Below are 72,089 nucleotides of genomic sequence, written 5' to 3' on the forward strand. Positions count from 1 at the left end.
ATGCCATCTTTGGTCTCTGCCACCTATAAATACCTCATTTTTCCACTATCATTTCTGACCTACATACAATAGCATCACAGGGGCACCTGGGTGGCTCAGTGGGTTGAGCCTCTGCCTTCAGCTCAGGTCATGATCTCAGGGTCCTGGGATCAAGCCCTGCATTGGGCTTTCTACTTGGTGGGGAGCCTACCCTCTCCCTCTGCTTGCCTTTCTGCCTACTTGTGATCTCTATCTCTCTTTAAAATAAATAAATAAAATCTTAAAAAAAAAAAAAGAACAGCACCACAGAGCTCTTCAGAAGTGATGAGGCACCTTTCATAAATGTAGTTCTCACAGCTTTGATAGAGGAAGTATATTCTAGAACTTCTCAGAAGACATAGTGAGAGGATGAATGGAGTTTTTACATTAGCATTCTAATCTTCCTAAAGCTTCACATATCTTTTAAAAGCCAGTGTCCTGGGGTGTCTGGCTGGCTCAGTGGGTTAAAGCCTCTGCCTTTGACTCAGGTCATGATCCCAGGGTCCTGGGATTGAGCCCCATATCAGGTTCTCTGCTCAGCAGGGAGTCTGCTTCCCCCTCTCTCTCTGCCTGTCTCTCTGCCTACTTGTGATCTCTGTCAAATAAATAAATAAATAAATAAATAAATAAATAAATAAATAGAAATTAAAAAAAAAAAAACAAACCTCAATGTCCCAAAGCTACACCGTAAGAAACTAAAGGGCAAAGTAGATCAAGTTAAGTCAAAGGGAGGCTATAAGAACAAATATTTAAATTAAACAATATTAATAAACAAAATAATAAACATTTAAATAAATAATGAATGATGCTGGGAAGACAGCCAGTTGAAAAAATTAACAAGTGAGTACTGCGCAGCTGTTAAAATGAATGCTATCACTATATACTACAGTGAAATAATCTTTACAACATATTGGTAGTTCAAATAAATCAAGGTGAAAAAATGTGTGTATATTATGCTTTTATTTATTGAAGAAAGAGGGGTTTATAAATATATACATATGTTCTATTATATTTTATAAAACAGTGGAAGAAAAAAAAAACATTAAAATTGGGAAAGGACAGGGACGCCTGAGTGGCTCAATCCTTAAGCATCTGCCTCTGGCTCAGGTCATGATCTTAGAGTCCTGGGATCGAGGCCCACACTGGGCTCTGCTTGACAGGAAGCCTGCTTCTTCTTCTCCCCCTGCTTGTGTTCCTTCTCTCACTGTGTCTCTCTCTGCCAAATAAATAAATAAAATCTTTTTTAAAAAATTAAAAATTAAAAAATTAAAAAATTTTTTAAAAATTAAATTAAAATTGGAAAGGAATAGAAAGAAGAGTTTTTGAAATATACTTTGCTTTAGGAATTTGACTTTGGAATCTTAAAAAGAGTTTACATAATTATAAAATACAGTTGAGCTAAAATCGTTTTTCAAGTCTTAAACTATTTTGAGTAATCATATTTTTATTAATAGTGTTAGTGCTTTTATTATCTTACTATTATATATGATACATGTATTGTGGGATAAATACAATGAGTAATTATCTTAGTGTCATTAAGAACTATGATTTTTGTTATGGGAAAAGGATATAGAGATGTAAGATCAATAAAGCTAAGTAAAAATATATTCCTGAATTTCAATTGGAAGTATCAGTATGAATTTATCATGTATTTTGGTTTTACTAAAAAAATACAGAGGTTTTTTTTTTAAAGATTTTTATTTATTTATTTGACAGACAGAGATCACAAGTAGGCAGAGAGGGAGGCAGAGAGAGTGGAAGGGAAGCAGGCTCCTTGCTGAGCAGAGAGCCTGATGTGGGGCTCGATCCTAGGACCCTGGGATCATGACCTGAGCCAGAGGGAGAGGCTTTAATTCACTGAGCCAGCCAGGCACCCAAAAATACAGAGTTTTTAAAGACTTCCTGTAATTATGGGATCACTTTTCATGGGCCAACCTTCTTATTAATAACAGCTTGGAAATTTGGACAAAATACCAAAAGCATCAATTTGAAGACATTAGAGAGCTTTCAAGGCTTCCAGGATTTAAGGAGAGAAAAAATTCCAGAGATCAGAAAAGCCCATGAAGTGAGATATTGCACAATATTTTTCCCTCTGAGGAACGTAATGGCTTATAAGGAGTTTGGATTGAGAAAAGCAGAACAAAAAGTGGTAGCTCTAGCTCAGTCGCTGGGAAGCTGAGATACAGTTTCATCAGCATTGTGATCCTGAGGAAATCTGGAGTTCAGGGTGGGCAAAGGGGGAAGGAGTACTGTTAATTTCAGACTTCTATTTAGGTATCTGTAGTGAGCTACCCCCAGGGGTAAGGGTAAGCCAGAAATAGGCTAACACAGAGAAAAGAGTACAAATTTTGAAGAAGCTCATTCCCAGTCAAGGACTAAAGTGATTTGCTCTTTTTCTAAAGATTCTATTTATTTATTCATTTATTTACTTACTTACTTATTGGGCACAAGCCAGAGGAGGGAGGCAGAGAGGAGAGAGAATCTCAAGCAGACTCCACACAGAGCACAAAGCCCCATGTGAGGCTTGATCTCACAACTCTGAGATCATGACCTGAACTGAGATCAAGAGTGGGGACACCAAACCATCTGAGACATCCTGGAACCCCTAAAGTAATTTGCTCTCATTTTACCATCTGAACAAAAGTAAAAATTGTCCCTGGGAAAAGACAGCATCAACCAGAACCTCTAATTATCTCCTATTTTTAAAAAATAAGCAATGTGTGTTATTCAATGAAAAACTGAGACATAGCACAATACAGGATAAAATGTGATACTCAATGAAAAATTGAGACATAGCACAGTACAGGATAAAATAAAATACTAGATAACAGAATTAGACCTACAGGTGATAAAGATAGAGAAATCAGACATGTCTGTAAACTAGCTGTAATTAATAAGAAAAAAATAATAAAAAAGAGAAAATCCACAGAGAACTTGAAAAATAATATATATATATATATATATATATATATATATATATATTTATTTATATTTATATATATTCCTCAAACAGGGGCACCTGGCTGGCTCAGTCAGAAGACCATGGGACGCTTGATCTGAGGGTCATGAGCTTGAGCCTCAGGCTCTATGTAGAGATTATATAAATAAATAAGTAAACTTGAAAAAAAAGAAAGAAAACTGGCTAGTTATGTTACACTTTAAAAAAAGTACAGTAGGGGCACCTGGGTGGCTCAGTGGGTTAAGCCTCTGTCTTTGGCTCAGGTCATGGTCTCGGGGTCCTGGGATTGAGCCCCACATTGACTCTCTGCTCAGCAGGGAGCCTGCTTCCCCCTCTTGCTCTGCCTGCCTCTCTGCCTACTTGTGGTCTCTCTCTCTGTGTCAAATAAATAAATAAAATCTTTAAAAAATAAAAAAATTAAAAAGTACAATAAAATCCCAGTACTACACATATATAATAAATGAAATTAAGGACCCAGTAGACTGGCTTAAAGAAAATTAGATACAAAAAAAGGCAGATTAGTGAAATTAGAAAGTAGATCAATAGAAAACATGCAAACTGAAGCACAGAGAGAAAAAATGAATAGAGAAACAGAAAAAGTATGAGACATATGAGACATATGTCTAACCAATGTCTAACCAATTGGTGTCTCAGAATAAATAATAAAAGAAAGAAACAATATTGGTAAGGATACTAGCCATAAATTTCCCCAAACCCAAAAGACATCAAATCTCAGATTCAAGAAACTTTATAAACTCCAAGCAATATAAATACAAGAAAAGTATACCAAGGCACATGTTAGTTAAACAGCAGTTGGAGGCCACGGTATGGTTGGAGTTGTGGATCAAACCAGGCCCTGACTTGTGTCTCCTTTAAAGTCCGGACGCCTTGATAAGGGGTTAAGGACAGGAAAGTTGAGTAACACTGAGGAAGGGTCTGTGCTACGTGTTGTGCGCTCGCCTACGTGACTTCCCACTTGCTTTCCCCAAATAGAAGGGAACAATGTGGTCAGGGTCATGAATTCTTAGTTGGTCCTTGTTGTTCCTGTACTTCCCATAACCCACTCCCTGGTTGATTGTAACTTCTTGTATCAATAGTAGCTAATGGCATTAGCCGTGACTACCTGGCATCACTAGATTTGTTTGTAGTTAATGTAAACTTGTTATAGGAACTTGTGGTTATCTGACTAGATACTGATGTATTACTCCTTCTATTGTGGTCTGCCTTATAAATGCTTGTAAGATGTGGAATAAAATCGGCACTGTTGGACATCCTCCTCAGTGCTCCTCCTGCCCCCATCTCTTTGTCTCTTAATTTCCTTTCACCATTCTCTTACCCTCACATTCCTGGTCGATTTGTCGCACCGGCCACGACAAACTGCTGAAAATCAATGCGAAGAAAAAAAATTTTAAGCGATCAGAAAAAGAAAAAAAGCATTCCTTTCAAAGGGGGAGCAATAAAATTTATAGATTACATCTCAAAAGAAATCATGGAAAAAATAAAAAGACTTCATAGTTCTGAAAGAAACTACAAACCTAAAATTCTATATCCAGTGAAAATATTCTTCAAACATAAATGTGAAATAGACATTTTTAGCAAAACAAAAGTTTGACAGCATTCCTCATTTTGAAAAAAAAAAGAAACTTAAAATTGCCAAAACTTGTAGTATGTAAATTACACATCAGTAAAGCTAATTTAAAAAGAAAAAGAAATAATAAAAGGAATTCTTTAGGCAGAAATAAAATGATCCCAGAGGAAAACACGGAAGTATGGGAAGAAATGAATACTAGAAAGGACAAATCTGTTTGTAAATCTAAATGGATATTGGTTGTACAAAATGGTAATTTTAATGTCTTCCAGAATCTAAAATTTAAAGAGAATTAAAATACATGTCAAATATAGAACAGAAATTTCAGGAATTAATATGTCCAAGGTCCTTATATTTTCATGGAAATGGTGAAAGTAGTAATTTATATTTAATATTACAGCATTATTACAGTATTAATGACTGTATTTCCCTATGCTGTACTTTTCATCTCCATGACTTATTTATTTTATAACTGGAATTTTTTACCTCTTAATCCCCTTTACCTATTCTGGTTTTTCTTGTTAAAAGATGATTTGGTTTATTTATAAGTCACTTGATTATTTTTATAATATTTTTTCACCTTGTTTATGCCAACTTAAATAATTTTATGCACAGTCATCTTAAGTCTGGGTCTGATCATTCCAGTATCTGATATTTATTAATTTAATTTTTGTGGCTGGCTGGTTCTGTTCTTAGTCATGGTGGCTTACCTCCTTATATTTATGTTATTTTTTATTGTGAGCTTATGTTTTGTCCCACTTAGTTGATATTTCAAGGAACTTGGGCTGATAATGTACTTCTCAAAGAAAAATTAGTGTTTACTTTTGTCAGGTGTCAGGGGCATTATTAAACTGGGACCACTTATTAAATTCCTTGGTATGAGGTTCCCATAACTAAATGCGTAGTAGAAATTTGAGCCTCAAGCCCATCTGTGAGCTGGTTTTTGGTTAAAAATTGTCAGAAGATACTATTATTATTGTTGTTGTCACAACTTTTACTTTCTATGTGGAAATGTGGTGAAAGCAAGTTTTCATATTGTCTCACTTTGTTCCAAGTACATTTTATCTAGCTGTTATTATGAGTCCGTAACACTTTCAAGTATACTGACTTTAGGTGGAGTTTTCAGCTCCAACTTTGCAGGGGTAGAAGTAGAGTCTTCCATTCCACGTAGTCCTGCCAACCTCCAGATTCTATGTTCTAGCTAACTGCATTTGCCATCAGGATAACATCTAGTCCCTTAACATCCTGGTTTCTGGATCTATTCACTTAACATATTGGTTTCAACTCTCTTTTAAGTATTCCCCTCACTTTTTAATGAGCTCAGCAATGCATAAGCATATGTGTTAAAGTTTATACATCATCTAGGGGTTTTACAGAGAGAAGACTTTTCAAAATATTCAGTCTAACATACTTTCAGAAACTGAAGTCTGCTTGTTTTTTTATGTATCAATTTACAGATTCATTGTCTCTTCAAATATGAGGGTATTGATTAGATTTTTTAAGGTTTTCTCTGTCCTCTAAGTTATTTTTTTCCCAAGGGCTATGTGTCTTGTGTTTATTTTTGTATCTTTCTAACATTCTAGGGGAGTTCCTCAAATGTCTGGTGACCTTAGCTTGTTTACTTATATTTAAATTGAGATAACAAAAAGTCTGATTGAGGCTTTGCGTTATATACCAACAGAACTATTTAACTGTTGTATAATAAGATGCAGAACAGTAGCAGGGGGAGCCCTAAAAAAACAAAAAACAAACAAACAAACAAAAACCCACTAAGAAACTCCTGAAGATCTTCTCTTGAAACCTTCTTAAGAATTTCTTAAGAGAGGGAGCTTGTGACATCCATGTCTATGGGGTAGATGCCTGACTGTCTTGAAGGTGCTCCATAAAAGTGCAAAGGAGGAATTGGAGGCAGTGAGTCATCATTTCTGTGACCAAATTTCAATTAATTATCTTTTTTTTTTCATTCCACATCTTACTCTGGCTCTTAGCTTCGTTATTTTTGGTGTTTCTGAGACTCAGCCTTTCTGTGGTTTTGTCAGACTGTTGGTATCTTTCTTAGCTGTAAAACTCTGTGCTTATTCTGGGCTATGACTTTCTTCTCCTGTGCCAACAGATACCACTTCACCATCTGCTTAGCTTGTGAAAACTTTTTTCTCCAGTGACAAACTCTTCCATTTTCTTAGTTGTTAAGATTTTATTTTTCCCCTTTATTATTTTATAGTGAGATTTCTGAAGGAAGAGGCTATAAGTTCACAGGATCAATCCAGTTTTTTTTAAAACTAGAATTTTAATGTAACTGAATTCTGATTATAATAGTTGGATGGAGCATCTTATTCTATTCAGGTATTCGGGTGCTGTAACAAAACACCATAGACTGGGTATGAAAAACAGAAATTTGTTGCTCACAGTTCTAGAGGCTTAAGTCCAAGATCAAGGTACTGGCAGATTCAGTGACTAGTAGGGGCTTGCTTCCTAGTTCGTAGATGTTGGTCTTCTTACTATATCTTCATTTGGAAAAAGGGGCAAGGGAGCTCTCTTGGGCCTCCTTTATAAGGGTAATCCGTTCCATAAGGACTCCATCCTCATGAACTAACCACTTTCCAAAGACCTCATCCCTGAATACCATCACTTCAGGGATTAGATCTTAAAATGTGAATTTTGGAGGGACACGATATTCAGTTCATTGCATAGTCTTCCCAGTTCAGGTAGCTATATATCTGGGAATATGTGAAAGGGTTCCACAGCTGAGGTACACTGAAGTTGAGAAGAAAACATGTTGGAAATAGGTGACTTCATGCTTTCAAGATAGATTCTGTAACAATTAAGAACATTGGCTCTGAAGTCAGGAAGATCCAGGGTCAAACCCTAGCACTGTCACTTAATAGTTTGTTCTGCATGACCTTAGGTAAGTCACTTCACCTCTCTGAGCCTTAATTTCTTCATCTTTAAAAAGGATACACTCATAGTTACCTTCTAGACTAGAGGGAAGAATTAAACATCACATAGTGAACATAGAGCAAGGGCTACTCCTATAATTACTATAACCTGTAATAAGAGCTATATATGGTTTGTGCCACATGGTCATATACAATCTTATCTATGAAGCCTTATCCCTTAGATGTCACTTTTGCATGTGCTCAGACTTTAGCTGAGAAATTCATATTAATTTCCATAGGAGGTCATTTTCCTTTCAGTACATTCTGAAAGATGTAAGGCTGTCTGCCTCTTGAATCTTAAAGTCTCTGTCCATGTGTATTGGTCACCAGGTCCTCTGAAATATAGTCAGCATTCTTTCATACATTGTGATGGAAAAGAGCTAAAAGACTTCCGGGAGTTCAAGTAAAGATGTTTATCCACCATTGTACAGGACCATGATAATCCTTACTTAACAAGCCTGTGAGGTCCCGGTAGAGACTTATGAAATGAAAAAGTTGAGATGCAGAGAATTTAAGTTGTGTACCTTGTGCCTTTAGATTAGAAATTTCACCTTATTCTGGCCCTCCCATGGTGGTTGCGGGAAGGAATGTCTCCAGTTTAAGTCAGACTCTCCTTTTCCCCCTGCAGTTTCCAGCCATATTTCCTACACTTTGGCTTTGTGACTGTGATGGATTTGCTGAAAACTGGGTGGCTGGAAAGGAGAGGAATACAAGATGTATGCAAATCTCTAAGAGCACAAACAATGATTGATAGAAGTTGTTCTAATACGTGAATTAGCTGTAAATATATTTTTGTGATTCGATTTAGGTTGGAGGATTTAATCTTAGAGGTTCCAAGTAATGAGGCATTAACTTCACTGCTGTTTTTTTCAAACTACCGCAAAATATAAGCACATGTCAAAAAATGAATCAGAGGATGATAGTTGTTTTATGGGTGGTATTTTAAATGTCATTATTGCCATTGCAAACCCAAGCAAAATGAATCGGGCCATTTTAGCAAAATCCCCAGTGAGCAATAGAGTCCATTCAGAGGTAAGGCTCACATCTAGGTAGGTTTGTCCACAGCTGCTTGAATGGGGCCTAAGGCTCTGTGGGTCTTCTTTCCCAGATTGAGGAGGGCTCTTCTGGGTTAAGATTTATGATTTAGCCATTCACAGTGTTAGCTCATAAAAGAAACTGGAAAATTTATCTTTAGGATCTAGAGTATTCTTACACCTTTTTCTTTAAGGGAGTTATCAGCTCTGCTCTTCCAAGAGTCAACTTAAACTTCTTTTATTACCATCCCTCCTTGACTTCATTTCTGGGTTTTCTCTCTTTTTCTTTGACCAGTTCTATGCAAATTTGTGACCTGGTCTTACGCTCTTTCTCTGGTTCTGACCTTGCACTCCCACAGGCTCCTGCTCCTACTAAGTACCTTGAACCTTCCACTAAAACCTCAGACAACAGATTTCCCCAACGCAGCCCGGCTCAGCAATCCTGCCACAAACTCCATCCTCCATCTGTTCGAGTAAGGAGAACAGCATAGAAGAGCCCTCTTCTTCTCTGTGGCTCAGTATTCAGCCAGTCCCTTCTTCCTTCTCCATACATATGTTGTCCTCAGAACTGCCATTTTTTTTTTCAGTTTCACATGAAAAGTTTTAAAAACTTTTTAGCCACCAAGAACACTACTTACTACACCCCCTTCCACAGATGCCATGTTTTGAAAGATTTTTTAATCTACCAAGTTCTATTAATTCATTTTCAGATTTATTAATCAGATACCCAAATGCAAATCAGATTTTTGTTGCAATTGTTGTGATAAGAACACTTAGCATGACATCTACCCACTTAATTTAAAAATTTTCAAGTGTACAGGATAGTTATTAACTATAGATACAAGATGGTACAACAGAGCTCTAGAGCTTATTTATCTTACTTGACTGAAATTTAATGTCTATTAGACTCCCTATTTCCCCCTCTTCCCAGCTGCCAGAAACCACCATTCCACTTCTCGAGTCTATGAATTTGAGTATTTGGATACCTCCTAAATGGAATCATGTAGTATTTGTCTTTCTGTGATGGGCTTATTTCACTTAGTATAATGTCTTTAAGGCCCATCCATGCTGTTGCATATTGCAGAATTCCTTTCTTCTTAGAGGTTGAAGAGAATGACATTGGGCCTTTGTACCACATTTTATTTATCTATTCATCTGCCAAGGGACATTTAGGTTGTTTCTACATCTTGGTTATTGCGAACTGTCCTACGATGAGTGTAGGAGTGCTATATCTCTTCAAGATCCTGCTCCCAGTTCTTTTGAATAAATACCCAGAAGTGGGATTGCAGGATCATATGGTATATCTATTTTTAGTTTTTAGTTTTTTGAGGAACCTCCACACCATTTTCCATAGCGGCTTCACCATTTTGCATTCCCATCAGTAGTATGCTATTGTTTTGATTTCCCCACAGCCTCTCAACAGTTGTTCCCTTTTTTTGATATGAGCCCTCCTGACAGGTGTCAGGCAATATCTCACTGTGGTTTTGATTTGCATTTCCCCCATGATTAGTTGCACTGGTGGCATTGTGGTGAGCAGAGTTGCTTTCCATTCAGATTTTATCAGTACAAGATAAGCAGGTTTACCACACAGACTTGATATCCTCATGCCAGCCAAAAACAAAGAAACTTAAATTGTAGTTAGCCTTTGTAGCCTTACTAATATTTTCTGTTCAACACTTCTGTATTAGAATCTTTACTCATAAATTGCAACTACTGATTATTGCTTTTCATCAGCGGGAGTTAATCTGAACAGGGAAAAAAGTTTCAAGCTCAAGAAATAAAACTCAAAAGGGAAAATCGTGCAGTTGCTAATGAAAGGTATCTAAGGACATTTGGAACTTCTTGGACATCTGAAATAATTCTTATGAAGTTAGACCTTTATGAGCTAAAAATAGAAAGTACATCTAAGAGAAATCTAATAGAGGAAATTTCAGGGAGAGCATTGGACATTGTAAAATGTCAGTGACATCCCTGGCGTGGTCATATTTCCAACAGTATGACTAAAGCCAGGTAAATGGAATAAGTGATTAAAGAAGAGGGTGATAATGAATAGAGATTCTGTTTAATTGGTGTGCGAAGGTATGCATCATCTGATTCTAATATGAAGCCAGGGTTGAAAACCCCTGCCTGTAATTAGTCTTTGTGCCATTGGTTCTCAAACTTTAAGGTACATCAGAATCACTTGGAGGGTTTGTTAGGCTACAAATTACCCCACCCCAGAGTTTCTGACTCAGCAGGACTGGGGTAGGAACTAACCATGCATTTCCAGCAGGCTCCCAGGCAATGTTAATGCTACTTGTCTGGGAGCTACACCTTGGAAATCTAAGGTAGTTATTTTCGTACTGTCCCCCAGTAGACTGCAAGCCCTGTGAAAGATATGACCCTTGTCTTGGCCAGTTGGTAATATCGTGTCTGGCACATACTGAACATTTAAGAGATATTGTCTAATAGATCAGTACATTACATTTCTGACGCAAATCAGAAATGATTTTAGTTTGAGGATGGCAAACCACAAGTTCCAAAGCTCAGTTATTCCCATGATGGTCTCAACCCAGATTTTCTAGTCCTGGAAGGCTAGTCACTGTGCTGGCATCACTCCCACCAAGGTTTTCAGGTTGAATCTCCTTACCTAGGGACTTAGCCTAAAAGCCTATAAGCTCATCTGTTTTCATCAAGTACACTGTACTTTCCAATCTTGAGGCATCAAAGATAGTTCTCTCTGCATTAGTTTGTTGTTTTTTTCCTGAATACTCATTTTGGGCAAATTATTCATATCTTAGATTTTTATTAATTAATTAGAAAATGAAATTTTGCAACATACTAACAATGGGAAAAAATATCCTGATTTTAAATAATGAAGTTTTGCAGATTAAGGATATCATAAACATTTCTGCTTTCCTCTTTACCAGGGTCAATAAACACATTTTTAGTAGTTAACTGAAATCTTTATTTAGGAAAGCATTACTAACCATGCAGCATCTGTGTCCTATATTCAGGGAACACATGGATGAACAAAATACAGCCCTGGCCCTCCAGAGGCCCACAGGCCACTGAGCCCAAGGCAGCTTGGTGATGGCCAGAGGTAGTTATCAGTCCCCTATGTGGTCCAGAGTGGCATGAAGGAGAGGCCGTGGTCCAGTTTGGGACAGAGGTGGAGCCGGACCTGGGGTAGTGGTGTCAACCCTTAGAAAGGAGACGTTCACTTGGTGAATCCTTCTGAGGTTGCTTTTAATAAAGAAAAAAGAAAAAAGGTGCCTCTTAGGACCCAAATACTGAGTAAATTCAATTTCATAATACAGGGAACAAATAGGCTTCCTTGATAAGGTTAACTATTGTTTATAAGAGGGAAAAGTGAGATTCTGGGATTCACGGGAATTTTGTTGGTTAGTTGGTGCCTGTATCCCATTCCCCCAACTACCACACAAACCTGTGCCCCCTATACCTATATGCAAACATGCACCCATCAAATATTTTATCATTTTATAAGTGAATCCTTTGTTGGCTCTGCTGTATGTCTCGGTGTCTGCCACTCTGATTCCCCAGCAGACATTAAGGATAAGGAAGCAATTACACTCTTGAAAAAGCACATTCATGAACATTTTGCATGTCCATTTGAACCCTTTCCCATAGCAAGTATTGCCTGTGGCTGCCTCTAGATAGGGAGGCCATTTAAAAGCCATTTGTGTGTGTGTGTGTGTGTGTGTGTGTGTGTGTGTGTGTGTGTGTACAGTTGCAGGTTCAGAGAGCATTTATACATTTAGAATCCTTTCTTACTTTGCCTTCTGTTAAAACAAAAATTATAATACTTAATCTTTAAGTGTGGAGCCTTACTTTTGAAAAAAGATTTATTGACCCACAAATATAACTCCTTGGGTTTTCATGGCTTGCAGAGAATACATTCTCTTATAAAACAAGTTCTTTTGAAAAAAAAAAAAACAAAACAAACCTCATTGATTTTTAGATGGGCTTTGTGGTGAGGGTGTGCACATTGATTTCTATTCAGGAATACTTCTGGAGTTCTTTTTTGTTGGGACAGTGTGCTTGTCTTACTACAGAGCTATGGTGAGATAATTTTAATCTAAACAGGATATTTTTTCTTAACTATTGAGCATGTTTTAGATTTTGTCTTTCTGAATCATTTTTAGTCTTAAATGAAAAGAAGATGTGCATTTCTACTCTACTTGATTTTCAGGCCAAGTACTTTACTTTGCACATCTTTTTCTCATCAGGAACTATACTTGAAAAGAAGCACCTTTTTTTTCTTGTTTCTCTGTGTCTGTGGAACTTCTGTATTATGCTATACATCTGTAATATCTTTGTAGAGGCCCTATTTGGGCTTGGCTTTCATTCCCCAAAGCACTCCACTTTAAAATAATTGTCCACTTAACCCTCTGGACAAAATCATGAGCTACAATATTCATAGCTTAAAATGTTAATTTAACTCAAGAACAAGATATGAGAAGGGATAAAAATGCAGGATGAGCAGAGACAACATCTTACACATTTTATCTGGAGTAGTACAATGGAGGAGAATAATTTTATCTCTGCCCAAGAGTTGTTTTGAGGATTAAATTAATTAATACACATAAAGCAATTATAAGAGTACCCAACTCTATATGTGTTCAATAAATGTTAGCTAGTATTATTATTATCCGAAAAAATAAAACATGAAACTTAAAATAGCATTGACACCCAGTATTTTGTGGTGGAGGAATCTGGTCGAATATTATAAATATCTAATTCTACGTTTACTTCAAGTTCCCTACTCCTTTACCTTTTAATCGTTCATCATTCCAGATGATGTCTTTCTACATGGAAGTCGATGTATTTCCACATGGGAGAAAAAAAAACAAAACAAAAAACCAGCCTCTCCCTCTCCTAATCGCCTACTTCATGAAGGAGATGGTGACCTGAAAGGCACTCACAGAACAGGTAATAATAATAGTAACAACCACAACAGCATCAAAACCCGTTCCTCAGGCCATCATTTTCTAAGTCTGGGTTTGTTGTTGAGTGGCCACTGGTTCATCAGTCAGAGGGCTCGAGGTGTGGGGCTCCATAAGCAGCTCTCCCTCCAACAGTATGACTCTCTGCTAATTGGAATGAGAAGTTAATCTCTCTCCAACTGAACCCAGCTGAGTCTCTGAGAGCCGTGATGTATTTAAAAGATCTCTGGCCGTCCGGGGCATGTGGCACTAACCGGATTTAGCTCATTAGCAAATCCGCAAGGCCCTGCTGACACTGCACGTGGAATAAAATACATGAGGCCAGCCCGTGCCCTGTGGGCACCTACAGCATGACTACATAATAAAAAGGCATTTATTAATAATCTCATTGGTCACACAATACAAAGGAAGGCAACAAGAAGTCAAATGCTGTCATTTGTCGTGACTAGAAAAGCATAATTAAAATAAGTGTCATGTGATTAACCTTTGAAAAATTAATCTGGTATGAAAAGGCACAAAAACAAGGAAGTTAGACTCTTAAAATTAATTTAATACAATGGGCAGCTGTTGTATACACTTGGTTCAAATTCCATGTGCTTGTGAAAGGTTAGAGCCATTTATAGCAAAGAGCAATTAATGAATTTAGCCATAGAATATCTATTACTAAGGACAATAGCGAGCCGATTAGTGTGTCTAGTGGTAAACAGGGTAGAATCTTGGTGTCCTTCATCTGGGTTTGAATGCGAATTCTTCCATTGACCAGCTATGTATCCTGGGGCAACGTTCTCAACTTTTTAGGAACTCAGTTTCCACGTCTCTAAAATGGGGATATAGATATATCTTATGTGATTTTTGTGATGATTAAAGAAAATCACATATATAAAGCTCTCAGCATAGAGTTGGGCACATTGTTAAGTGCTCAAAAAATATTAGTGATGATAAAAAGCACTTCAGTCCTTGATAGGCAAAAAGAAGTTTGCTCTGCACAGAAAACATGAAATGCATACTCAGCACTGTGATCTATGATGTGTCAGTGCTGGTCAATGGAGTTTTTTTCAGGGTTTTGCTGGCAGTGATCTTATCTTGTGATTTAATGTCAAGACTGGCACATCGGTAATCCTAAGGGATGTTACAGGCTGCGGCAGGACATGTTTCCTGAATGTTAGAGAATAACATTTATACACTTGGTCTAGGCCCCAGAACACTCAACTCAAATCCTACAGGGGTCAGGCAGGACCTGCTTTGGTCAGGAAGTTTGGGGAGGGGAGTTTGGGGGTGGGAAGTATGCAGAGAAGAGGCCAACATTTACTCCTGAGTAGAGGCAACCTCAACTCAGATAAGGGCACTTTTTGCCATATGAAAAAGTAAGTCCAATGTTGCCAGATTTTCCAGTTTTTACAAGGGATGGTAGAAATACTGATTTTTATGGGAAATGTTCTATTTTCAAAAACACTGTTCGTCACGTGCAGACCTTCATCTGGGGCTGGGACTAAGTAAGACAAATGAGGCACTGGTTTCAGGTGCAACATGTAAGGGAGTGATCAAAAGTCAAAAGTGATCAAGAGTCATAATAGCTTTTTTTTAAAAAAAAGATGAATAATATCTTAATGTAATATTTAAAAAATAAAAATTAAAGCAAAAAATTCATAGTGAAGAAAATATCAAAATCTTGAAGACAGGCTTAGTATTACTTATGTTCCTTACTTTTCCTTCTGCCTCAGGCTCTGACTTAGCTCTGAGCAGCATTGCCTTCAACCTCTGTCTTGACTCTAACACATTGTTGGCACCCTAATGCCAGGGTGAGTGCCGGCTTTGTACTAGACCGATTCGTTGAACAACCCGGCTACTGTTATCAATTAGTGTTATGGATATACTCAACTCAACACTTTATTTAATAATAAAAAAAAATAAACTCTTTATTTAATAATAAAATCTCACTAAAATCACCTCAGGAGGAACTAATGAAAAGTCAGAATTAATCTATGTGCAAACCAGAAGATTCTCATGCTTTCTAATATAGTTATCCAAAACATATTCTGCTAGCAAATGGTTTCAAATAGATGCCCCACTTTTATGAACAAAAGAGAAGAAATTTAAAAATAGGCAGTAATGGGACTCCTGGGTGGCTCAGTATATTAAGCATTTGCCTTCAATTCAGGTCATGATCCCAGGATTCTGGGGTCAAGACCCATGTCGGGCTCCCTGCTTAGTAAGGAGCCTGCTTCTCTCTCTCCCTTTGTGGTTCCTCCTGCTTGTGCTCTCTGTGTGTCAAATAAATAGGTAAAATCTTTTTTAAAATAAGCAGTAAGACAGGCATTCCTGAGTCAAAACCTCTTTGAGAACATAGGCAACATTTTCACTTCTCACCTTTCATCCTATTCTTACAAGGCCTGGAACTCCCAGAAGACTAGGAATTATTATAATACAGCATGACGGTGAGAATGCAGGCTTTGAAGCCAGCCAGACCTGCGTTGAAATGCTGATTCTCCCCTACTGTGATACCTTGGACAAAGGTATTATCAATTTTCTTATCTGTAAAATAGGACCATCTCATAAGTTTGTCATATAGACGGAAGCCAATAACATGTCACGTTATCTATTTTTTTCCAATTTTTATTTAAATTCTAGTTAACATATAGTATAATATTTGTTTCAGAAGTAGAATTTAGGGGCTCCTGAGTGGCTCAGCAGGTTAGGTCTCTGCCTTCAGCTCAGGTCATGATCTCAGGGTCCTGGGATCAAGCCCCGAGTCAAGCTCTCTGCTTAGCAGGGAGCCTGCCTCACCCCTCTCTCTGTCTGCCTCTCTGCCTACTTGTGATCTCTATCTGTCAAATAAATAAATAAAATTAAAAAAAAAAAAAGAGAGTAGAATTTAGTGGTTCATCACTTACATACAACACCCTGAGGGTGCCCGTCGTAGCAAGTGCCCTCCTTGTCACCTTTGTCACTCTTGGCCTGGCCACATAGGCACTTGGCGTTTGGCAGTTGTTACTGTCATTTTGTATATTCTTTCTAAACCATGCCCTGCCAACAACCTTAAAAACACATACTTAACTTAAGTTAAATATGTTCTTTATTATGATATTAATTTGCTTATTCATCTTTTCTTCAAAAATAGCACAAATTTCAGCTTCAATTTGGGTGGAATTACCACAAATCCTAAATTCAATAAAGCCTAAATTAGAAAAATTTAACTGTCCTTGATTTAGCAAGTTTCTTTCCCATAAATTACAATGGAAAAAAGTAGTATTAAAACATTAAACTGTAAAAATAGCTAACTACAGCCTTTTGCACATTCTGGGGTGAAGAATGACCACTGACTATTCAGAGGTACAACCTACCAGACTAGTAGGGTGCTGTGCTATATAGCCCGGTAGAATTAGCAATAGAATTCAACTTTGGCGGGGCAGGGTTTTTGTTGTTGTTGTTGTTTTGGTTTTTTTGTTTGTTTGTTTGTTCTGGTGTTAAGATTTGCAATAATGGGCCCATTGTCTCTGTATAAACGAGAATGCTCCTGGGGTTAGTCACTGAGTTAGAAACTCAGTGACTCTGGTTTCAAATCCCATTCTTGCCACAGATGTGCTGAGTGACTCAGGGCAAGTTCAATTAACTTAGTCGAGCCTAAGTTTCACCTCTTGTAAATCATTTCCCACTGGGCTTTCCACTGGTGCCCTGTCATGTGCATTCAAGAAAAATGTGAAAACTTGCATTGCTTTGCTGTCTTCTGTAATACATCTTTGTTTTATATTCCTTTTCCGCCCAACTGTTCTTCTCAGAAGCTGCTAGAATTTCTCATTTAATCAGGAAAACAATTTTTTATCATCAAGGAAAATGTAAAAACTCTATGAGTTAGAACTGAATATTTATATCAGTTTCATCTGGTTAGAACTTAACTATTTCATTAATACAGAGAAATGTCACTCTTTGAACTAATGAAATGCATCCATAATAGAGCTATATTTTTAAAGGCACGCATCACAAATAGCCATATGCAGAATGCCCTTTGGAGTACATGCAAATTGCTCAGCCGCAGTCTCTCTTCCCTCTTCTATGCATCCCTCACCCAAATGAAAATTCCTATTTACCTTAAAAAGCAGGATTTAATTAGGGTGGAAAATAATTTTGATTGCTTCCCCATCCGAGGCAAATATTCCTCTATTGTCCTCTCACCTAGGTATACTTTAAGGAGGTCATAAAACCTTCAATTTAAAATGTTCGGTGCATCAGGTGGTCTTGAATACACCTTGGAGAAGAGCAGAGGATGCCTTAAAAACATTAGAAGCCAGGCAATTTTGAGGCTGTTCAGTCCCCACTGACTGTTCTCCCTGCTGCTTTTTTCCACCATGCTACCAAGTCTGGGATTCAGAGGAGCCCAAGAAAAGGGCCTTTGAAACATCCCCCCAAGTCTGGTTGTGAAAGCCCATCCCTTCTTCCCTGTGGCAGCGTTTCAAGAAGAGTTGGCAATAGCAAACAGTAGTCTTTAAAAGAAATCACTGAGCAGATCATGTCTCTGGGGCCGCCCTTTTAACTTTCCAATACAGCACCAGCAGGTTTAGCAATAAATGCTGAACCGCGAAAACAAGGCCATAGACTCTGTGAAGAGGTTGGTATTTCATCTTCTCTTCTCTCTCTTTCTCTCCCTCCTTCTTTTTCCCTCTTCCTCTTTCATTTCTCCTTCTCCCCTTCCTCCCTTGCTTCCTTTCCTACTTTTTTCAACCATCTATTAATTTATTAAAAAACTTAAGGTTAGTATTGCCAAGTAACGTATTAAGCTCTGGGAATAAAGATGAATACCTTGAGGGAACCTCTAGTTCAGGGACAGGAGGTCTTTGTGTATTAAAGAACCCTGAGAATGGAATGTTCTCTGTGACCCAGCTGAAAGGTGAAGATGATCACCTCTGCTTACCTGAGGCAGGGAACAGAAAGCAACTTCGAAGTGGCTTGTGTAAGAGTCATGAGCTCACTAGGCAAATGTAGAGGGAAAAGGACATTCCAGGCAGAGGAGGGAAGAAGTAGAAGGATGCATTGCAAGGCAGCATTGGGCACTTGGACCAATCTAAGTGGGTGGATTGTGGTTTTGGGGACAGGAGGAGTTAAAGGTGGACAGGTAAGCCAGGGACAGATGAAGGAAGACCACCCAAAAAGATTTCACAGATCTCTTTGGACCTTTATTATGGGTCAGACACAGTTCTTGGTATTTGGAACACAATCACCACTTTCAGGAAGCTCATATTATTTGATGAAAAGACAGAGAATAAAGAAATAAGCAGACTCTAATCTCTTAGACACTGATAAATGCTATTTAAAAAATAAAAGAATCATCTCTGTGCTGGATGTGGAGTCTGCTTAAGATTCTCTCTCCCTCTCCCTCTGCCCATCTTCCTCACCCAATGCCTCTCAAAGGAAAAAAAAAATATATATATATATATAATATTTCTATTTTTATATATTTTAAGTATAAATATATTTTATATATATTATATATATATATATATATATATATAAACACACACACACATTATATATATATATATATAAACAGGAACAGGCAGCAGGCTGGTTTGGACCATGGACGGTAGTTTTCCACACCCTGGTTTATTCAGGGGATTCTTTAGACTGTGGCCTTAGGCTCAAACAGAAGGAACTTGATGAGTATTTTACTTTCTTGTAAATATAAATAAGGATTTACTTTCTTATTTTTATTAAGTAGACTCTACTTCTAGCTCTGTAGTTCCTGGGTTTGTGCTTTATCAGGCAAACAGAATTGTCACACCCTATAATCACACAGGCAACATTATAGCACAGTGTCAAGAGCAGCCACAGAGATCCACACACCTGGGTTTAAATTCCTCTGCCATCCAGTGTCACTCGTCTCACAGAGCCTCAGTTTCCTCTTTGTAAGGGTTGGACGAGGCGACTTTTAAGGCTCTGTCTGGTACTAGTCTCTGTGTTCTTTCTTCATTAGCTGGAATGCTAGTGAGATTTGATCAATAGAGGCCTGAATAAAAGAGGCAGGAGTCAATGAGACGAGAAATGACACAGGTCTAACAGAGGGGACTGGCGGTGTGGACAGAGACAACAGATACATGGAGACAGTGTATGACACCAAGCACACTAATAAATGAATGAGTGAGGTTGTCAGTGTGAATGTGATTAGATGGATATGAGTACCATAGGATAGGAGAGTAGAAGATGATCACGAAACTATTGAGTCTGAATGACAAAGGCCTTGGCCATACTCAGATTTGATGAAGGACAGGGAATAGAAGGATGTGGACCCCAACATGGTGACTTAAAGGAAATCCTAAAGTTGGGCTAAAGGAGTCTGGTTGAGGATATTCAGATAGGGCCACATCCACTACCTACAGTTGGCCTCTACTTTGCCCCACCTGATTCCATCTGGTATATAACTTCCAGATAAATATTCCCCAGCATGTAGCTTTTACCCTGTTATTTGACTGCTCAGGAAACTGTGACTCCTTATCACCTATCTCCTTGTACCAGCATTCTAGATCACTGATAACCTAACCCACTTGAACTTTTAGGTCTCATGCTTGTCTTAAATCTCTGTACAAATCCTGCATCCCTGGCATCTCATTGACCCCTGAGCACACCTGGGCTTTTTTACCTTCATGTCTACCTTAAATGACATGTTTTCCTTACCTGCAGTATACTTTTGCTCTTTTTATTATCTATCTGTCTGTCTAGTTCCCCCTCCAAAACTGTAGAAAACCAAGAAGCCCTGAAGAACTGTGCCCTCGTCAACCAGTTTGCGAGTATGGTCCAAAACAGGGTCAGTGATCTCCTTGCCAATGCTGTAGTGCCCGCAGGCATAGTTACTGGCAGCATCTTCCTTGCCTCTGATGAGCTGCTCAGGGTGGAAGAACTGGCAGTGGGTGCCAGTGTGGACTTCATCAATGACTGTGGGTTCCAGGTCTACGAACACTACCCTGGGCCTGTGTCTGCCAACACCTCTCTCCACTGAAGAAGGTGTTGAAGGGATCATCTCCTCCACTAGTGGTTTTGTCACTTGGCAGCTGACCATCAGGCTGGATGCCATGTTCCAGGCAGGAGAGCTCCCAGCAGGCATTGCCCATTTGGACACCAGCCTGACCAATGTGGATGGAGATGTGCATGGTTGCTAGCTTGCAGCTGCCAAGCAGATGGTGGAAAGGAAATGGAGAGTTTGTTGCTTCTTAATTGAGACTCTAAGGTGGTTGTTGTAAGAGAACCTGCCTTCATTTTAAAATGTGTCTGAAACCCCTGAATAGAAGAGGCCTCACTATTATTCTGAACTTTTCATGCTGCCAAGTCCATACTGTCTTTGTTCTGCTCCAAATTCCCCAACACCTAATGCTGTGGTCATTTATTTGGTATTTTTCACATGCTGCCTGATGCAGGAACCACACATGTGTAGCGTGTCTCCTTTACGTAAATGTGTAGCCCATGTGGATTTATATAACCTTTGGGGAACTCTGAGAATTTCGGTTCTGATTCCTACTTGGGATGACTGAATCTCCTAGGGAGGGTACCAGCTAACCAGAGGGAATAGTTAGGGAAAGGAAAGAATTAGCACTGCCTGAACACCAGCTATGCATCAAGCATGAGTTTGATACCTTGGAAACAGCATATCACTTTGCTTTGCAACAGCTCTGCCAAGTAAGTTATATATATCCTATTTTCCTAGGTGAGAAAATTCACTGAGCAAAGTTAGGTAAAAGGGCTAGCATTGCAAGGCCACTAGCTGGTAGGTCTGGAGTTAGGCTCAGAAGGCTGTGGGTGGAGGAAAGGCAGCGCTGCATACAAATTTGGAGGCAGGCCAGCCCTGCCCTGTTATTTTGGAGATTAAATGTGAAGATGTTTAATCATGCCTGGCACAGAGTAGGTGTTTAACAAATTGTGGCTTTTATTATTGAATCACATTTAGAAGATAAAGTATTTTAATTTCCTCTTTGAATGTCCCATATTACTTAGCAAATATATGACTTAATATTTGTAATATAATTGATATAAGAGCCATTTGATCTACATTTTGCCAAGCAATTGGTTTGCCTTAAAAAAAAAAAAAAAAAAAGGATAGATATGCTATGCTGTCTCCATGTCCTCACACAGAAGACCAAATTCAAGTCCTAGAATATGTGGTGTCTCATGTAGTCTATGATAAGCACTCTAAGGGCTGTGTTTATCTTCATTACTGCCACACTGGCGCATAGGTGCTTAATAAAAACATGTTCCCTAATTCTGGTGAATAAATGGCTGTGTTTAGGTAGTACCATTAGGAATCCTGTCATTCCTTTGAGCACATTTACTCTTATTCTGATGATTTTACTGAATTGGATCTAGATTCATCATCAGGACTTTTTTGTTGTTGTTGTTGATTTTTTTTTTTTTTGACTCCTGGGTTTTTGGGCTGTGTTCCTGGAGAATATGATATCAGTGAAGGCTGGAGATAGCACATATCTAGATGGTGATTACCAACCTTTACCCCAACACCTGGCCATAGGGACTCCCTTTCCTTTAACAGGCACTCAAAATGGACTTGAGGGAAATTTCCTTGAGGCTGACTAACCGTGGGTGGCAATGTCACTCTTTCACTCAATGCTAATCACAAATCTCCTGAAGACAATGTTCATTGGAAGGGGGGCAACCACTATTACTCATGTCTGCACGGTGTTTGAAAAGCAAAGGAAAGAGAAGGTAGAGGGTAAGTTGAGGGACCATAGGTCCCACAGGCCACTCTGCCAAAGAAGGCCTCGGACATTGCTAAGTGCTTGTCATGAAGAGACTCTGAGTCTACATTTTCTGTTTTAAGGCTGGAAGTACTCTTCATGAATGAGGTACCTCGAGGATACCCTCACCCCTTCTTACTATAACTATCCAAACTCCACCCCTTGTCTTAACCTCTGAGGAATTTAAAGTTCTTTTGGACTTTCTAACATTCCATACAGGGCCTGATATCAGACTTAATAAAAGACAGGTCTCAGAGATACCAGGATGGCAAATGCTACTCTTTGTCAGACAACTCACCGTGTTAGAGGGAAAGCAGGCAGGGCCCATGAAATGGACCTTCTGTAGCTATAGGCTGGGACCAGCCAGTTCCTTGCTTATGTCTGGCTCTAACTCTCTAGCACTACTCTTGTTTTTCTGAGCCAAGAAGGCCGCCTTTCCTAGCCTAGCTTTCCTAACCAACAAGCCCTCAGCAAGGCACCACCTCAGATTCGGATTAATGTTTTGTTACAGACTGTGGGAAATACTAACCTAGAAGGGTTGCAAACAAAATGTGATTTTTTAAAAAATTGCTTTGAAAAAATTAACCTGGTAAAAATAATATTTAAAAATTTAGGGGGGAACCTACTTAATTCTTGGGATTATAAAGAAGATATGAAAAAGTCCTAGAAACATCAATAAAAATTTGGTTAGATATTATCATTATTTGACACACAAAAATATTCTAATTAAAAATTTTCATGTATTAAATTTAACATTAATAAAAATAATATATTGTTCTCAATAGTTTAGATATTTCTACAGTGATAGAAGTTTTATTTATGTTTCTTATTTGTTTTATTTTTTGTTTTCTCATTATGACATACACTGAGGATAATGGGCAGATTTTTTTTTGTGACACAATATACATAACATAGAAGTTACCATTTTAGTTATTTTCAAATATACAGTTTAGCAGTATTGAACGGAGCTTTTCTTTCTTTCTTTTTTTTTTCAAAGATCTTATTTATTTATTAAAGAGATAGAGAGAGAGCACAAGTAGGCAGAGAGGTGGGCAGAGAGAGAGGGAGAAGCAGGCTCTCCTCTGAGCAGGGAGCCTGATGCGGGGCTCGATCCCAGGACACCGGGATCATGACCTGGGCTGAAGGCAGCCGCTTAACCGACTGAGCCACCCAGGCGCCCTGATTTTTTTCTCTTTTATTTTTTGTGTGCCCTCTGCCTATATTCCCCTTGCTAATTTATATTTACTTTGAATAGGTGTTCAAAGATATTTAGATGTTTTGATGTCATGCAGATACCCACCTTTGAGTAAGCTCCTAAACGTAAACCAGCTGATGTGCTAAGTTTTTCCTAAGTGTTGTCTCACTTAATCCTTGCTGCTAGCAACCCTCTGAGGAAGGCATTATTAATATTCCCACTTTACAGAGGGGGAAAGTGAGGGTCAGAGAGGTTGTATTGCTTGTTTAGAGTCACAGGGCTAGTAAGAGAAGCCACAGGGAAGAGTTTTATCTGTTGCAGAGGCTGGATGGTAAAACAACAGTATTACTGTCTCTGTGGGTTTGATTGATCCACTTTGCTGAAGACAAAATTAATGCGCATCCTAAATCTGTGCTTATACATTTTGAAGTTTGCCATTGCAAAAGAAGTCTGAACAAATATAACAAACAGAGCCTCAATGCCTCTCACAATTTGTGTTGGGTCTCCCCAGAGACTATGAGTAACTGTCACAATCGAATATACCCAGTGATCACGTAGAACTGTTTTTATTTAGCTCCATAGATTTCTCATTTGCATACAATGGAGGGGATGAGCATTCATCTACTATCCTGTGAATGTTATAGCTAGAATTCAAACTCTGTAACCAAGATGAGTGCAAAGTCTGACTCCTAGGTGTTTAATTACTACTTAACTTCTTTCAGCCTCAGTTTCCCAGTCTTTACTATGGGGATGAAAGGATCAAATTGTGTTGATTAACCGAATTGCCAAGTATATTGCTAAAATCGAAATACAGTTTCCCATTTATGATGGTTCAATTTATTATTTTTTGACTTCACAATAGTAGGGAAGTGATACACATACTTCAAATTAGGAATTTTGATCTTTTCCTGAGGTACTGCATTTCCTGCAAAATGCAGTACGATATTGTTTCCTGGTGCTAGGAGTGGCAGTGAACCACATGTCCCACTGAGCCACGGGATAGCAGAGGTAAACAATTGACAGGCTTACGACCACTCTGCTTTTCACTTTCAGCATTCAGGATATTTAACACTTTCTTCTAAAAGAAGCTTTGTGTTAGATGCTTGTGCTGACCCGTAGGCTAAAGTAAGTGTTCTGAGCATGTTTAAGACAGGCTAAGCTATGATGTTTGGGAGGTTAGGTGTATTAAATGCATTTTTGACTTACGAATTTTCAGCTGCCAGTGGGCTTATTGGAATGTAAGCCCATTGTAAGTTGAGGAACATCTGTGTAAATTAGCTATAATTAGTCATTCATTTAGCGAATATTGACTGAATTTGTCCCGTGTGCTGGGCACAGGATTCAGTTGGCACAGATGATTAAAATGTGGCCCTAGCCCTTCAGAGTCTTGAAAGGGTAGACACAGATGAACAACAAATTATATTATGGAGGGTATTTTAGCAATCTCTACAAAATGGAAGAGCGAAGGGGGGGAGGAGAGTGCATAGACGGGAGCAGTGGGCTGAGAAGGCTTCAGGGAGATGGCTTGTTCTTAGCTAACATCTACTATATTTCTAGGCCATGCAAAACAAACTGTGCTGAATATTTACTCCAAAATGCTACTTTTTAAATTTTTAAATTTTTAATTGAAGTGTAGTTCACATATATACATATCAGATCTACAAGATAGTAATTTGATAATTATATGTATTATGAACTGCTAACAATGATAGGTGTATCACAATATTATTGAGTATATTCTCTTCGCTGCACTTTTCATCCCTGTGACTTTCTTATTTTATAACTGGAATTTTGTACCTCTTACTCCTTTTCACCCATTTCACCCGGTCTCCAGTTCCCTTGCCTTTGGTAACCATCAGTTTTTTTCTCTATATTCATGAGTCTGTTTCTTTCTTTAGTTGTTGTTTGTTTGTTCATTTGTTTTGTTTTTTAGATTCCACACATAAGTGAAATCAAATGGTATTTATCTTTCATTGTCCGGCTCACTTCACTTAACATAACACCTTCTAGGTCCATCCGTGTTGTTATGAATGGCAAGATCTCGTTCTTTTTATGGCTAATATTCCTTTGTGTACATATATCACATCTTCTCTATCCATTCATCTGTCAGTGGACATTTAGGGTGTGTCCATATCTTGGCTATTGCAAATAATATTGCAGTAAACATAGGGGTGAGTATATCTTTCTAAATTAGTGTTTTTGTTTTCTTTGGATAAATACCCAGAAATAAAATAACCAAATTGTACAGTACTTCTATGCTTAATTTTTTGAAGAAACTACATACTGTTTTCCAGAGTAGCTGTGCAATTTTACATTCCCACTAACAGGGTACAAGTGTCCCATTTTCACAAAGTCATTTCTTTGTCTTTTTTATACAAGTCATTCTGATTGGTGTGAGGTGATATCTCATGATAGCTTTGATTTGCATTTCCCTGATGATGAGTGATGTTGAACATCTATTCATATATCTGTTGGCCATCTGTATATATATCTTCTTTGGAAACATGTCTGTTCAGATCTTCTGCCTTTTTAAATCAGATTATTGTTTTTGTGGTGTTGAGTTATAGTTCTTTATGCACTTTGAATATTTACCCCTTATCAGGTATGTCATTTACAAATATCTTCTCCCATTCAGTAGGTTGCCTTTTTAAACTCTGCTGATGGTTTCCTTCGTTGTGCAAAAGTTGTTTTGTTTTGATGTAGTCCCAATAGTTTATTTTTGCTTTTGTTTCCCTTGCCTAAGGAGACAGATCTTGAAAGCTGTTGCTAAGGTTGATGTCCAAAAGATTACTGATATGTTTTTCCTTAGAAAGGTATTTATTAAAGATATTTAACAGTTATATATATATTTTTAAAACCTTTATGCTCCTTAAGTACATTATAAACAAATAGCACTTACCACCATTAAAGGAGAGAAAACAGCTTTCTGATGATCAAGGAAAGAGGTTAAACAGAACCTTCCTGCCATTGGTAGTATTCTATGGTGTGGAGAACTCATGATTATCTTTGGGTCCTGGAGAGTAGTTCAGTAGGAACTGAATCTGACATTCTGAGCTAGCTTCCTAAGTCAATATCACCATTGAAAGGAAGCCATTCATCAACCAAGTGAAGCTGCTAAAAATGGATCCCAGCCTGGGAAAAAGTCACCAAGGAAGCTTTAAATATGCCTGGTCTGTCTTGGCAAGGTTGGGTTCTTTGTGATTCAGCTTGAGGAGAGCTGAAGTCTACTGGCCAGATAAACTTCTAGCAATGTTAACCTGGCTTCTCAGGCTCCAGATCCCCAGCACCCACTTCCAGCACAGTAGAGGGAAGGGAGAAAGAAGCAGACCTCATCAGGGGAAACTGGGTAGAGATGGGGTCTGCCCTTGCTCAGCGTTCATCCTCACAGCCTGGCTAATGCCAGCCTCCCCAGAAGTGTAACTCTGTATCGAGGGGCTGGTGGTGGCCTTGCTGCCTCTCTGTCCTCCTTTCTTGCTTAGTGGCTCATCACACTTTAGTGGAGATGAACAATGTGGGGAGGGGCTAGGAGGCCAGCGGATTAGACAAAGAATGAAACAGTGCCTTGGCCAGATCCACGCCAATTATGTCTGAATAAACAAATCCATGGTATAAGCTAAGACCCTTCCTTCTCTCCCACCCCCCACCCCTGCATTTTATTTTTTATCTTGGTCTGGAAAGTTGGACATATTCCCTGTACAGTCCTGGTACCCAGATGGCCTGTTTGAGTAAGCAGTGGGGAAGAAGGTCAATAATACATCAGCATGCAGAGCCTCCACTAAGGTCAGTCCTGCATAAAATATACCGTGACAACCTGAGGGCAAGTTTAAAATGGTGCTCCACCACAGGGTAGGCGTTGGGGTGGGGGGTGGGGCTAAGGGCAGTACAGATGCTGCCTTCTCACAATTGCTGCAAAATTGACTTCTGGCCCCCCAAAATTATATTTTACTGGATTCACGTGGTAGTCCTTTAGGAAAAGTTTGCTTCACACACACAGGAGTGCTCATGATCCAAGTGAGGAGGATTTTAAGAGGGTCTGTCTTCATATATAAATACCTGTCATGTTAGAGGCTTTTTCAAAAATAGTCACATCCGATGGTCCCAAGCAGGAACATAATGGCTACTGTGGTGTCTCAAATTCTAACCCACTGGCACAGCTCAGTATTTTTGTTTTGTCTCCAGGTAAATTCTAATCAGATTTGAGTGCTGAACTAGGCAGTACTTGTAAATTTTTAGCTGTTGTAAGATTAGTATTCTTGAGTGGCATTTCTCGATTACATTTGATTATGATTATTTAACTAATAAAGATAAAAACAGATACCTATTTGTAGGGTCACTGGGGATTTTACAAGGGTTTTTTCTGCTCCTCTCTTCATTCTGAAGATTGGGGGAAAACCCAACATCACCTTCTAATGTTAAAAAAAAAAAAAAGAGAGAGAGAGAGAGAGACAGAGAGAGAAGTCCATTTCACTTTGGGAATTTATTCAAATTGGAGGCGAATACTGACACAAATATTCTTGAAGATTGATCCAGGTTGAAGCGTGTTGTGCATGGGTTTACTGTTCAACTTGCAAGTAATTTGTAAAGCCGGAGTCAGTCTTGACTATGAAACATTGTATCACTGTGATTGGAATCAATAGTTCTTGCACTGTCATTTGTCACATATTTACAAGCTTGAAAAATAGTTCATTTTGTCTCCATCCCATAACTCAAAAGATTGAATCAGAGCCCTGGAGGGATCTGCCAACAGGACACATTCATTACTGATCACCGTCTTGGTGAGGCTATAATCACAACCACACCAAAAATAGAATATAAATAAAAATTAAAGCACTACTCATTTGGTACACTCTTAAATATTTTCAGCTTCAAATATTTAAAAGTCTGCTGGGAGACTTCAATCACCTCAGTGACCTGTATCAGTGGCCACAAAGAGAAAATTCATTGAAGCTGATTTTCCCATCACACTCTCAAAACATTCAAAGATACCATTTTTTTTTTTTTGAATGAAGAAAAATCAAAATCTAGAGTTAATGGTCCAAAAAGTTCATAAAGTATACTTCTTCTAGTCACCTCGCATATAGTTCATAAATGACCTTCTATTCCCATGAAAGATTTGTAGAAGACATTTAAAGATAATGCTTTCAATTTTAAGATAAAGGATTTATGAATGATAGAACTTGTGTCTATGAAATCGCTAATCCCAACTCTCTAATATTTCAGATGGAGAGCTTCATAAAATGAAGAGAGTGCTCATAAAGTTGTACTACACCTGCTGTCAGAGACAATCAGTAATGGAATTGCAAAGTGAATATTGAAAAGGATGTGAGACATGCACATTTTGGGTTATAATAATGTGTTTTAAGTCCCCTTCACTTCACTGTTGTATTGATAAAGTATTAATGGTTGAAATGTTGGGAGGCAGCTCAGATTCTTTAAACAAGTCCCCAGATATTAACAGATGAACACATAGTTCATCAAATTTAGTTGCTAAAATAGCCCGAAATCCTAGGATTGCAGGTAATTTTTAAGACAATTTTCTTGAATAAATTCAAACTTTGGGAGTTTGACCCATTTCTCAAGTCTCATCCCAAACCAACCTCAAATCACCATATTGCCTTCCAAATGCTTAGTTGAGTGGTTCTCTACAGATAGGCCTGACATGCCTTTTTCTAGACCAGGACTGAAAATTGATGTCATATATCAGTTGTTTCTGCCCTGACTCTCTAATATGTAACTTAATATGTAGATTCTATGACTTTGCTATTTATTTTGTGAAGTGACCCCATTTCCTTCATAAACATCCTACTGACAATGGCTGAAATTCAATTAGAAGTCATGCTTGGGTTAAGGATCTGGTCTGTCTGCAACACTGTGGAGCATCCTTCTCATAAGGAGGGAGACCTGAACTTGAACATATGTGTGTTAGACAGAGTTCATGATGTCTGGCCATCCGTGCCTCTTTTTAGAAAGAGAAGGGTAGACTTGTTCCCTCTCCCCCAGCAGCCAACTGGACTGGGTGTGGACCTTTAATCCAGAGGTGACCCATCCAGAAACTAGTCAGTGACTAGGATTATGTGTTCTGGCTTGAAAAGATGAGCTAAATCAGATTCTTTGTCTGAAATTTGAACTGAGAGATGGAAGGTGAAGTTGCCTGTGGGGAGCGTACTCAAGCTAAAAGGGTTTATAGGGATATGTCTGAGACAGCCGTTACTGGCAGTGTGTAAGTTGAGACCGTTTACCCTAAGAAAGAGAAGAGAATGCAGCAACCAGGTAGGAGGTGTTCTAGGGGAGAAGAGAGAGAGAGAAAGCTAAACCTGAAATCAGCCCTAGCTCTGGCCCTTTTGTAGGCGCAGTGGTTCAGCTTTGCTCAGATTCTTATGAAACTTCTGAAAATGACTGTCTCCTTTGTTTGGAGCTGGTTTGAAGGAACTTCTGTTCCTGGAAATCTCAAAACAGCGCTGGATGTATTTAATATTGTATCTAAGTCAGAGTTAACCTCTTAAGTTGGAGACATTGTGCCATTCATTTCATCTTACTGGCATGCTTCTCTGAGCATCAGTGGATGTTGAAGTTTAGTTTTGATGTCTATCTTTGTACCTCTTCTACTCTAATAGGAGAGACAGGATATCAGGCACAAACAATAGAAGACTGCCTGGTAAAATGGGTAAGTCACTGTGCTGAGATAGGCTTGGAATTGTATTAATAACCAGACAAACGAATAGGAGGCCTCACATATCCTTCTGATAGAGGTATGTATTGATAGATTTATAAGTTGAGGACAAGAATATGGGGAGATGACACAGCCCAAAGGGACATGCATTTTGAACAGAGTCTAGGAGGGAGGAAATTTATCCTTTTAGGCAAGAAACTTAGGGTGTGGTCTTGGGTTTGAAGTCTAGGTTTGAATTCTGACCCTGTCTTTTACCATCTCTATGACCTTGAACAAGGTACTGGATGACTCTGAGTCTCAACTATATCTATAAAATTGCAATAATAGCAACATTTTCTGCAGAGTGGTGAGAATTAAATAATGTATGCAAAATACTTTTGCCTTTTTCTGAGACCAAAAGAAAGTGTTTAGTGTTCTCATAATTGAAGCTTATTTGCCTGTCAAAAATCTATTGAGCAGCTCATCATGTGTGCTTTTAAAATATTTTTTATCTAGGGAACCTCAAGGAATTTAGTATGAATCCTTTTGGCCTCACAAATCATTTCTGAGAGCTGGTTTGGTGGCAAACGTTAATGCATCCATTTTCCTGATGAGGAAGCAGTTTCTCAGAATAAATGAAACTCAAACCCAGATAGCAGTGACATTCTTGAAAAAGAATCTATAGGGAGTTTAGGGGCAATAAGACATACCTCTCGAGTTTATTAGGGAGACTTGTGATTGTTGCAAGCCAGAATCACAGATAGACTATTTAATTGCATGGTGTGGGATCTGATGAAGTATTTGTTTGTTGTTTTTTATTTTGGCAGCAAGCTCAAATGTTTAAGCAATAAACTTCCTCTGAGGCTATCCTTAAATGGTGCTTATTATACAATTTCAAAAACTGAATTCATGTCTATCTACTTGAAAAAGGCATTAGGTTGTGATCATGACTAATACTTTAAGCTTATCGTGACCATTTCTGATATTAATCTATTATATGCTAATCCCTAATCTGCCACTCTTAGCCATTGAATCCTTCATTAAGATCTCGTCCACTTCATTTGTGAAGACAGGTGGAAGATAATTGACAAATACATATTTCTTTGTTCTCTATATCCTAAATTTCATTGTCATGCTTTCAGATACAAATTGCCCTTGACATTTATCCCTGTGCACATGAGAATTAACAGATGAAAAAAATATATATAGGTTGAGATGCGCATTAGTTACTATTTCTTCTGCCTTTCTAACCTGCTGTAGCCTCTTCCTGTAATCTGACTAATTTTTCCCGGGACAAAAAAATCATGGAGAATTAACAATAGCAGAATTCAAAGAAACAGAAGCTAAAGAAGGAAATAAGGAAAGGCACCCAGCAAGAACACGTTTATAAATGTCAGATGTGTTTGTTTTGTGGCAATTATGTACAGAAACTTAATGATACTTTCCCAAAGTAAGTAGACAATGTGACATTATGAAGCATCAGCATATAACGAAAGGGGGTGGCCATGCCAGAAGATAATCCCATATATAAAATAGTTGGGAAATAACTGACTTACATTATTTCATCCAAGTTTAGTCCAAGAAACGTATATCAATCTCAGAAAAGCCAGATTAGAATGTTACCAAATAAGGAAAGATGTGGAATAAGATGTGCTGAATGTTAACAGGTCTGGAGAAAAAAAAATGCATGGGTTGAAGGAAGATAGATCATCTGCCATATCCCCAAGAAAGGAGAACCCAGGGATGAAGGCGTGGTATTGTGTCTTCAGCATGGTACCCTGACCAAAGAGTGCCCTGACTGGAGTCTTCTTAAATTAACTCAGCAAATGATATTGACCACTACTCTGGAATGTAAACTGTGCTGGGGCCAGGACCAGTACAGAAGAAGGTGGATAAGCTCTCTGCCTCATTCCTTTCTTTACTTTGAGTAAGCAAAGCCTTTTTCTCTTTAGCACTTAACATTATTTCACATAGCACTGGGTTTATATTTACTTTCTTTATTCTCTGTCTTCCCTGCAATAATATACAAGTGTAATAAAGACAGGATTTGTACCCAGTAGTGACATTTCACTGCTGTATCTTCATTGTCTGGCACATGGTAAAGCTCAGTTAATTTTGTCCATGAATAGAGCATAGAAACTTATACAATTAAGAAATCTATTTGATTAAAAAAATAAAAATAAAAAAAGAAATCTATTTGAAAAAAAAGAAAGCTATAAAGATGAGAAAGCAAAACATCCATAGATTCCTTCCCTCTACCCACATAAGACACTTATAATAATTGTCCTTTTAGTATATATCCTTCCTTCCGCAAAAAATGTGAATGTATTAACTTGTGCTTTCTAAAACATGCCTTTTCCATAATATAGCTTTATGTTGGCTGCATAATATTCTATTATTTGGCTTATATACTTAAGCAATCCTCTATTAATAAACATTTAACTTGTTCTTATTCTTTTGTATTATAGACAGTGTTATGTTGAACCTCTGTAAGCAAGTATCCTAATATACTTGTCTGATTTCATCCTTAGAATTAATTCATAAAAGCAAATTCACTAGGTTAAAAAGTGTGTACATTTACATATTGATAATTACTTTTAAATCATCCTCCAGGAGCATATAATTTATACTCCTAGCACCAGAGAAAGAAATATCCATTGGTATTATTCTTTTTCATGTTTGCCAATATGATAAGGAATAGCTGTACTTATCATTATCTTGATTTACATTTATTTGATTTCTATTAAAGTTAGACATATTTGTATATACATAGTAGCCATTTGTATTTGTGTATATGTATGTGTACATTGCTTGTTCTTGTCTTTTGCTGATTTTTCTTTTGTATTAGAAGAATATTTAAAACACTTATTATAAATCTAATATTTTTCCACATTGGTCCATATTTAAAAGTTCAATATGTGGGTGCATGGGTGGCTCAGTCAGTTGAGCATCTGAGTCTTGCTTTTTGCTTAGATCATGATCTCAGGGTCATGAGACCGAGCCTCACGTCAATCCCCGCATCAGGCTTTGCGCACAGTGCAAAGTCTGCTTGTCCCTCTCTCTCTGTTCCTTTCCCAGTGCATGCTCTCTCTCTCTCTCTCAAATAAATAAATACATAAATAAATAAAAATCTTTTTAAAAAATTCAATATGAAAGGCTTAAAAATGTAGGCTTCTTATTTCTATAAGAAAAAAAAGTACAAGCACACACACAATAAAACAGCAACCATTAGTCATTTGATAGTAGTAGCATATTTCCTAAGAATTATTGAATTCTAACTTCAAATATCAACTTCATTATAGCCTTTTGTATTTGATACCACCCCCACCATCATACTAAGATGTGTTGGTGAAGTCATAACAACACTGAAACAGCAGGGACATGACATCAGTACTGTTTGGAGTAAGATTAAGGAATAGCTCATGTAAATGGACAGTACTTGGGCTGTCATTTCTTCAAACATGCTGTAGCCAAGCCACTGAGCCACCACACTCCTCAGATACTCTGAATGTGCTCGGGAGTCTGTGTGTTGCCAGTTACACCTACTAACTGCCAGGGGAGAAAAGGCTCAATCTCTTTCAAAGTACAGCTTTTTGGCAATTTGGAGCCATGGCAGTGAAACTCGTTTATGCTGGTCCCATGTGGCTCTGTGTCTGGTATAGATTGTTCAAATCTCTTGGTCCCACCAGAAAACCTATGAGCTTGATGCTAAGTTGTCTCCTGTGTATCATTTTGGCTCATAGCGTTTTGTTCAACCTGTCATCCTTCTCTTTCTGTCCTTAGAGAAATATATGAAAAGGCCCTCTTGAAGGACATACACAATCCCTAAATACCCAAGCAACATCAAAAGCTCGCCATAAAAAGCATTATCCTTTATCCATATACCTCCACTCTAACTAGAGTGAAAAGATGAGCAATAAACCATAGCTGGCAGCTCATGAGTTTCTGTTTGGTCAAAACTATAAAGGAAGAAAACTTTGGAGCTAAAATTATCTTCCTTTTCTTCTCCTACCATGTACTGCTCTTCCATATATGTCTCATCTGTCTCAAGCCCAAAGTCCTGTCCCTAAAGGGACACATGTCTTCGTCTGCACAGCTAATATTCTCTGGGGTATGAAAACAGAACTTACTCTCACTTTATGGAAATGGTATTCACATTTCTCCAACATGTGTGTTTCCAAGTTTGACTAGATTTGTGTGTGGATTTTCCAAATAGAAATAGACTAGAGTGTACTGAAAAATGTTTAATTTTGCTGGCAGATGATGAATAAGATTTTCTGGTATCTTTAATAAACTGGATCTCAGAGATATTTTTGTTTTAAATGTGACCAAGGAGTCACATCCCACACAATTTTATCCCAGAATTTAAAAAGTTAAAAAAAATGCTTTTTTGGAAAATTCGGAGTTTGAACATCTTTAGGGTAAACATTATGAATATAGCCAAATTTATTCAAAATGATAGATACACATTATGCATAAAACATATGTAAGATGTTTAGAGCTCAGAATTAAAAAACAGACATATGTGCTTATTTAGTAATATACTTAATGAATTAATAAAGCCAATACAATGGTGGGCTTTTCAGCTTCTAATTTTATATATTTTACATTCATCCTCCCCAATTTTACTATTATCTCCCTGAGACAATAAAGCTCTTTAGGATTTTAGTTGTCATCATTTCAAGAACATGCAGGCATCTATTCCAAAGCTATTATTAAAATTGCTGAAGATGTCCTCTAGCATCCTCTTGCAGATTCAAAGATTCATTTCCTTTTCCTGTAGACACTTGTTCCTTATTTGGAAGCACTTAATAAAAAAACAAAGCAGGAAGCAGCAAACACAGGCCTCCTTTGAAATGGCTGAGCAGTATTAAATCTGGTGGCAAAAAAATAAAATTATGCTGGTGATGAGACATCACTTACATATATACTCAGGAAGTAGAGAAGAGCCATCCACTCTGGGACTTTATAACAAGGCACATATTAACGAGTCATTCCATCCAAAAGGAAGGGTTAACCTCACTTAGCAAACAGTAGGCAATAGGGAGTTGCAGTGCCAGGAATGCCACTCATGATTCCACATGACATTTGGATATCTTCATGGTGGCTTGGGCAGTGAGGTGAGTCTCTCAAACATTGTAGCAGCAAGGACCAGTGGGTTCTTTCTGAGTCTTACAGCCACTGTCTAGGTCAGGCCTAGAAGAATCAATGAAACAAGATGGGATTGGGAGGGAGACAAACCATAAGTGACTCTTAATCTCACAAAACAAACTGAGGGTTGCTGGGGGTAGGTGGGTAGGGAGAGGGTGGTAGGGTTATGGACATTGGGGAGGGTATGTGCTATGATGAGTGCTGTGAAGTGTGTAAACCTGGCAATTCACAGACCTGTACCCCTGGGGATAAAAATATATGTTTATAAAAAATAAAAAATTAAAAAAAAAAGACCTAATGATTGGCTCTTTTGGGGGTGATAAAAGGAGATAATGGGAGGTGGTTTCTTAAGGCAGTTGCTTGTTTCTAGAAAGGAAAGTCTTAAAAGTCTAAGATTTTCCTACCCCTTCCCTATGAGGTGCTGCAGTACTGGTCCCTGACCCTGACAAGACTAATAACAGCTATAGTATCACACCTTATAATCTAGAATGAAATGCACATTCTAAACGGAATCAATTGATCCTAGCCCTCTAGTAGCAGTAAAATAACTCTGAGCATCTTGGAGAAAGCTTTTGATAAATTCAACATGGTATCATTGAATGTCCGTGACTTAGTTTTCCTTTTCATTGGATTTAGGCTTTCCTCATTTGTTTCTGCTAACAGGGCTGGAACCTTTTAGGATAATGAGATAGGAGAAGCGAATTTTCTGAGCTGCTCCAGAAAATTCTATTTTTTGCCCAGCAACTCTGGGGTATTCCCACCATGGTTCATATTTCACGGGGAAAAATACTGACTGGACTTCCAAAATGCTGCTTTGGTCCTGGCCATATTCACAGGCCCCCAACTGTCCCTTCTAAAATGTGTCTCTCTAATAAGCAGGTTTGCTGTGAAGGAAACACCAAGTGTGGCAGAAATTGTCTTCCTATTGGGAGAACAGTGGGAGAGCAGGTGCTTGAATGTGGGAATGTCAGAGCTCAGAGTGAAGGCAATTATTCTCCCCCATGTAGCTCAGCATGGAGAAGAAATGAGTAAGGAAAAGGCAGGCAGCTGTGCTCTGTCCTGAGTGTCATGGACAGTTGCAGTGAAAGGGTGTCCCATACACCTGGGCACATGCAAACTGTGCTGGCCCCGGCAGGCCTCAGAGGCCAGTGCCCAGGATTCTGAGCTGCACTGCAGAGGTAGGCCTGTGCCAGGAAGGAACTGGAAGGCTATTGATCACTCTGGACTCCTTGTAGGAGCTGGGGGTGACACCAGGAAGATGATGTTTAGACATCTTCCCTAGCAGGGACATTTTTCAAAATCAAAACTGACTCAGAAGAGTATTATACCTGCCCCCACCCCCACACCTTGATATTCTCTTACCCGGGCTCAGTTTTTATCCAAACCAAGTGAAAAAAAATCACTGGTGGTCTGATGCACTTCCTATTAGCTAAGCCTGAAAGATGGGGCCCAAAACAGCTCATTTAGTGAGAATGGGAAGGGTTTTAATAGAATGACCTTCACCCAGGTTTCCTTCAGGGAGGGGCAGGCTATTAATCCAGGCTGCCCAGGAGCATGCACTGTCCAACCCAAGGGGACTTTCATGATCAGCAGAGTTCAAGTCCCTCTGGGAGTATTCCTGCATGAGAACTCTGCATTTTCCTTTGCCCTCTGCACTGTGCAGCATAGGAGGGGTTAAAAGATTCTAACAGAAGCCTGAGAGGAGGAGCACTCTATTGGCCAGAGGAAATGGGGATTTTTTTTTTAATGCAGGCACCTCCCCTTTCTGTGTGGCTAAGCAATCCTATGCTGGATTTTAGGTTTCCAAACTCATTTGTTTCAAAGGCAATGGTGAGAATGCCACTGGGGCTTACAGGGTTCAACTCCAAACTGTTAGTGACGGAGGGAGCTGAGCGCTGCCCCGCACAAAGCCTGGAGTAACCGGTTTAGCACACATATACTTTTCTCATATATGCAGAAGTCCAATAGAGATGTTGATGTCTGAAGGGAGGCTTTACTTCCCATGGTCATTCAGGAACCCAGGTTCCTTCTACCTTGTGGCTTTTCTACTTCTAGGGCCTCAGAGTCTTCCTTAGTCACTGACAGGTGGGGAACAAAGCAAGGGGAAGACATATCTACTTCTTATCCACTGAGACCAAAAGGGGCATGCATTACCTCCGACCGTATTCCACGCATGGAAATTAGTTGCATAGCCACACCTAGATGCCAGGCAACCAAGACACTCAGCTCCTGGCTGGGCGGCCACTTCCCACCAGACTATGGCTGTAGTAGTCAGCTGGCTCCTGGCTCGCTCACGGTCCTCTGACCCCCTCCCAGAACAGCCTGCTGCTCCTCCCACTCACATTCAGGATGAGCAGTCTGAAATGCTGCTTTATTTTGCTCCACCACAGGCTCTCTGTTCGCAGACGTCCCTCAGGTAGCATTCTGCAAAGGTGGAGTGTGGAGGTGGGGAGATGCCTGGTAGGAAGGCCCACCTGGCTGCTGGGACACAAGCTGATGGTGAGAGGACACAAGACCACAGTTAGTGGTCACCTGTGTGAGAGGCGTGGCCTGACAACCTGAGGGATGCGACTGTCAGCTGGGAGGCAGCCCAAGAGGGGCTGGTGAGCAGAGCTCTGTTCAGAGTCATTGCTCTGAGTGAGACTACCAAAAGTTTCTGGGTTTTTTGCACCAAATTTTGAGAAGGTAAACATTTTAAAAGAAAACCGTAGCGGGGCACTTAGGTGGATCAGTTGGTTAAGCATCTGCCTTTGGCTCGGGTCATGATCCCAGGGTCCTGGAGTCGAGCCCTGTGGGTTCCCTGCTCAGTGGGGAGCCTGCTTCTCCCTCTCCTCCCAGTTTGTGCTCTCTCTCCCTATCTCTATCGTTCTCTCAAATAAATCAATAAAATCTTAAAAGAAAGAAAGAAAGAAAGAAAACTCTAGTAATTTGGATTTCAGTGGTGCTAGCCCAGTTCCTTCTGATCCATTTTAACTCTTTGGTAAGTTTATCTTTTCTCTTTTCTTTCTTGGAAATTTTATCCAGAGTATTTACATTACCAGGGCATTTTAAAATTGTCTCAAAATCTTTTCACATCTATTCTCTCCTTGCTTCTCAAAAAAAGTCTTGAGGGCTAGGAAGTGCACAGAGAGCTAAAATGACACAGGGTGTCCAATATCACATTGCCAGCTCAGAATGGCACTATCACCCAAACATCCCAAATGTCCCTAATGTTCCCAGAGGCCCCGAATGCTCTCTCAGGATCTAAATTTAACAAGACTGGCCTACCATTCTCATCTCTTTTATAGTCCATCTCACCCAAAGAATTCCTATCCAAAAGATCTGGACACCAAGCAAAGGGGCATCCATCCTCTTCCCCACAAGAACTTCGCTAACAGTGGGTCACAAAAGTTTTCTTCAAACCAGGGTGATTAGAAATACTGACAGCTAACCTTGACATCCTTATCAGTAGAAAGGGCTTTCACAAATCACCATACTCATGTTCCTCAGCTCCAGATCCTTGTAAGTCGAGACACCTCAGTGTCTCATAACAGATCAGGGCACCGAGCACCTGCCACAGAGTACTAAGCCCATTAATGGAAAGGAATTACTACTACTCTCTCTTCAAAAACTGAAGTCCCGCTGCATGCTTTTCCTAGGGGAAGTGAAGACTTTCTGCTTCTAGTATGCTCCCCCATGGCCTCTGTTGTTCTGCTTCTCTAGACTCAAGTGTGTCTCTAGACTCAAGGCAGAGCACTCATGGAAACTAACCTATGTTCAAATTCCCGTCTAGGCCACGTTTTTAACTTTCCCTTCCGCAGTTTCTCATCTGTAAAATGGGGATGATAACCTGTCTTACAGGGTTGTTGCAAGGATTAAATGTGTTGATAATAGAAAGCACTTTCAACGATGCCTGGCCCAAATTTAGTTCCAGATAAGCATTCACTGTTTTGGGATGCATGCTGTTTGCCGGGTCTGCTTTACCTGCCCTAGCCAATCCAAGGTACACACATATGGCCTCCCTAATTACCACTGATTTGAGGTTGGGCTCTTTGGTTTGTTGCCACACTATGGCAATAATTACTAGGCCCCTGTAGGTATTGTTGACTCTGTTTAACATCCCTGAGAAGTAGATTTTATTGTTTTCCCCCATTTTATAAAAGAGGTAACAGAGGTTTACTAATGTGCTAAAATGATACCAGGAGTGAACAGCTGAAGTTTTTCTCTTCTACCAGGCCATGTTTGCCTTACTCCCAGAGACCTCGCAGTTTCTGAACATCTCTAACAACCTCGGACAACCACTTAGCTGAACTGACTGGTCCACCTGCTTTCAAGATTCCCATTGCTTACTTGGTGTCTGGTTTTGCATGTGACAAGGCAGAAAATTAAGTTTTAAAATTATTAAAACAGATGTATGCATTATCTCTTCTCTGGACCATATAGAGAAAAAGTGGTTTTTGGAAGAAGACAGTTTAAACTCTGGCTCTGTCAGTCATTGACTGTGATTGAGATTTGGCTCAAGTCTCTTGCATTCTTTATATCACAGATCCTGTATCTTTATGTGGCTCCTGGAATAGTGAGTGTTTCCTCATCTGTACACTGGGAATAATAACGTGTGCCTCCTTGTAGGGCTTAAGTGAGATACTGTAGAGAAAGAGCTTAGTTAGCAAACAGTAAATGCTGAAAATAGCAGTGATTATTATTATTATTTTAATTATTACCATAAGCTTAGAAGAATGATCTTTGAGGTAGAGGAACAAATAGCTAAGCAAATAATAATACAGGAGTGTCTAAAAGAAAATGTTCTATGCCTTCCTGTCTATAAATGTATCCTATACTTGCACAAGTATGAAAGATGCATACATAAGGAATTTTATTGTTACATTGTGCGGAAATGCAGAACACAAGCTGTCTTTGACTTTGGCTAATTGATCATGGTGTCTCTAGTGCTGAATTAGATGAGCAGTCTACTTAATTTGTATGAGGAAGCATCCTGGGCCTGATGAGCAGAAGCTGGATGAAATCACCGTGGTAAGTTTCAGCCCCACCAAGCCCTGTATCTGAACCTTGCAGACCTGTAGCCCTGGAACGAAGTAGAATTTGAATCCCCTAGACGAAGGAGCTTGCAGGACTGCCAAGAATGTATCCTGTAAGTCCTTCTTCTGGACTCCTCTGTGATAAAAATCAGTGGAAAACCAGAGGCAGGACTGTGACAGGCCCAGACTCCCTAGGCATGAAGATCTAGGTTACGCCACCAGACAAGGACACCTCTAGCCAAGATGCTTACCAAAGGCAAAGAAACATGAAAAGGGTCATAGGAGAAGGCAGTTCTAAATACCAAGTGTAGCCCTGAGACAAGTTACAGAAACAAAGACTATAATGGTTGTGAGCATTTCTTTCGTAGTTTAGTCCTAATGTATTTGCCAATTCTGTCTTCCCCTTTGGATTTCTCAAACATAACATGTGTTTGTTTCATTACAAGGGGAAAAAATGAGACTGTGTGAGGTGATGGATGTTGACTGACCTGTGGGGATCATTTTGCAGTATTTCCACATATTAAGTCACCATGTTGTATTCCTTAAACTAGAATAATGGTATGTATGTCAATTGTATCTCAGTGAGACTGGAAGAATTTGTGTTAACAGTAGTTAACCTTATAGCTCAGAATACAAATTTATAGGCTATCAAAATGGGAATTTGACTCAGAAGAAGAACCTCAGCCAAATTATGAATAAAATGACTTTCTTTTCCCTTTGTGGAGAGGGTTGGTGTGTTTTAATTACAGGCGGGATAGTTGCATTATGTTAGGTATAAACAGGATTTTGCTGTTGTCTTTATTTGGAAGTTATACGAGGTGAAGGAAGTGTGTCTAGAAGCCAGTTGACAAGGCGGCTTTGTATTTTGTCAACTTTGCTAAGATGGAACTGCTTCCCAGATTTCTCTTTCCTGTAATATTTTGGATTAGGCTTGGTCACAAGAGATATTTCCATAAGATTTAGGAGGTGAATTTAAGCAGCAGCCTTTTTCCTGCTCTGAAAGTGGCTGCAGGACACCAGGACAGCCCATGCACCTTGGTGCTAATCTGCTGGGCCACAGCCGGGCCTGCAGCTCCTCCCTCCCAGCAGACTCCACCTCCCCTCTCTGGGCCAGGTATGAGTTCAGGGGCTGAAGGTGACAGTTCCGGCGGGTCACCCAACTCATGATGATGAGAGTCCTGAGAACCAGATACGGTTCCATCCTGCCCTCATTTTCTCTTCCTTCATGTCCAGTTTTTTCTCCCCTGCTGCTCTCACAGCTGGCCTGCACTGACTTCAGCCCAGTGCCAGGTGCAACACCCTTGCAGGGACTTCTTCACCACCTCCCGTAATTGTGTGCAATCTAATCCCTGTTAAAATTCCCACATTTTATATCACTCAGAGAGGTTTTGCTTCTGTGATCAAACTCTGACTGATACACTATTTTTTGGCTTTTTAGTTAAAATTTGATGATTTGAGTATATAGCTATTCAGGAGAGAAGGCTTTATCATGCTGCTCCCATACTTCCTGTGCCACAGTGAGCTGAAGGTGAGTAGCACCTGTTCCCCAAAATGATGCATGCACTGTCCAATTTGCTGCAGTCCGCAGCTGGTCCTTTTCACTCATTTGTATCTGATGTGTGTTCCCAAAAGCATTTGGGTTTGTGACTCCTAGACTGGAGGAATTCTTGAAAGCTCTGGTCTTGTTAGTGTTCATGGCATATGAAGACTTTATTATTGCCTGACATAGACCAATCAACATTCCAGGTTGGCTGAGTGGCCTGTAACAAAATTCTAGTACCTCATCAAGAAAAGTATTTATTCTTGGAATGCCTAGGTAGCTTAGTCAATTGGGTGTCTGACACTTGGTTTCAGCTCAGGTCATAATCTCAGGGTCATGAAATCGAAAGACATGTCAGGCTTCATGCTGAGCATGGGGTTTGCTTGAGATTCTCTATCCCTTTCCCTCTGCCCCTGCAGATTGTGCTCTCTCTCTCTCTCTTTCTCTTTCTCTCCCTAAAACAAATAAATCTTTAAAAAATGATTATTTAGGGGCACCTGAGTGGCTCAGTGGGTAAAGCCTCTGCCTTTGGCTTAGGTCATGATCTCAGGGTCCTGGGATCGAGCCCTGTGTTGGGCTCTTTGCTCAGAAGGGAGCCAGCTTCCCCCTCCTTGACTCTGCCTACCTCTCTGCCTACTTGTGATCTCTATCAAATAAATAAATAAACTCTTTAAAAAATATTCTTTATTCAAATTATTATTCCATCCTTGGTAAGCAAAGAATAATACCTATCCTTCCTTCACTATGAACAAGCTCAGGGATTTCCTCCAGACAGAGAACAGAAGTCAATAAAACAACATGATGGGAATTATGCTTTTCACAAGCTTTGGAGTTAGAAGGGTTTTGAGACAGTACCCCCATTGGCCAGTTTCAAACTTTGCTCTGGTGTCATCTGACTTCCTCTGAGACTCATCTAGGCTCAGAGATAGGGCTGTTGGTCTCAGTAGCAAGTGAGGCCCTCTACTCTGTTCAACCAGTGTAGCCTTACATTCCTGTTTCACATTGGGTTTCTGCTGAACTTTCTTTCTGTAAAAAAAGGACCTTGTGTAACCCTCTCATTTCACAGATGAAGAAATGAAGGCACCAAGGGTCCCAGAGTTAACAACTAGCCACTGAGTGAGGAGATATGAGACAATCTGAGGACACCAGACTTCCACCCAAGAATTGAGCCATGCACCCGCTGTCTCAAGAGGCAATTGGATTGGTTGCTCCAAGACAACTCAGATTAGACCTCAAGAGCAGAGGGAGATAGGCAGATAAGCTTCATGACCTACCCAGAAGAGGGGAAACCTAGAAAGCGGCTGATTCCCTCCCAGCTGTGCAGGGGAGACTTCCAACCCTTATTATTAGGCTTTTGAGGTTTCTATACCATGACCTGAATGAATAAGAAATAAAGAAACATTCAGAAGTTATTTATTTCCCTATTTAACTGAGGCAGTTTATTTTTTTCTTAAAGAAGAGGCATCTTGTTCCTTTTAAATCCACTTAGACAAAAACTAGATGTTACTGACAGAAGACCTGCGATATGCATCTCAGGTTTTATATGGGGATTTTCATTTTGTCACATCCAGTTTAAGCCACCAGCCTAATTTAATTACAATTAATGAATCACCATTTACCCTGAGGCAAAACCAGGTTTTCTTGCTGAAGAGGTGTTCAGTGCATAGCATTCAAATTCATGACCTAGACCTCAAATTAACGGGCTGTCCATTAAGAATGGATGAGTGGCTTTGAAGACTGCATTTATCAGTTGTCAACAGTCTTCTCTTGCAGTCCCCAGTGGTCCCTTTGGAAGAGACAATCAGAATAGGAAGATACTGCAAAGGGAATGTCCAGGGCTACCTAATGCCAAATGAGGTTTCATTAAAGAACAGTTTTGCCCTTATAGGGTCCATGAAGTGGTAGTTAGCCTTGGTCTTCAAGGCTCTGTCTCAGCAGCAGGATTTTCTGTACCCAGAAAGAAATCAGCCCTCAGAGAAACTGAATCTTTTCACAAGGGATGCTTCCATCCTGCATCCAACCCCCAGGGTATGATTGTTGAGAAGAAGTTAAGGAACACTAATCCCAATTCCTTCAGAGAGGATTTGGTGAATCCCTACTATGTGCCTAAGCCTTAAGATACTTAGATAACAATCCCAAGAAGTGTAGTGTTGCATGTAAACATGAGGGACAGTGATGATCTTGGGCTGAGGTAGGAAGGGAGTTCACCTTAGAGAGGTGTAAGTCATGCCCCCTTTGCCAGGGTGGATTATTCAGCTGGTCTAACTGGCTGGTTTGGTGACCCTTTCTTCCTTCTGTTGTTCCATTGGTCATGGACACCATTCCATGAGATCAAAGGGTCATCTTAAGTAGGTGCTGTGGGAGTCACGCTTCCCTACTATCCCTCTGGTGGTACAGGATTCAGAGATTGAGATGGGCTGGCTGGGCATCAGAAGAGGTATCTCAGGAGGTATGAGATACCTGAAAGGTGAGAAGGCATTCCTGACACTGACTTCAGGATGTACAAGGGCCACCCACGGCCAGGCCCATCCACAAGCAGGACATGGCTCTGCCTGGAGGGGTGGGGTCTTCTTAGGAGCCAGCAGGAGTGATTACAGTCAACCCCCCACTCACCTGCACTCCTTCCTGCAGCATTCACTGAGTATGCTATGGCTGCGACAGCCTATAGTGGATCACCTCTGTCCTAACCTCCATCCTCAGCTGCCATACGGTTGGCCCTTTCATCTCTGTTTAGTGTTATGGTAAATCCCACAGCTGTGTGCCCTCGAGGCCCCAGCCATAGGCTCCCCAGTGGCCTTCACCATATGCCCTAATGTCTCATGACTCCTGGATCCTTGACCTATCCCCATTTCTCCCAAGAAGCTGAAAATGAAGTTGCAACTATCTTCTTCCAGTATCTACCCCTGCAGCTTTCTCCTGTAGTCACTCCCTGATTTGAACAACTTCCCTTTTTATGTTGGCAAATCACTCTGCTACCTCTCCTCTAATTCTCTGTAGAAGCCCTAATTGGCACACAAGGCTGTAGAGTGGGGATGCTGAACTGCATAGCTGGTGGGGGGGATGTATACTAACTCTGAGAAATGGAGATCATGAAGGCTAAACTCAGTCTCCTCCTTGACTACCTCCTGATACTTCTGACCAAGCTTCCCTCTCTTCTCTATTAGCCCATGGCACGTTATGAGCTATGTCTGAATGTCTAGTTCAACATTTGATACATATCCATTCACTTAGCAAGACAGAGCCTACAGGATCATAGGGAAGTAAATAACCTGGCTCTTGCCCTCAAAGTGCTGATCATCTCATTGAGGAGACATCATTGTGAACAACCACAACACCCCCACTCCACCCCCCGCCAACACACAATTAAACGGCAAGACAATGATGCAAGAGTTGTTACGGGAAATGCCACATGAGGGCTCTTGACCTTAAGTGTGGTATGTGTTGGGTAAGGCAGGGTGTCTGTGAGCTAGTCAGTCAGAGCTCACTTTATAACAGAGTGATTTAAACTTATTCAGAAAGAGGGTGAGAACTTGATGAACGCATTCCAGTTTGCCATGATACTATAGCATCATATTCTTTACTATTTAGTGTGTATCTACATTTTCTCCTTGGGCGGACTGCAAATTTTTTAGTTCAAGAACCCTGCCCATGTTCCTTTTGGATCTTGCTCCTCTCACAGTAAAAAACACCATGTCTTCTTGAAGATTATGCCAGAGACATGCACTGGATTGACTCAAATTTAGTCACACTCTGAGATCTCTATCCACATAGGAAAGAACTGAAGGTCTGAAGCCTGCTTGAGTAAAAACGGATCTTCAGGCAGCAAAGTCACCTAGACCATACCAGGAAATGCCAACTTTCCTCTCTGAGCAACTGCAGCATGGTCAGAAATTCTTTCTTGTCTGTACCCTTTTAGTAAGACCAAAGGAGTTTGTGCTAATAATTCTTATAGTACTTACAACCTTATTACTGTTTTCCCCAATGTACAATTGCCATGAAGCTTAAAATTCAGAGATTCTCACTCATATAGACACCTTCTAAATTCCTGTATCTAATCATTTTAAATTCCTTTTTTAAAAGAGGGTCCTCAAAATGGTATTAGCTTCGGTCCCCAGAAAGTTTGGATCTGCCCCTACAATTTATCATTTATTTTCTAAATGCTTTTTTTAATGGAAGCCCAACAATATAGTCCCATGAAGTAAGTTCTATATAAATTTAGACTTTACCAAGAGTCCCAGAGAGGTTAACTGACTTACTCAAGGTCACACAGCAAGTTAATAAAGATTCAACTTCTATAAATAAGTTTCAGAGCAGAGATGAGATATTCTTATAAATTATCCAAGATTAAACATTGGAGTCTTTTCATTTCCTCTTCCAGACAGTGAAAATGAGAACACAGCTCTCAGTAACATTATGTTCTTTCAAAACTACCCTCTGCCTGTAAGGTGAGAAGCCGGGGGTTGCGGTCTCAGGCTAGCAAGGCTCATGGGAGCAGACACCGAATGGAATTCTGTGGTTGTTTATTGGTGCTTAAAGTCCACCACATTCTTCACTTCAAACTACAGCAGCAATGGGATAGAAAACAGTGTTAGAAAAACTGACTTAATTTAAAGACATGTCTGGGGTATCCAAACTGTTTATAGTTTCTGAGTTTCATTTTGTTTTGCCTTTTTTTTTTTTTGCTGTAGGGAAGTCAATCATGTCTTATAGAATGGTTCTTTTATACAGGGAAGAAGTATGTGAACATCCAGTCATTTGTGAAAAGTTACTCATCAGACTTTAGTGAGCATCTACTGTGAGCCCTTCACTATGCAAGGGGCTGGCCGCAGCCAAGTCATGGGCACAGTAGATTCATGGGTATTTAGGAAACAGTACCTCTGCAAACCCTTCGGCCTCAGCTCCGCTAACCTGAGGCCCCATTAGAGAACCAGAAACAAGGATGGAAAGATTGCATCAGTCTTTTCAAGGCCATCAAATGTACATTTATGATCTTTCCTTAGAGAGAGGTTTTGGAGATACCATGACACGATCAAAAAGAGACATTGATAATACATCTTGAAATATGTGTTCTGATTACACACCACACAAACTATAGTTGACCATGGATTTATCAATTTAAAAATAAAATCCTGGGCACCTGGATGGCTTAGTCAATTGAGTATCTGCCTTTGGCTCAGGTCCTGATCCCAGAATCCTGGGATCAAGTCCCACTTCGGGCTCCCTGCTCAGTGGGGAGTCTGCTTCTCTGCCCTTCCCTGGCTCATGTGTGCTCTCCCTCCTTCTCTCACTTTCTCTCTCTCACCCTCTCTCTCTCTCACAAATAAATAAATAAACCTTAAAAATAAAAGAAAATAAAAAATAAAATCCTTCCATTGTCTTGCAAATAGCACATTTATGTATCATTGCGTTTTTTTGGTGATGGAAGTGCTAATTTGTGCAATGTAAGTGCACAAATTAAATTTGTAAATTTAAAATTTACAGTTTTACAATTTTAAAATTTACAATTTACTGTAAATTTAAGATTTACAGTAAATTGCAGTTTACCACCTTTCTGATAACCCTTTTCTGACATCTCATCATTGTAAGATCCCAGGAGCCAGGCTTCCATAGGTCTCAGAAGTCCTGCTCTTGAGGGGCCTTTTATCAGAATGCCCGACCTTGGCCTCCTTGACTTTGCATTATCAGCCCTTGAAAATCTCTCTGGTCGCCTCCCATTTCTCACTCCCTTCTGCTCATCATTTCACTACTCCAGTCTTCATGCCCTGAGCCTTATCCATGCTATTGCTGCTGCCTTTGCAGCTTCATTGGAGCTGACCCTATCTCATTGCTCACATCACAATTTAAGCATCACCTCCTCAGAGGCTTTTCCTTGATTTATTGCCATTTTAGTTACTCTATTGGGCTCTGCCAGCTTTTGTAACACTGATCACATTATACTGATCCCAGTTATATTTAAATAGTTTCTTGCAGGAAATCCATCTGTGTGGACTGGATCCATCTTACCTCCGGAAAACCTAGTGAAACTTGGCCCAACCCTTATTTCCAAGTTTGCTTTTGTTTTGTACTTTTCCCAACCTGGGGTGTGCAGTTAAGATTCTTTGTCCTGTCTACTCTCTGTCATAAATTAGATGGAAAAATGGAGACTGGCTCTTCACTGGTTTTCACCAAAAGAAAAATCCTCTAGCCCTAGAGTTATTCACACATTTAGACCCTTTTAGAGAGGCAGAGACAGGGAAGAACCAAAATATGCAAGTGTTTAATGTTTCCCTGGCCCTACATTTCATCTCAGTTCCTCTCTTCCTGACACTACAGTTAAAAGATTTTTTAAAAAATTTATTTATGAGAGAGAGAGAACGCACATGTGCACAAGTGGGAATTGGGGGGAGGAGCAGAAGAAAAGGGACAAGCAGACTCCCCCTGCTCAGGGCATCCTGACCTGTGCTGAAGGCAGACACTTAACCAACTGAGTCCCCATGCCACTAGACTTCAGATAAGTCTATTATTTCTTCTCTTTGGGGAGGCAGAAGAGATCAAAATGGTTCTACCAACTTTGAGTTATATACTCCACCTCCAGCAAGCATATCAATGAATTTCTCTTTAAAAAAAAAAAAAAAAGATTTTATTTATTTATCAGAAAGAGAGAGGGAGAGCGAGCACAGGCAGACAGAATGGCAGGCAGAGGCAGAGGGAGAAGCAGGCTCCCTGCTGAGCAAGGCACCCGATGTGGGACTCGATCCCAGGACACTGGGATCATAACCTGAGCCGAAGGCAGCTGCTTAACCAAATGAGCCACCCAGGCGTCCCTCAATGAATTTCTCTTAAAAAAATAAAAAAAAAAAATCATCCCTATCTCTAATGGGTTTCTGACACCTATAGTTATCTCCTTAGATTTCATCGTTATCTAATGGCTCTCCCACTTGAAGCTAAGCTCCTTGAGAGCAGGCCCTCTGACTATCTTGTTCACTGCTAAACCCCTAGGGCTTGAGTGACATAAAGCATAAGGACTTATTAAAATATTTGTTGAATGAATTAATAAAATCAACCCCTGAAATCAATAAGATGAAATATGAATGACAATTTGCCAGATAATATGTTAAATGCTTTATACCTATTACTTTAATTCATAATAGTTCTACGATTTGAATAGATAACTCTTGTTATCCTCATTTTATAGATGAGAATATTGAAGCCTAGGGTTTTTGTTAGTATCACACTGTTTGTGTGTCCTGGAACCAGCATTCAAACCCATGACTGTCTGATTCCACAGCCCAAGCTTTAACCACTCTGTGCTTTTGCTTCACTACCTTTTGACATAACAACAGCAACAATAGTAAAGATAATAATAATGATGGCTATGCTTATTGACTACTATGTTTTTATTACTATGTTAACCATTTGTAAAAACTTTTGTTTATGACTATCAAAACCTTGTGAAATAGGAATTATTGTTGTCTTTACAGGTGGGTAAACTGAGGCTTAGAGAGAGTCATCTAACCACTCATAAGCTGTTGAGATAATTTCAATTATAAATCAACAGAACAGTCACACAAAATCCATCTAATTTAATTATTTTTGCCATATTTCAATTATAAAGCACACAGACCTTTCTAATAATATTTAGAGAGGCAGTTTCATACTAGAAGCTTTCTCAGAGGCTAGTGTCTCACAAATGAGAAACCCTCTGTTTCTAGGAGCTTTTGTGTTACTTCCAACAATTAATTTTCATTTCCCTCTGCTGAGCAAGCCAATAATTGGTGTCTTCTCATCTGGTTGCTCTCTGGATGACAAATCACATTACTCTGAATTACCCGTCACTTTCAAACTCTCTCCAAGGACAGTGGTCAAAACAACAAATGAAACTTTGATCACCTGTGTTCCTAATCAGGAGACTGGTATTCCAAGGGCCCCTCATTCCTGGTGGCAAGGTCCATGGCTTCTGGAAGCCCCCAAAGGGGACTCAGATCAGGCAGAGACAAGCCTTGAGGTTTTGGGCTATATTAGTTTTCTGTAACAAAGTAGCACAAACTTAGTGGTTTAAAATAATAGAAGTGTGTTCTCTCCCAGAAGTCCAAAATCAAGCTGGGGGTTTTACTGGAGATGTCCTTACCTCTTTTTTTTCTGGTGATTCCAGATGTTCCTTGGCCATGACTGCATCACTCAGATCTCTGCCTCTGTCTTCACATGGACTTCTTTTCTGTCTTTTCTAAGGACACTTGTCACAGAACTTAGAGCCCACCCAGTTAGTCCAGGATGATCTAGTTTCAAGACTCATGACTTAATTACTTAGGAAAGACCCTTTTTTTAAATACAGTAGTCCCCCCGTACCTGTGGGGGAAACATTCCAAGACTCCCAGTAGATGTCTGAGATTGCAGATAATAACAAACCCTATAGGGGTGCCTGGGTGGCTCAGTGGGTTAAAGCCTCTGCCTTTGGCTCAGGTCATGATCCCAGGGTCCTGGGATCAAGCCCCACATTGGGCTCTCTGCTCAGCAGGAAGCCTGCTTCCTCCTCTCTCTGCCTGCCTCTCTGCCTACTTGTTATCTGTCAAATAAATAAAATCTTAAAAAAAAAAACAAATAAACCTCTAGATACTATGTTTTTTCTTATGCACACATACATATGAAAAATATTAATTTATAAATTAGGCACAGTAAGAGTTTAACAACACAACTAATAGTAAAATAGAACACTTATAACAATAAACCATAATAAAATTTATGGGAATGTAATTTCTCTCAAAATATCTTCCTTTATTGTATTAACCCTTCTTGTGAATATGAGATGATAAAATGCCTACATGATGAGATGAAATTAGGTGAATGGCACAGACACTGTGATGTAGCATTAGGCTACTGTTGACCTTTTGATGATATGTCAGAAGGTGGATCATCAGCTTCGGGAACTCAGTTGACCGAGGGTAAGAGTAACTTAAACTGTGAATAAGGGGGTTACTATAAGATCACATTCACAGGTACCGGGGTAAGCACTTGGTCAGATCTCCTTTGGGGAACACCATTCAACCCACTTCAGGGTCCATGTAGTTATCTCTCTCTAGCTCCAAATTTTAGCATGAGGATGGCAAGAGGTTGAGGGATATCACAGATAACCAGGTTTTATTTTTTATTTTTTAAAAGATTTTGTTTATTTATTTGACAGAGATCACAAGTAGGCAGAAAGGCAGGCAGAAAGAGAGAGGAAGCAGGCTTCCTGCTGAGCAGAGAGCCTGATACAGGGCTCGATCCCAGAACCCTGGGATCACGACCTGAGCCGAAGGCAGAGGCTTTAACCCACTGAGCCACCCAGGCACCCCGATAACCAGGTTTTAAATAACTTGGTTGTTACTTCCCCAGCTTTATTTTACAAAGAGTTATTGAGCATCTGCTATGCTAGACACTAGGAACTCAGAGCTAGCCTGAACTACAAGCCTACTTCTACTTTTCAAAATCTAATCAGACAGACTGACAAGGGCACAGACACTCATGGTTCAGTGTGGCATGTTTTTGTGTGCTATGAAAAGATCATATAATGTGTTCAGTGAACACATCAAGAAGAGAGGACATGTTCTATTGTTGAGGGACTTGAAGATCAGTGAGACAGAATTGTCTAAGATTCCACAAGATGGAACCAAGTCTTGAACACAGAACTTCTGGCAGTTGCTTAATTCTTCTGGAAATAAAGAATTTATCCTCTTAGAAGGAAGATCATTCTTAGTGACTTTGCTTTGGATTCTAGAAACTTTTCTGAGATCTGGCAAGCCATTGTGGAAGCTTATATAAACTTGTGTTTGTCTAATGGCCTCACTTTGTGTCTCATTAAGCTTTCTTTTCTTTCTTTTCTTTTGTTTTTTGAATCAAGAGATAGTTGATATGGAAACCCAAACTATCTTTTGGTAAGACGTTTTCAAACAACAGTGAGAAAGAAGGTCCCTGATTTGTGAACGTTTCACCAATCCAGATGGGTCAGTTTTGATATCTGAAAGAATTTTGAAAATGACCACCAAGACTTCCTTTAATTAAATATTGTTACCAGAAAAAAAATTAAAAAAAACAAAACAAAAAAATGAAGATCATAAACTATTATCAACACATTTTATGCTGCCAATTAAGTGTTCTCTAGTCCAGGCTTACTGCTGGACTTCCTCTGTTCTGAGACAAATGTCAGAGCAATTCTGTCAAGTAGTTTCTCTGGGTCACAGTTGCTTCTTTTTGAGGGCATAATCTGGTCAAAGGGTTGTTGGTGAAGTCTGCTTTGAAAAATGCATGAGTTTGTTTAGCAATTCCAAATGGAGTTATTACTGAGACCAGTTTATGTTCTAAACTGTACCTTTTTTCTGTCAAAAGTTATTGTAGCTATTTTTCAGATCCCACAGATAATGTCACAGAGGGAAGAGCATTTGCGTTTTGTTGTTCCAATGCAAAAGAGAACATTAAAAATGGGTGAAATATTACAGAAAGGAAAAGGGATAGGTGAACAGATAGGTGAACATGAAAGGTGTCCCAGTTGAATAGAAATCATCAAAAGCCCACTGAGGATATGACAAGAGTTTGGGCAGCATAAGCTCACCTGCAGTTGTAGAGCCTTTGAATAAATGCGGACTTTTCTTTATATCCTGGATTTCTCCTATCTAGTCCTCATGTCTGGTGTAGTCCAAATAGCTTCTCGAGCACAGTATCCTGTTCTGTTCAGTGGAGATGAAGGTCAAGTGTTCACATTCCAACAGCCAGCCGGGGAAGGGGCAGTGTGTTGATCTTGGCAGGAGTGGTTGTTCTGAAGCCCTCAAGCACGTCGGGTCCTCTGCAGCTCATCTGTCCCATACGCCAGCATCACTCCAGGGACCAGTCCTCTCTGGGCCCCACCAGCTTTACACAAGTGTGACCTTGGGGCATAGTGCCTCAGGTTTGTTTCTTGCCCTAGGTCTGTTGCCTTATGGGTCACCACAGAAACCCATTCATTTGACTTTACATATGCAACCTAGAAGTGAGAGGTAGGTAACACCCAAGAGAAAAGCTTTGATAAATGGGAATTAGAGCTAATTCCCTTCTTGCTCTACATGAAGAAGTCCGTATGTGGTGGCCATGCACTAACACAAACTTGGATTCAAATCCCTCCTTCCCTGCTTCCTTCTCTATCTTTCCTTACTACTCCATGGGTTCATATACCAGTAATGTACATGCAGTGTGAATGGTTTCACTAGGGGATTATTTTAATACCTTCTTATCTGGCGATGAGGCCAATCTAAGTCTATTCTTAATATTGTCATAGCTTTTTGCTTGCTTGTGCCTAGAGATTTTGGCTGCACTTTCTTTCAGTGGTATGTTTCCAATTCTTGGCTCCTCACTTGGGTTTGAGTCTAACACCTCCATGAGAATTTCTAAGAAGTGTCCTCTAATTCGGGAGTAAGTTTTTTTGGGAGACTGGAGAATCTTCTCAGTTTGGTCTAGGAAGACAGTGAGGATCTCTTCCAAGGCTTGCTCTTGATAAAAATGTGTAATATAAGTGAAGCTCTCTGTGCATGCATATATCATTCATTTATTAGATGTGCCAAACTCTGAGTTAGATTCTGAAACTACTAGATCTTCTTGGTTTCAGGATGAATTTAGTCTAGAATACTGTTACCTAAGGTGCGTTCTTCACAACCTAGTTTCACAGGGGTTTCTCCCTTTCTCTCTCTCTTTTTGAGTAGGCTCCATGCCATACATGGGACTCGAACTCATGATCCTGAGATCAAGAGTCAATGACCAGGTGCCCCTAGTCTCGTAAGGGTTTCTTAATAAAAAATGGGAGTCAATGAGGCTAATAATACATTATATGTTTATAAAATTTTTTTTAACTTTTTAAAAATAATAAATAAAAATTTTTAAAAATGGGAGTGAAGTGCCACATACTAATTTTCCTTCTTAAAAATTCTCATTGTGCCGGGCGCGGTGGCGCGCGCCTGTAGTCCCAGCTACTCGGGAGGCTGAGGCAGGAGGATCGCTTGAGCCCAGGAGTTCTGGGCTGTAGTGCGCTATGCCTATCGGGTGTCCGCACTAAGTTCGGCATCAATATGGTGACCTCCCGGGAGCCGGGGGACCACCAGGTTGCCTAAGGAGGGGTGAACCGGCCCAGGTCGGAAACGGAGCAGGTCAAAAATTCTCATTGTACTTTAGCCTTAAAGATTCCAAAGAGGCTGGCCTATAGAAATGTTTATCTTTGTTAACTTTTTTTTTAATAGCTTGTATTAAAAGCCTTCAGACTGAAGTTCTGGGAAGCATTAAGTACACTGGTACAGTGATTCTCCTTTGACACCTCTGGTAATGGAAGTGTAATGGAAACCACATGAGCCAGAGCCAAACTGTGTTTGCTGTGTGAGCCCACAGAAGTTGTTTAATCTCTCTGAGCTTAATTTTATGATCTGCAAAATAAAACACAAGACCCTGTAGAAATGTGTATAGGTAACAGTGCCTGGCATATTACAATAATTGTGAATGTTTTCAGATTTCCTGAAGTATCTTAAAACACACTGGGTTAAATCAAGCATATACAAGCTTATTTAGCCAGCTTCTGTGTCTCACCCCCTTCTCACCTTTTCCTCCTTCTCAATGGGGTCAGTTTTTGATACACAATTTCAGGAGGACAGCAGCCCTTAACAGTGGGTATCTATTGTTTTGTATAGTCTGGCATACTATCTAGAAATAATGACGCTCATGCCAGGCAATAGGTGTAAACCAAAATTGCTTCATGGAAACCAAATGTCCACAGCTCACCAGGACTTCAGTTTTAAGAGTTTCCTTGGGTCTGATTATATTCCTGACCTTTCCAGGTTGGATCTCTTTATATACAAAGGGCATTTTCCATTTTTTAAAAAAAGCAGCCTGCTTCCCTGGATAACTGTCATATTCAAGCCAGTTTATACAAAGAAGTCCATTCTCAAGATCCAGGACTAATGGGCAGGTGGCCTTGCATATATCTTAATTCCTCTTTCTCCTTCCGAGCACGTTGGCAGAATTCTGGGAATGGTTCCTCTAGTATGCCCCACCTGTTCCAGCTTTAAACAACTCAGTTCCTACTGCTGGTTATAGCAGGTGCTTCTCCAGTAGGACAAGGCTCGGACCTGGTCATTTTGTAAGATTTCTTCCATTAACTTGGGTTGGTGTATCTCATCCATGTATCATTTTCTGTCTTAACTACCAAGTCATCAGAAGAGTATAAAAAGGGCGCCTGGGTGGCTCAGTGGGTTAAGCCGCTGCCTTCGGCTCAGGTCATGATCTCAGGGTCCTGGGATCGAGGCCCGCATCGGGCTCTCTGCTCAGCGGGGAGCCTGCTTCCTCCTCTCTCTCTCTCTGCCTCACTCTCTGCCTGCTTGTGATCTCTCTCTGTCAAATAAATAAATAAAATCTTTAAAAAAAAAAAAAAAAAAAAAGAAGAGTATAAAAAGTCCATAGATCTAATTAATTCTGCCTTTGTAAGCCAGTGATTGCATGCTTTCAAGTGAGTATTTGCAAACACTAGAGCTCTCTTTGACTTGAATCTCTGTGCCAGAGCCTCTTGTGGCCATAATCCCTCTAGGCTTATGCCAGTTACTGCTTCAAAGGGCCAATCATCTTGGATGGTTCCACAGTAAAGACTTAAAGTTTGTCTACAAGGCCAGACTGAAAGAGCTCTTTTCCAGCTGACTTGGTTTTATCAGCCACAATAACAGCCAGTCAATGAGCTATCTATGGACTCATGCGTGGTTGATCCAATTCAGTTGTTAAGGTGCCTGAAATAGCATCAATCCCATTGATTGCTTTACCATTAATGACAATCAGCCCTTATGATGACCAAAAAAACCCTTATTTGATTGGGAAATTATCAATAGAGTCATGAGCATGACATGTAGATATGGGCCAGGTGGATCCCAGGGGATGTTTTTTTCCCTTAATTCCAAAAGATGAGTCTTCCTAATTGTGATTATAATCAGAAAATGGTACTGTGTATAAAGGGGAGAGAGCGAGATGAAGGGTGTCAGCCACTTTAAGATAAACAATCCTTTCCTCGGTGAGCATGTGTAAGGTTTTTCCTTTGATTAGTGATCATAACCAAAAAGGCCCTATTTTTTTTAATCCTCATAATTGCCATGAATTTATGGTAGTCATTTCATTCCTCACAGAGACCCACTTGTTTTCTCAGATCCAGATATGCTGGCAATGGCATCTGAAATAGTCCATAATTTATTTATTTATTTATTTATTTATTTATTTCCTTACAGCTTTATCTTTTTTTTTTAATTTTTTATTTTTCATAAACATATATTTTTATCCCCAGGGGTACAGGTCTGTGAATCGCCAGATTTACACATAAGTGACTCTTAATCTCACAAAACAAACTGAGGGTTGCTGGGGGGAGGGGGGTTCGCAGAAGGGGGTGGGGTTATGGACATTGGGGAGGGTATGTGCTTTGGTGAGTGCTGTGAAATAGTCCATAATTTTAACACCTATCTTGAATTGGAGACAAATGAGCTGATTCAATGCAGAATGATTTCCTGTGATCTTTTTTACTTTCCATTTTTCTTCAAATGGAAGGAAACATGTATGTGTATGGAAACATGTATGTGGAAATATATGTGTGTGTGTGTGTGTGTGTGTGTGTATGTATATATATCTTTCATCTTTCTGATTTGTGTTCTATTGTTTCTTGTTTTAATACAAATGAGCAAGTCTTTTTCACTACCCGTTCAGAGGGGAAAAAAAGTGTTTTACACCAAACGTTCCCAAATTTACTTCATACTAATTGTAGAAGTAGGTAGGAACTAAATTACACATTTTTTTAAGAATGAGAGTTTTCAAAACCTGAAATTACATTGAAACATTAAGCTTATAAAAAATATAGGTGCAAGTATCCAAAAAGTCATTTCGTATGGGAAAAGACAACTTTTATAGAATAATATTGCAAAATTAAGTACAGAAACATGAGAATGAAAACATGCAAAGTAAAAACATTTAAAAGCATTGATGCAAATCCATAAACTATTTCTTCTCTTGGAAAACAGAAACGAATGTGTTACATCAGTAATGTATATATCTTCGGACAAGAATATGATTTTCTAGTTTGGGTTTTTTGGTTGTAGAGAAGTAAGAGCTATTATGCAAGGTGGAGAAATAAAAGCTAAAGAGCCAAACTAAATTTGTAGTTTGTTTCTCCCATTAAAAGGACAAGTCACTGATACATCCAAATTCAGACCTCACCTCTCCCATTTCTGGTGTACTCTGCATTTTACTTTGAGTCTTAGCAAGGACAAGTCTTTTCCATATTAAGTTTTGACTTCTGTTTAACTGGCAGAGATGCAAGACTTGATTCCACAAATGGCTGTTCAAGTCTGCTTCACCTTTTGGCTAGCATAAAATCTTAAAAAAATGACTGTTCTATTTTCTAAGACTAGATTATATACCATAGTGTCAACTATACTCAATGAAACAGAATAGCAACTGTGATGTCATGCACATGATCTGCTAGATCTCTGTGATTTATATTATGTAACCAAATTACCTTCCACTTCTTAATGAACCTACTGCATTAAACTTGACCACAGTAATCAACTTCCTATACTTAAAGAAAAGCTAACCTCTTATTTCACTGTAGGAGTGATAAATGCTGGTGCTGTCATTAGATATTGGTTTTATGGGGAGTTGCTATTTTATTTGATCAAATAACCAAATTTTCTTTTGAAAATTCAAATTATATTTAAGTGGCAACTAATATTTATGGTCTTCAGAATGTTTACCTTTTAAGAAGAAGAAGTGCTTCATTGTGTTCTGTAAATGAGAAGAAGAGTAGGCTCTGGAAACTATGCTATTTAAATATCATTTAGGCTGTGGGGGTGAATGGTCCTCATTCAAAACAAGCTCAGAGAGGCTGGATTCAAGGGGGTTGAGCCCTTATTTCAGAAGCCATGCTTTGGCTCTAGCTAAAGCCAACATTCCAAGTCCTCTATTTTCTTTCCATTCAGCTCTAACTTTCTTACTCACTGGCTGTATGGCCCTGGAGTGGGAGGAGTTTATTTCCTCTAGAACTTAGTTTTCCCACCTGGAAAATGAAGATTCCAGGTTTGCTGAGTGTTTCACAAGCATTTATTCTGATGGCATATGCTTACATGATGCTATTCATGCAAATACTCATGCAATTTGTCAATTACCCTATGGTGGTGAATCCTAGCAGTCACATGTCATCCGTGGAGAAGAGAAGGTACTAGCTGAAACAACTACTTTACCCCCATTGAATAAGCCTTTCACTGTGCAAATGACTGAGAATTAAGTCCCTTTAGGGATAAGTTGGAGTGATCTCTAATTTAAATATAATTTTAAAGTACTTTAGTACTGTATTTTACTTACCAAGTTAACTTCTTACATTCCTCCCAACTGTTTAGAAGACATAAGTGTTTTGTGAGGCTGTGATAAGGAAATGCAGAATCTCAGAAATGAGAATGAACAGAATGCGGTTATATCAAGTGATAGAGCTCACAAGCTATACCAAGAAGAAGCCAGATGCAAAAGAATAAATATGTCATGATTCCATTTATATATAGTTGAAAACAGGTGAAATTAACAGACTGGGGAAGAAATTTGACTGATAGTTACATTCGTTGGGAGGAATCAGACTGGAGGGGCTTCTGGTAAAGTTCTGCTTCTTCATCTGGTCAGGGGTGTTCAATTTGTGAAGATTCATCGTACTTGATGCTTTAATATTTAAACACTTTTCTGTATGGATGTGTTTACTTATAAATAAAAGATATGCTGGGCTAGCTGCCCTCAAAGGGAAAGATAGACAGTACAGAATAATGTCAATATTATTTGTTGAGTGTTAACCGTGTGCCAGGCACTGGTAAAGGTTTACGGATACATTATCCCACGAAATTCTCACAGCGCTATTAGAATACTATTATTATCCCCCTTTACCGATGAAAAGACCACAGAACAGACCAATTAAATTTGTCCAAGGTCCATGCACGTAGTAAGCCGTGGAGACACGTCACAGAGTGCAGACTTTTTCTTGCAGAGTGCACGCTCTGAACCACCGACTTCAGTAAATGATGCCCTCTGTCATGGACCCAGGTGTGCCTGGGGGAAAATCCTTTACTGTTTCCTCCACTGCCTCTTTTGTAGCTCCCACACTCTAGTTCCATTTCAGTTCACTAATGGATTCAACTGTCTCTCCACTTCCCCTTTTGTTCTTGCCTCTCTTCCCTCAAAAGAACTCTCCTCTTAATGCCCAATGAGATACTAGCATTCAGTAAAACTTTAACCTGAAGTAGGATTGCAGACCCTTTTTCTTTCCTTTGTGGGTGAGTGGATGTTGCTTCCACAAGGATTGCCTGAATTTGTTGTTGTTACTACTTAGCACAATTGTGTCAACCTTAAACCATCCTCCTGCATCCTTTGTCACCACCCAAGCCAGGGTCCGCTCTCCCTAAACAGGGCCTTGCTGTGCTACCAGAGTATTCATTAGGATGTGGTTTTACCTGGATAATGCCTTTTGAGGAATGCATCCCAGCATTTGAGGCAGCTCCCAGCAGAACAGCCTGCCATTTGTGATGCCTCCGTCAGGTTAAACATTTTAGATTAATCAATAAGTAAATGGCAAATAAATGGCATGAGCCCCATGTCCAATATAAATGAGATCAACGGAAGAAGCAGAAAAGGGCAGTTTGGGCATTGTCCAATACGCCTTGAGCATGCTGCCTTCCGCTCTGTCTACTTGAGGTGAAATATCCGGATGAAAAGTGAATGGTGAAGTACATCATCCAGATGTTTTAGAGCATCAGAGTGTCTGGCGTCCTTTACCTTAACACACTGACTTCATTCTGAGGTGCCAGAGATGCTGTTGTTCTCACTGTCTGTCACCTGGAAGAAAGGTCATGACTCCAGCGAGCTGCTCTCCTCCCTGCAACGTAACCTGAGCCAGCCAGCCCTGGAGTCCAGCGGGATGGAAGTGCCGAAGCCAGCACGCAAGCATCGCTGGCTTTGAGAATTTGCCAAACGCTGCCCCAAATATGCATTTCACAAAGAATTCCATTCATTCCTCCCAATTCTTTCTGCTAATTTACTTCGGTTACACTTTTCAGATGTGTAATATCTCATTCTTGAGCAAAAATATGTTGCAGCCCAAAGAGCTGACCTTCATGCGTTTTCAGACTCTCTGCTGTGTACCTGACAAATGAGGCACCAAGGCCTTTCCATATTCTGTTTGGGGGTCTATTGGCTGAGGAATCCTTGGTCATCCCACCTGCCTGGCGTCTAGGATCATGATGAATTGTCTCCAACTCTGGCCTCAGATTGTTTTTTAACATTTAATTTAGTTTCTTCCTGTGCTTGGATGAACATGGCCATGTTATGGATTTCTGCTCTAATGTACACCAGCAGGCTGGAAGAACAAGCCTCAGCAAGCTGTGGAAATTAGAGAGGCTGGATCAATAGGCAAGGTCACGACCCCCCGGCTCCGATTCTGTACACTGTCCTGAAATTCTCTCCCTTGAAAATCCTCCTGCTGCTTCTAATGTGAATCCGTGTGTATTCCCAGAGAGGAATTCATGTAAACAAGCCTACCCCAACCTCTCACATCTCAGGGAGGGACACCCATAATCACAAACACTGAAAAATTTGTGTAAACAGCAGCCTAGGAATATAAACATCTAGGCATTTGTTCATGTGCTGTTTGTTAACTTCATTGTCTGAAGACCCTTTCACGGGGAGGACAAATAGATGAGGACAAAGAGAAAGCGGACCTGCCAATCGGGAGCCAACCCTTAAGAAATTATCCCGTATCACACATATACGTCAAACAAAGGGGCACAGTCTTCTGTGCTTGTGCCTTGAAATTTTTATGGACTGTCGAATTATGAAAAAAAAAAAAATCAACCTGATTAAGGCTGTAAGAAATATCACTAGGATCAGTGAAATCGACTGAGGAGAAATTATTCGGAAATAGTTTAAGAGATCACCAGTGCTAATAACACTATGAATTTAGATCTCGTCAATGTAAAGGACCTACATCCCCAAATACAAAGTAATATTCATAACAAACACGTTTTCTGTCTGGAGATTCAGAAGTTGATGTTGTTCGGAGTTATAATTTTCCTGGGTGGAAATAACTAATGCATCAAAACTTCAAACCTGCAAAAGCAAACCCAGTACTGGTAATTTATCATATTCACTAATCACTGTTTCCGAAATGACCTGACATCGAAATGATCAATTCTGGAAGAGAGAAAAAAAACACGTAAAGATCTGTCGTTTTGAGGAGAAGGTTAAGGATGTGCCAAAAGTGGGAGAAAGGAGGTGCAGGTCAAGAGGAGGGGGAGCAGGCCCCAAGAGCTGCTTATCTTCTGGAACGGGAGTGCTACTCTCCCTTTGTAAATCTGAATTCACATAGCCCAGTAAAATGGGATCTCTCTTCAATCCCGTAAATTCAGTATGTGATAGGCACACCCTTATCTAAACCTCTTATTCAGGAACAATAGCAGGAGTACTTTTTATACAATACCAGTAATTCCATAGTACTTGATAGTTTTGCTTCAGAATTTAGGTAACTGGGTTATATTCAGAAAAGGTAACCTTTGTTTAATTTGTGACAAACCCCTTAACAAATCTCCTGTATTTCTACTGTATCAGAGATTTTTAGGTGAAATACCATCACTCTTCAAATCTTCAGATAAAAAATTATTTTTTGAGAATATTGCTTTGCCGGCGAGGGATATATTATTTACAAGAACTCAAGAAAATAAGGATGTTTCCTTCAAAGCACAGGGACTAATTGCAAAGGAGAAGAGTTAATCTCGCTTTTTCCTACTCCTTTATTTTGAGAGAAAAATATACACATATACTCTGTTTTCTTTATAGGCGCTGAAAAAATTGTATTCGCTCTTATCCTTAAGAGTAGCCTTAGTTAAAGATATACACATGAGCTGGGCCTGGGTCAGGATTGGTGAGGAAATGTTTCAGAAGACATGAAAAGGCAAGTGATGTGATTTTTTTTTCCTTTTTTTACTACTACCAGTACTATTTTTCTATCCCATTTCTCAGTGGAGACTTTCAGTTTGGAAATAAATCCTAAATCTGATCACAATGGCAGGTAATGATGAGTATTTGAATAAATAAATGGAAGTTTAGAATCATAGAGTCTAGAGCAGGATCTACCCCAATCCGAAGAGTATCTACTTTTAGGTGAAAAAAATTTTTCACATCAGTTTTTCAGATGAGACCTTTAGACGTCTTGCCCAAGGTCTCCTGGTGAAGGGTACAGAGCAGACTGGAACTCTGTGTTTCTTCCGCCTGATAAAGTGTGTAACCTTCATTTAAGATTGTGTCCCAGTTCAGGACTCTACTCTAATTTAGGATTCTACTTCTCAGTGCAGGACTCTGCCCTCCCATATAGGGATCCACCTTTGTTCTGGCAGATTAATGCTACAGAGTAAGTTACCCCCCAAATTAGCAGCTCAAAACAAAAACAGAATTTACTTGTTGTTCATGAATCTACAATTTGCATAAAGCTTGATGTACAAAGCTCATCTCTGTCTCATGCAGCATCTGTTGAGGCATCTTGAATAATCTGGAGGCTCCTTTACTTGAACTAGATGTTGGCTAGGGCCTCAGTTCCTCTTCATGGGGCTTTTCTACATGTTCTCTCTGATGTGGGAAACAAAGGCAGAAGAGAAATTATTAAATTTCCTTACTGCTTACAGCCCATTGATAAATCCTTGAAACAGGCAAAGTGACATTCCTCTAGGGACTCAACTGCCTCGATGTTGACACTTTGCTAATGGCAAAAGGCAATCCTAGCCTGATTCCCGACCCCACCCTACCTCCAGGATCCTCTAAGCCTACTTTAATATATAAAAATTCCTTTAGAAATTTCCTTTATCTCTTACCCCCCCCCACCAAGATACATGTGGGGAATCATCCTCCAAGCCTGTGGCCCACCAATATACATCTGAAGGGTCTCATGACTGATTTTTTACTAAACAGTAATAAATGACCTTTTCCTAACAATAGCTAGTCCACTCAAGGTCCTGGAAACCTTGCTTCCAAATTCCTTAGAGACTTCCTCTATCCCTAACCTCCCAGCAAGAAAGTATATCATGGGCCACTCTTAATGACCCCAGCTCTTTCTGCGCATGGTTCCTGTCCCCATCTTTAATGAAACCACCTTTTTGTACCAAAGATGTCTCGAGAATTCTTTCTTGGCCATTGGCTTTGAACCTTAATGTCTTTCCTACATCGCTCTCCACCGGGGCTAATTTGGATTTTCTCACAGCGTGATGCCAGGTTTTCTCAGAGATGAGTCAGTTTCCCCCAGAGATCTAGCCTCAGAGGTCACATAGCATCCTTTCTGCCTTACTCTTTTAGTTGAGGCAATCATAAATCCCTGCCCTCATTCCAGGAGGAGAACACAGGTCTCTCAGTGGGAAGAGCCTCAACATCACATTGTAAGCAAATGGAACAGGAAACATTGTTTCATGTAGGAAAACATAATCTACCATAATCTGCCTTTTGGATTTAAGAGTTCAAATACCCATACATGGAAAATACACTCATGCCTTCCCTCCAAGTTCCCAAGTTTCATCCCATTGAGGCTTAGTTTGAAGTCCAGGATCTCATCATCTAAATAAGGTCTCAATGAGGAGAATGCTTCTCCAGGGTGGTTCCTCAGTTCTGGCTCCTGGAGCACTGGTCCTCTGGGTATGAAGCCCTGTGGACCAAAGAGACTCCATGTGGATGGGTAGCTCATCACTGCTTCCCTTGGCAACAGATAGTGTGGCTCTAAAGCTGGGGACTAGAGTCATCTTAAGTGTCATTCAGTCACATGTCCAATTGGTGATGCTGGGTAGTGGCTGGAGGCCTCAATGTCTCTCCAGGCGGGACTTTGTAGTTCTTTGTGCAGTGAGTTTGGGCTTCCTCTTTTTTGCATGATGGTTGGCTTTCCCAGAACAAACATCCTAAGGAGTAAACTGGCTGAAATCTACTGTCTTCTTGTGAGCTGGTCTCAGAAGTCACAGAACATCACCCCCACACCCTATTGGTTAGAGCAGCCCCAAGCTCTCCCAGATGCAAGTGGAGCAGCCCTAGTCTTCAAGACCAGTGAGGGGAGCCTTGAAAGCACACTGTAAGAAGAATAGATTGGATGGGAGGTATTATTATAGTCACTTAGGGAAATGCGATCTCTAGACTGGGTTGCCTTGAACTGGGGCCCTTCATACTGACGCTGAATGACTAGAAGTCAGCAATGCTGTAGGGGATGGGGATTCTACTTTGGGTAGAAAGTTTGACTAAATGATCTTTGATGTTTTTTCCAACCCTCAGATTCTATGACACTAGGAAAATATCAGTTGAACCCAGGTAATCTGAAGATACCAGGGAACCCAACCATATTGCCTTGTGGCATGTAAGAAAAGGAGCAGAAGAAACAGGATGTAGAGATAAATTGAAGGTGCAAGATTATCTTCTAAAATAGTCTTGGTCTGAGTATTATGCCTCTGTCTGCTAATAAGAGCAATGGATTGTGACCTCAGCCAGAGTTCAGAGGTATACTTTAGCAGCTCATGAACATAGGAGTTTATGTTAAAGACTAACACCAGGTTGAACCTGAAAACTCAAATCGAAAAGGGGTTGTACTCTCTGCTGGCCGAGAATGTAGGCACATGCAAAAAACTATGAACCTTTGGACTAATAAGAGTTCAATGAAATTGTGTGTGTGAAAGGGCTTTATAAACTGTAATGTGTCAATGTTGTTTATTGTGTTGAGATTTCCATTTATACTGAATGGAAACTGAATCCTCCTTTGCTCTCTGTCCCACACCTGGATTGCTTGCCTTTGGTCAGATCATCTTTCCATGAAGTGGTTTGTCTGTGTGTCTTTCTTATGAGGACCTTTCATGATATTCTTGGTCATTTAATCAGTTTGGTAAAAATCCTGGCTCCTAAGCAATGGCAGGGGCTGGGTCAGTGGACGCAGCCTCAAAGCGTATTGTCCTGCGTCCGCTTGTCATCTCATCGTGTCCTCTTCTCATCAGTTTTTCAAAACCAGGCACTTTTTCTGCTGCCCTTCGCTGGGCTGACTTCCAAAAGTACCTTGCTCTGGGGCAGAATTGTACTGGTGAATGCATAATTCAGTGGTTTGTACTTTACATCTATTAAGCATGGCACCAAATGCAGGAATGACACAATGGTGAGACTTTTGCTTAGATAGTGTTTTTTTCTGAGTGAAGCTTAACATTCAAACCAATTTATAGTTCCTTTGCATAGTAGATAAGTATTGTAATAGTTTTTTAATAGATGACTCGATGGAAATACATACATTATAAGGTCAGTGTCACTGGAAATTATTACAACAGGTCCAATTCAAGGGTCCTAACTCTCCATGTCTAACTTTTACTACTAGATTATGCATAGTACATAGTAGGTATTTGAAAATATCCATTGAACTTTATTATATTATCAATAGGCAATTAAATAAAATGCAACTTCAAGGCTTTTTTTTTTTTTTAAATCCAAGACTGACTTAAAATCTCTGGCAGAATAATAACCATTATGTTTCCATTGGATAAATTATGGCAGCCCAATAAGGTCTCAACTAACTAAATATCATATTTTTAAACACATTTTACATACCCTTTGGCTAGTTCTGGAAGTAACAGTAGAGCTATTGTTGTAAATCTTTATTTCTTTTCCATACCTTACACTTTAAAATGTATTTTACAAAGCATAAATATTCATTATTCTATACATTCATAGAACAAGCCTAGGGATCTGTTAGTAAAGATATTGCTCCCATTTAAAAGACAGGGGTCAAAATGCTAAAAGAAATTTATTGAAGTTTTGATCTTAGGTTCATTCTCTGATTCAATTCTCTTTCTGTTATTTATTATTTATTAGCTAACAAAATAATAACAATAGCATAAAAATAATAATAACTACTTACTGGGCATTTATTGTGTTCCAGGCTTTGTGCTAAGCACTTCACCCACATATCTCATGTAATCTTCACAACAGCTCTTGAAGAAAACACTGTTACTCATGTCATTTTACAGATAAATAAACTCAGTGAGTTTGGGTAACTTGTGACTAAGTTCTAAAACTAATAAGTGAAACAGGTGAATTTTGAGACTACGCTAAGGGATTTAACCACAGTGCTGGATAGTTACGCCAGATACCATGGAGAAAACTGGAGGGGATGGGAAGGAGTGTGGGTGAAAGACATGGACATGTATGGACTTTTTTTCTCTAAAACAGCATTTAGAATTATACAATTAGGATTCAGCCATTATGTGAGTGAAACTCTTACTCCTAGAAACTCAAAGCTTCCCTCTTACCCCCATCACATTGTTACAGACCAATTGGTGTTCAAGGAGGAAGGAATGTGCTCTGGAGTAGATTTATATTTTATAAGATGGAATAGGCCATTTTCATGCCCCATTCACTCAGGCCTGTTCTCTATCTGTATTCTGATAACACCTAAGTGTCTGTCCATTCAAGGATATCATCCAACTTGGACAGGCCAGCCTGTGTAAACCACACTTTCCAGTTGCCTGGTTATCATTACTAATGTATCAGAATGCTTTCTGAGAACTTTCGTGCATCTTTCAAAGCAGTGAAGCATAATTTTCCTATTCAATATCTTGTCTCTAGAAATTAGGCTTCTTGTTTAATGTGATCCTTCTCCTCTGCCTCACGCTAGTTCTTCAGGGTCTCCGCTGCGGGCTGCATATCCGCCACTGTCATTGATGCTAAAGGCAGTGATGGAGAATTTTGATTAAGGAAGAGTTTCTCTAGGATTCCTTTGTCCTGATCTTCTTCAGTAAGCCAAAATTTTGGGAAATGGCAAATGAGTCGAGGGACTTCTCAGTCTGACCCTGAGATGTCAAGTTACATAGAAGATATCTTGATCCAAGTGTCAGGTTAAGCAGAGCAAGACCGGTTTCTCGAGTTCCACTATTATGATACTCTGCCTTACTAAACTTCCCATCACAGTGTTGAGGATCACATGATGACTGACTTTCTAAGAGACTCAGCAGTGTGTAGGGATCAGTATTGCTGCTGGCTGGCAAAACAACAACAACAACAACAAAACCGAGGGCCCGACTAGCCCTCCACTTTTCCTTTCTGAACCTTCAACTATGACCTGGATCCAGACACTTCCATTTCTTTTCTCTTCTATCATTAAAATACATCTCCTTTTCAAGCCCTTTCTGACTAATGGGAAGATAGGTTTACAATTCCCCTAAATTGCTTTTTACCTAAATAGGAAGCTCCAGTGGTTTCCAGCTACCCGTTCTATGTCAAGTGTAATCATATTATGTAAATAACTTTAGGAGTGTGGAGTGAGATGAGCTGGGTTTGCCAGAGTCTGAATGTTTGTGTCTCCCAAAATTCATATGTTCAAATCCTGATCTCCAAAGATAATGGAATAAAGAGGTGGGGTCTTAGGGAAGTGCTTAAATCACAAAAGTGATGGCTTCATGAATGGGATTGGTTCTCTTACAAAAGAGCCTCACAGAGATCTCTCATGCCTTCCACCATGTAATAATACTGCAACAAGTCTATAATGCAGAAGAGTACTCTTACCTGGCCATGGTAGCACCATAATCTTGGACTTCCAGCCTCTAAAACTGTGAAAAATAAATTCATGTTGTTTATAAACTGCTCATTTGGTGGCACTTCGTTATAGCAGCCTAAACCAAGACAGGGTTTGTCTATAAATATCATCATCTTGTAGGAACCTAAAGTTTCTATACCTATTATTCTCAATCATCTGTCATAGTAATTTTTTTCAAAGTGTAATGATTTCTTTCCAGCTAAATCCAAGATATATCATTTGACCTTTGTCTCTGCATCCTCTCTTTACCATTCTTAATACTATTCACCGTTCATTTGAATCTTGTGACAAAATTTTCCTTAACAAACCATGCCCCCATGTTTCTGTCTCCTGGTTCTTTCCCCCTTATCTGATTTTTTTTTTTCTCCTCATGTAGGGACCTAAGTTTTGTATTTGTTTTGCTATTATTTATTTGTTTTAATAATGACTCAAATGCAGAGCCTCTGGGCATAATGTCAAGTCACAGAGGGCTCTTCTTGGGCCCTGAAACCTAATGAAATTTGACATGCTAGATTTTAAACTTGCCTGGGACCAATGATCCCTGGATTCCTTTTAATTTCTCCCTTTTGGAATGATAACATCTACCTTATACCTGTCGACTTTGGAAGCAAGAAGTTGTTTTGTTTTGTTTTGTTTTCCCTAAAAGGTGTTATCTAGATGGATAGAGAAGGTCTTTTTTGCTCCAGAATGATCCATAGCCAGAATTTCATCCTGCCTTAATTTAGATGGTGAAACTTGGGGTTTTTGAGCTTATGATATTTAGATAATGATTATGAGCATAAATTTAATGCTTTAAAACCTTGAGACTTTAGGAGAGTTTTGTATCAGATGAATGTGCTTTGCATGTGGGATGGATTTTAATTTGGGATGGCCAATGAGAGAATTTCATTGGGTTTAATAGTGGTTCCCCAGAAATATGCACACCTGTTACCTGTGAATGTAGCCTTATTTGGAAAAAGAGTTTTTGCAGATTTAATTAAGTTAAGCATCTTAAGATAAGATCATCCCATATTTTCTGGGTAGGTCTAAATCCAATAATGAGTGTCCTTATAAACAAAAATAATGCAGATGTTTGAGACACAGTGAGTAGAAGAAGACTTTGTAAAGAAGGAGGCAGCTTGAAGTTATGTATTGCCACAAGCCAAGTATTGTCTGAAGCTATGAAAAATCGGGATGAGGCAAGACAGGATTCTTCACTAGAGCCTTTGGAGAGAATGTGGGTCCTGCCAATAACTTGATTTCAGATTTCTGACCTCCAGAACTTTGAAAGAACCAATCTCTTTTAGTTTTTTGGTTTTGTACTTTTTAGTTTTTATTATTGAAGTATAGTTGATAAACAATGTTACATTAATTTCAGGTGTATGTCATAGTGATTCAACAATTCTTTGTTAAGCAATGCTCACCACAGTGAGTGTAGTTACTATCTGAGGGACCTCAGTTCTTGATTATCAGCTTTAATTTTCCCAAAATCTCACCCTGAGAGTATTTACACAGTCTGGGAGTTTTGTACCATTGTTGTGTAGATGACTTTGAAATCTTCCTCTCCAACTTAGTTTTGTAGCCTTTATCCACTGTTTTCTTAAGATCAGCATGTATCAAATGTAACCCATCATTTTTCTCCCCAAACTTTTGTCTTTAATTTGTCCATTTCTGAGAAAAATTAAGATATATAGCTGAGGTGGATGTGGACTTATGTGGTAGCAGACAAAATCAGAAGAAAAGAGTGTACTTGCAAGAATTTTCCAAGGAATAAGTATAAGACTTAATGACTGGTGAGATGTAAGGAATGATTCAAAGATAAAGAAACTATTAGTAGCCTAAGCATCTCTTCAGTGTCCTGGAAATAGAATTTAGGTCACCTTGACTCCACAATTTGTTGCTTTACCTCCTTTCCCCAACTAGCAAAAGTCCTTTAAAAAACAACTTTTTTAAAATTATTTTTTTTTCTCTACCAAGCCCAGCATAGCTATAGAATTTTGTTTAAATAGTGAGTAAATGCAATGAATTGGTCTCATTTTCACCCTTTCCTGTGGAGCCTGATGTGAACTTCCAGAGGCTGCCAGCAGCATTGAAAGTTCATTTTCTCAATTCAGGTCTCTGCTGACAACTTTTGGGGGCCATTGTTTCTAATTTGTGGTGAGGATCTAAAATCCATATGAGTCTTTCAGCAACTCCCTGATCTATGTCAGAACTCTCTTGGAAGCACAAACATTCCAGGTCTTGGCTAATCCCTGCTGAGAAGTCTGAGCCTCTTCTACCATTTCCAGTTCTATTTATCCTTTCACAGGGCACTCTGTGGCCCCTGTGGAAGGCATAGAGATGTCCCAAAGATGTCCACAGATTCATCCCAGTAACCTGTGAATATGATAGGCTACATGGCAAAAAGACTTTGCAGATGCGATTAACACTATGATGGGGAATATCCTGGATTAACCAAGGACCTAATGTAAGCACAAGTTCTTTCAAAGGAAAGAGAAATCACAAGAGTCAAAGGAGGAGATGTGGTGTTGGAAGCAGAGGTTGGAGTGGTATTTCTGGAAGGGGACCACAGACCAGAGAATGAAGGCAAGCCTCTAGAATCTGGAAAAGGTAAGAAACAGATTCCCTCCCTGGAGCTTACAGAAGGCAGGTAGCCCTGGCAGACCTATTTTTTTATATCAGAACCGTAAGTTAATACATCTGTTGTTTTAAGCCTCTAAATTTGTGGTAATTTGTTATAGCAGCTGTAAGAATCTGCTAACCTCCTAACCCGACGTTCTTCACCATTCTATTATCCTGGTCATTGCTTAAGACTCACCCCTCTTTTTAGCCATTTGCCTTCAGACTCTCATCCCCAGATTGCTCTGTGCTTCCTCTCCTGAGCTAACCCCCCACTGATTCTCTTTTTTTCAAATCTCTTCAAATCCACTGTTCTCTAGGCTTCCTGCTCTGTTGCACACAGACTCCCCTGTGTTCTCGGGCTCTCCACCAAATGCATTCCCTAACTACCAGCTTGAACTGTGAAATGCTATTTCCTGAGGACACTAACATCCCTAAAATTCCCTCAAGAAGAAGCCTTTATTTTTCTTACATTCCCAAGTATCTCACTACCCAAAATATACAGCTTCTCAAACATTACACTTCTACGCTTGTGTAAAAATCCTTGGTCCTTACAGACTACTCATGATATTTGGCCACATCACTCTTGACTTCTTGTCTTTCTCATCTTCTAGCCTCATGGTTACTTCCTCCTCATTTATTGAAGATTTTAAACCTGGATCACTGAATTATATCTGTGCCCCAAGCTCTGCTGTCATCTTGGGATTTGAGAATTCTTAAGAACAGTCTATCCTAACCAATCCATTTCTTGATCTCTTATACTCCAGTAAACTTCACCTCCATGCCAGCCATTAATTCCCAAACGCTTACTCTGGGCCTTTTCATCACTTAAAGTTTCTCCATCTCTGAAATCCTTATTCAAATACACTATAAACAAGTCAAAAAATTTAAATATAAAAATAACGAGAATGTATTATCTAACACCACCATACCCCATTCCAAAGGAAATGTCTGTTCTTCTCATGATGCCTGGCTTAGTAAATGGTAGCCACCCACACACATGTCTAAGACAGACACCTGGGTACCATCTTTATTTTTATATATGTTTCCTGATTTCCGCATCCAGTCATTCACTATAAACTGTCAAGTTTATGATCCCAGAGTCCTGGGATCGAGCCCCGCATCAGGCTTTCTGCTCAGCGGGGAGCCTGCTTCTTCCTCTCTCTCTGCCTGCCGGCCTACTTGTGATCTGTCTGTCAAATTAAAAAAAAAAAAAATTCTTAAGAAAAAAGTTTAACTCTATCTCTGAAACCTGTCCTTTTCTTTCCAACCCCATCATCATTACACCAAATAACCTTTCCTCTGGATTACTGTTGATTTCTAATTGTTCTCTCTCCAACTAATTCTCTAGTACCCCTCAAACTCAGTTCTTTTCAGATTCTAGTCGATCTTTCTGAAATATGGTATGATATGTTACTTCTCTGCTTAAAATCTTTCAGGACTTTCCCATTGTCTTTGTAATAAAGTTCCCATTAATGTATCCTAAATGACTGACTGCTGTTCGCCCAGGTAGCTTCACCTGGGGTACTTGCCACATGCCACATTTTCTCCCTGACCGACCTAACCACACTCATCCTAAAGTAGTGTTGAACTACTTGCAGTTTTCCAAACTAATTTTGCTGTCAGTATCATTTCCAAAGTCTTCTACCTGCTCTTCTCTCTAGCAATAATTCTCTTTCACACCTTTACTTATCTGATGGCATCGAATGTCTTTTGGATCACAGCTAACCGATTACTTTTTCTGAAAAGCCTTGCTTTATTTTCGTATCCTGCCCCCTCATCTCACCATTGAAAAAGGCTCCCTTTTCATGGAGCAACCTGTACTTATATCTGTTCTAGCACTTGTCATGCTCTACAACAACTGTTTCTTTAGTTCTCTCTCCAGCCAGTTCATAAACTTAAGGAAGGACTGTGTCTTTTTTACTCTTAAAGCCTCAGTGGATGACGCAGACAGTCTATTGGTAATTGTTACTGAAGCAACAAATTAAAAATAGATTTGTGTTCCTAAATATGCTCTCTTTTATTTTCTTTATTAATTTAAGACTTCTTATATTTATCCTAATTGGAGCCAAACTTAACATCTAGATTAAGTAATGTCTTAATGCATGTTCATTAAGTTGTTCAT

The 72,089-nt window shown here is 39.6% G+C and overlaps 1 pseudogene; it reads right to left on the reverse strand.

The window, feature by feature from the left end:
- Nucleotides 1–13,421: 13,421 nt before the first annotated feature.
- LOC131999371 (tubulin alpha chain-like) lies at nt 13,422–20,617 on the reverse strand (annotated as a pseudogene).
- Between the last annotated feature and the right edge of the window lie 51,472 nt (nt 20,618–72,089).

The sequence above is a fragment of the Mustela nigripes genome, chromosome 13, assembly GCF_022355385.1.
Source record: "Mustela nigripes isolate SB6536 chromosome 13, MUSNIG.SB6536, whole genome shotgun sequence".
Taxonomy (NCBI): Eukaryota; Metazoa; Chordata; class Mammalia; order Carnivora; family Mustelidae; genus Mustela; species Mustela nigripes.